The sequence below is a fragment of the Phoenix dactylifera genome, chromosome 15, assembly GCF_051530095.1.
Source record: "Phoenix dactylifera cultivar Ajwa chromosome 15, Ajwa_hap1_PhDact_Kaust_v1.1, whole genome shotgun sequence".
NCBI lineage: Eukaryota > Viridiplantae > Streptophyta > Magnoliopsida > Arecales > Arecaceae > Phoenix > Phoenix dactylifera.
In genome coordinates, this window is record NC_143204.1 from 16,662,530 (window position 1) to 16,733,793 (window position 71,264).

A 71,264-nucleotide genomic window follows, 5' to 3' on the forward strand; every position below is an offset into this window, starting at 1 on the left:
AGATTTATTCATGAAATAAACTGAACTATTGAATAGTTGATGATAATTTTGGTATTAGTCGGATCTTTGATACACACTTAAAAAGATATACCAGTTATTTTAACATCTATTCACTTCAATAGTTCTGAACCATTTGGGGACTTTCCAATTCTTTTTTTTTTCCAATTTCAAAGTTTTACGTTTAACAATGTCTTCCTGAATTCCAAAACTTTTACTTTTTAATTCTGCTCTGGATGACACAGTTCCTTCAGGAAAAAAAAAATCTAATTAATGTTAGAATTCCACTGTGACAATAAAACCAGAACAATGTTCTCTCATAAAGTAAATTCAGAATTCCACTGTGACACTTACCACATATCCATCTGGAGTCCATGAAATTACATCCCATTTTACTGTGATGTTGCCGTTTGGATCCAACAGATCATATGCCACCAATCGACAAATCAAATGAAAGTAGTAAATAATAAAAATTGAAGCAACAAATTTATACTTCAAAGCATTTTGAACAAAATTGGATTAGAACAAAAACCTGCATGATTGAACATCATGCCGCAGAGGAGAACTGACATAACAAATCCCAATTTCCTGAACAAGGAGCATGGACACTGCCTGATAATGAAACATCCACTTCCCATAAAATTCTGTTCTGTTCTCCTTCTCCATTCTCACCCAAGCTATGAGCTTTCTTACAAATGATTTAAGAGCCTGGGTGGCCAGAGGAAGAGGAAGGGGCTTGTGACTCCTAAAGAGATGAGGGGATCGATCGAAGGAGAACTCATCCATTAGAGTGATGGCTCACCTACTGGTTTGTCGGGCACTTAAAAAAAACTCTCATCAATCTGTGCTCCTCTCCTCTCTTCCTTGTCTTCTTTTCTTCTACTTCAATTCATCTGTTCTGAAGCAATGCGTTTGGTGAGAGGGAAGGAAGAAAAGGATGTGGGAAATTTGAAGGTAACCTCCCAACGGTCAGCTGATCTGACAGGGACCGTTAAACACCTTAATAAAATATTAACCACCATCCCATATTACTCCTTTACCCCTAACCTATTTCAAATGCTTGATAGTAAAATAGAGTTATAAAGAAGCCTGCTTTGCCATTCAATTGATGTTTCTGATAAGTGATCCCAAGCAACAGGGTGATGCAAAAATTTACCTCAGAACTTTGACTTCACCCGATCACAATAGTGTTTATACCCATGATCCGTATGGTGGATTGCTTAATTAATGTCAGATCCATACCAATTGATTCATGGTTGCATCCATTGTATATCATGTATCTTACGTTAGATCTTTACATGTTGTCACACTAGATGTTCAATTCACCATGGTAGATGGTGTGAAAGTATATTTCAATGATAAAAAGAATAAGGGTAGTTTGGCCATCAAAGAGTGATTGGAAATCTTTTATGAAATTTTAAGGAAACTGTACTTGATTAATTTTTCCTTTTACTCCTGGTGAGGAATGGAAATTTTAAGGAAGATCTTTTGTTTTTTTTATTAATATTATTATATAATTCACAAAGGAGGTGGAGTTGGCAACAAGTAAACAGTCCCCATTTGAAGAATACTCCTCAACTGAGTTCCTACAGGCCATGCCATATTTTTTCCCCTCTCAGGTTTAGCCAGCCTGTTCTCTAGTGCAGGCAGCTCTCAAACAAATATTATATTCTATAAAGCTAAAGATGGTCAGATGTACTTCTTCTACAAGCTTTAGAACCATGAACATCTTCTTCCTGTAGATTGGAGGTAACGCAAAGGACTGAATTGAAGAGAACTTATGCTCATTTGTTCTGATTGGTGGTTTGCTATTGACATCATATGAGGAAGATGAAAAGTAATAAGATGCTGGGGATGTTTTTGTGCATCTTTCCTGTTGATTTTTTTGTTGTCCTGTCTTATAGATCTAAATGTGTCTCAGGCTATTTATCAGATGGGTTCAGTTTGATCTATTGCGCCGTCCTGTAGAGTAGCAATATTTGCATTGCTTTTGTTCAGAGATTCTCTGGGGCTAACAATGAATACACTTACAATATAAGGTGAATTGTTTTTTTTTTTTTTTCAGATTCCTTCAACTAGATTACGGTGATTAGCATCAAATATTGGCATGTTTAACAGTACAGTGATCTGGATTTTATATATTTTAAGGTACTAAAAGTTAGAGATCTATGACTAATAACTAATCAGCAATGGATACATAATTTATAGCTCACACTATTTGTGATACTAGAACTTATTTTAAGCTACTCTTTATTTCTTTTTCTCGTGAAGTATAACATCAATCAGGAAGTTTCCACTCCGACTGAAATGTCTGAATTTGTGATTGTTTCTCTCCCTCTAGATTGATCAGCAAAGAGCAGCAGTCAAACCATCCCAATCCATCCTTTTGTTCCTATGAATCCGTCACTCACCATTTTGAAACGACAAAAGAAGTCTGAATTAATTGAAAAAATGTTTTCAACTGTCGACACCTTATCATATATATTGTTCATCTCGATCTCCTCATCTTTTTCGAGTCAGCTTGTGATTTCACTTCTTAGTTTAATACTATGGAGGCTTACAACCTTTGCCGTTGCAAATTTTTTCAAGTCCATTTCTAGTCCCAACTCATTTTTTTTAGTTCTTTCATGACTCTAACTCAAATTATACCTTATAGAAGCCTCTTATGCACTGTGTTGCATGTCCAAATGATCTAAACAATTATATTTCTCAATTTCGTATTTCTGTATCATTATACACACACACAATATTTATATCGAATTCTTCTCTCAATATTTATTTAATCTTTTTATGCATTTGCGCTCCATATATGGTCCGCTATAATATAAATAATGATCATTATTTTTGCATGTACCTTTTATCAATAAAATATCACTTTTCAAAATCTTAATTTTTTTAATCAAAGTACCTAAAATAATTGTAGAGTCCAACAATAGTGTTATTGTACATTTATAATAGCCATCATAGTAGTGATTACTTAATATTAAAAATCTGAAATGTTACTTTTTACACAAATAATGGCACTGGGAGGGGAGTGTAAAGTTGAAAGGGCATTGCTGAAAAAACAAAAGAGTGAACTGAATAGAATGAGGAAATGGGAAGAAAGTATTCCTTTCCCACTTTTAGTTTACAAATATAGAAAAAAAATATATTTTTTAAATAAATAAGAATAAATTACAGTCTGCTTCAAATAAAAGGAATTAAGGCAAGAAACTTCTTTACACAAAAACATTTTGTGTAATCAACTTGGTCATGCTAATGGTTCAGAGAAATCCGATCTGATCCATTTAGTCCAGGAGAAAGGCTTTAGAAACTTCTTTAATATGCAGGGTTGCTGATATCCACTATCCAATGCAAAGTCTGCCCTTTACCTATATGAAGTTACATAAGATTATTTTTACATGCTCATTGTGATGACTTTAAACCATTGCCTTGGCGTATACACAAAAACAAATTAATGTTGACCATCGCTTTTAATGCCAAAACTTCTCAAAACAATATTATATATACTCCCTCCATTCCAAGTTATCTCGGCATTGACAGAGAGAATATACTGCTTGTTGAATTGGAAACTATTTTTCTTGCTGTTCCTAACTTGGTGCAATCTTAAGTGAAACACTCTTGAGGAACAATGAAGTTGAACCATAAAATGTCAACACTTACAAGGGAGACCAAGTTGAAAGAAACTACTTGACCTTAGAAGAAAACTAGTTAAACATCAGGCTGAGCTCCTTGTTTCGACCAGTCCATAACGTAAACATCAATGCTAAGCCCACCGTATTCTGAAGCTCATGTATGAGAAAAATTATCAATCTTTGCTCCCATTTAGTTCCGTAATCACTATATATCTGTCAACACTCCCATGCACACGAGTGCATCTGACTAATGGAGCATTTCTAATTTACACCACAAATTCAAAGCTATGGGTTGTTGAGTAAGTGTTGGTGCGGTGTGTGTGTGTTGGGGGGGGGGGGGGGGGGGTAGCGGAAATGTTCCGTGCCTTAAATGGGGGGTGGAAATCCTTTCCTCTCGAGGGCTCTTTTGTGGGACAAAACCGTGAGGAGGGCTCCGAGTACGCTCGACCCCCAAAGCGGACAATACCTCGAGAGGAACGCGGTCCTCTTTCTCTGCTAGCTTAATGTGGGCTGGCTCCGGCAGAATGCCGTCCCCGCAACACGGTGCTTCCTCATATGGGACCCACATCATTTTAAATTTTTTAAAAAATAAGAAGGCAGTTTCAAACTGCATGGCTTGGGGGTGAGGTAATCGCGGAAAACCGGAAGTTTCCGAGTCTGTGGAAAATGGTGAAGAAAAAAATAAAAACAGAGAAAAAGAGAAAATAATGCTACTTTGCTGAATGGTCAGATGGTTGATTTTATTCATAATTGTTTAAAATTTTAGTATGTTATTTCCGACATTAAGAGCTACGGATTGAACGGTTTGGTTTTTTAAAAAGTTTTTTCTATTAATTATTTCAAGCATCAACACTTGGTGAGATTCATTTCCTATTTTGCTGTTTATTATTGAAATCCGCCTCATTGGCGATGAATGTTCTTATTGTAGAAGCCAAGATTAAATCTTGTTGATATTTGTGCAACCTCTATTTGAATTAGAGAGGATCTATTATAATCCTATTATTCTAAATAGTGGAAGTTTTTAGTTGGACTAGCCTCCGTGATTTTTTTTTTACATCGAAGAATTTTTTACATTAAAAAAAATTGTGTTGCCTCTTGTGTGTAGATTGCTTGATTATTTTGTTTGTTAATTGCTTGAATAGATTATAGAGATTATTATTGCTTGGTGAGTGATATCCTATTTAATTACACAAGAGAGAATTTTTTTTGGCATCATTATTTCTTGATTGTATGAAATTCAAGTGGTTGCTAGCTCAAATCAAAGTGAACGAAGGCCAAAACACTAGAGAAGAAAGGGAAGAAGGTAAAGAAATCTTACCTCGGTCCAACAAGGCGTTCCGATGACTCTTCCTGATAGGAATCAGTGGAAGAACTCGAAAAGAAGTAACTTAAAATCATGGTGATTTCTTGCCTATTTTTTAATGGATCTCAAAGGAGGTGTGTTGCTGGAAATTGGACCCGGGGGCCGCCGCGAAGCCGGGGAAGGAGGAGCTCCGCTGCTACAGGGGGCGGACGGCGGTGCACCGGCCGGCTGCGTCCTCCGCTGCGGGGGGGTGTGCAAGTCCTGCAAGGAAAACCGGTGGCCGGGCTCCCCGGCGCCGGCCCTCCGATGCCTAAGTCAGAGGGGGCAAGTATGTGGAGAGAGCAGGGAAGAGAGTATATGGAGAAGACAGCAAGAATATTTGGATAGGATAAAGAAGACGAAGAGGATGATGTCCTCAATTGTGTCTATGCTTCCCGGCGGGTTCAGTCCCGGGGATCTGTTTCCGTTTTTTGTTTGTTCCCCCTCCCCTTGGTTCTCCCAGCTTCCCTTTTATAGGAGGGGATTACGTTACCTGGGAGGTAACCGGGGGATTTGTCCCTGTCTGTGATAATTGGGCACGATTTGGCCCATTTATGGCATAGTGGAGAACAGGGCCGAATCAGACCGGAATCAGGGAGTTGTCACGGTCGATCGGACCTGTTGGAGTGGTTGAACCGCCGGCCGTAGCGGGCCTGGGGTCTGTGGATGGTAAGTGCATTTATTACCGAATGAACCGGCGGTCAGGTAGAGCCATGCGCTCTGATGGTTCAGTGATCCGGAGATCGTCTTGGGCCGTGTTCATTAAATGACTGAGTGCATCGGAGGCTTGAGAGAGTCTCGTGCATTAATGGCAGGTCGTGCCGAATACCTGCGAAGATCTTATGCCTTGATGGCTTGGAGATAGTGGCAGGTCGCAAGTCGTAGGAGTTGTCAGTCCCTTGGACTTTAGGCGGAGGTTGAACATTTGGTTAAGGCATCGGCTCGGCAAGAGTGCCGAGCCGAGCTGGTCGCCCAATGGGGCGCCCTGTGGCGGGGTTGCTTCAAGTACTCCTGGTCGGCGCCCTTTAGGCGAGCACCTTCTAGCAGAGCGCCTTGGTGCTGTCTTTGGTCGGCACTTTCTAACCGAGCAGCTTTGGGTAGGGCACCTCTTGGCGCGCGCTCTGGTCGACGCCCTCTAGTCGAGCGCCTTCCTGGTCGGCATCCTTTGGCCGAGCGGCTTTCCGGTCGGCGCTCTTCGGCCGAGCGCCTCTGTGGATATATGACTTGGGGTTTTTCCCCTAACAAGGTGGATGGGCGTCTTAAATAGGCAAGTTCCGGCATTGAGATTGCCTTGAAACTCTAGAGTTCCGACACGACCGGGGAGGTTGGAGTCTTCTTCTCCGCCTCTCTCACGATCGGTCGACCATGATTGGTCGACTCTAATCAATGCATAATGGGCCTGGCCTCTTCAAGCCGGCTCATTAGCCCATAAGAGTTGGGCTCGTACGAGCATGTACTCGTCCATGATGATAATGGTGCTAACTACTCCTTAACATGAAAGGAGGAAGCTCAGCTTGCAAAACAACCTCTTCATAACAAATTATTATAGCATACAATGGTAATCATGCAAAACATTTCCATTTTGTTTCTCTTTCATCGCTCTTCTCATTGTTTCAGAAAAATGACCAGTTCTGGCAGTGAGTATCATCTATCAATCATGAAGTGTATAAGATGTACAAGATGCCCCTCCATGAAAAGTCACAGGTTCAGCAAGTCCCAACTTCTGAGAGAGTTAAGAGTCGAAGCCGATAGCTCGGCTGTTTAATTCCAGAAATATACGAAGCAAGAACCATTCATGCATTTAAATCACTCTACTCTTCCACTCACCAAAGCGGAATTTAATGTTGTAGATTGTAATGTTCCATCATCATGTTTTTTCTAGATGTGGATAATCATATGTTATTCTGGAGATATTATCACTGCTAAGAGGATAAAGATTTGTCAATCAAAAGAACATATTTAGACTACTTATGTTCTGGGTACGAGAAGAAGTTTTGTCTTCCTTCCCTCATTGAGCTTTGAGCTGTGCTTATTTTTTGCTTCATGTCAGTAGACAAGCTGACATCAAGAGATGAATGTGGAAGGTACCGACACCAATCAGGCTAAAGAAATGGCTCAAAACTTTCTGAGAAACAATGGCCTGTAACTTTCAATGAATAAAAATTGACTAAATCTGAAAGATCTCACATCGGCTAGATTCATTTCAGAGCCTGAGCATATGAGGTGAGTGTCTCTAAATTTTATAGATGTATTTTGGATGGAAAACAAAATCAGAAAGGAGTCTGAGCGGCGCGTGTGCGCGCATGCGGGCTTCGAAACCGGATAATATCAGGCAGGGGATCCCCGTGTTCCCTCCTCATGTGGCCCCCACGTGGGCACTAGGTGCCTCACGTGCCCCGCGCAGGCGGAGGCGTGACATTTAGTTTTATATGGCTGCGTGCTATTGTGGGCAAAAATTTGCAATAGTACAGCCATGTCACGACTCGGATTCGGTGCGTGACATCTAGTGGTATCAGAGTCGAGGACGGTTCTAGTCCGAGGATGGGTGAATAAAAGATCTTACATCGGTTAGACTCATTTCAGAGCCTGGGCATATGAGGCGGGTGTCTTTAAATCCTGTAGACACGTTTTGGGTGCAAACAAAATCGGAGAGGGGTCTAAGTGGCGCATGCGGTCCCCAAAATCGGACAATATCTGGAAGGGAAGCCCCGTGTTTCCTTTCATATGGCCCCCATATGGGTATTAGGTGCCTCATGTGGCCCGTGTAGGCGGGGGCATGACAAAATCACACACTTTTTAGTTTTATCATGCACTTATTTAAGCTTTCTTACGAGTGTGGTGAGCAGTCACTTATCAAAATTTTGGCAATGATTAAGCATATAATTTGCCAGCTAATTATATAATTAATGATTAGGAGATCAATTGTTCGACTTGTTCGACTTTAATTCTGATCCAATCTCCATGCAAATGCCATTTAGCTATTTAGTCCAATGATAAGGACACCGCCCCCCTCCATGCCCCACAGGCTTGAGCCCAAAAAGGGAGACAATCTTCCATGCGAGCCACATGAATGGAAGAGACATGATGCACTCGTACAACTACGGGTTGGGGTCCAATTTCTGATAGCCACTGGAGATTTGGTATCAATTTGAAGAGCATTGCTAATGTAACATCTTCATCTGATAATTTTAACCTAATTGTATTGGTTTCGGCTCGAGATATATGCTTACAGACCCAGCATAACTTAGCATGACTAAGATCTTTGTATCCAAGCAGATTAATCCTTAAGAACAATTTCCGAGACCTAAATTTTGGACCCTGATCCAACCGATATGGCCAACTTTCCGATTGGACTGACCCCACCCACTTGCGCCACTACTCAGGTCTCGACACATGGGTCCAGACTCAGGTCTGGATCAGGTGGTGTCCAGGTCCACCCTCACCAACTTGCAGCCCTGATCTGAGCCAAAAGGCCAGTGGCAGAGGTTTTATAGTGGGGAGACCAGACCAAAACCCCTGAGCCATCCCTTCCAACCGCCTGGCCGGGACCGCCCTGACACCACCCACACCATTCCCTCAGCCCTGTAGACCCGCTCTGCTGGGCCCTGACCCGGCCGGCAGGCCCAATCCATGTGCCCTCTGGGCTCCGGCCAGGATATAATATGAATCACATCTCATATGGTCCAGTTCAAGTACAGCCTCCTATTTTCAGTGCCTCTCTCTCTCTCCCTCTTTCTCTCCACCTAGTGCCTACTTGGCAGCTTAGGATTCTATTCATATGTATTGCACCAATTTTCTGAGTTGCACCAGTCCCCTTATGCCACGTGTGAATATATGAAATGGATTCTCTATGGTATTACTCAATGAAAATAGGATTAGTTATCAGCTGAACATTGATTGCCAAAATCATCAATCTGTTTATTCTGAATTTAGACTTTTTACGAAATTTGGAAGAGTATGTAATAGTCGATGGAGAAATCAAATTGACTGAATATTTATGAATGCATCATGGTATGTATAGATGCACGATGCGTCATTTAACTTTTGATTAACAAGTACCCATTTCTTCTAATTTTGAAGTATGATGATGATGAATATGTAATGGCTCGAGTCCTGCGAGATGAAGCGTCCTATAAACTACGAGTCATATGTTGTGTTTTTGACACTCCTGACCAAATATTTTTTTTTTAAAATTTTTAAGATAAAAAAGATTACTCACTCCTATTATATAATTAGCTAGGTTTAAACAGATATAGCATCTAACACTTGAACGTAGAACCTTGTTGCTAAGCAGACGTGTTATTATAAAGGCAAACCCCTATTTGTGTATGTTTGCATCTCTTTCTTGCTAGAAAAGTATATCTTTCTTTTTGATGGAGAAAAGTGTATCAAATAAACGTGCGTAATCTAGGATATATGTAGAATATCTTTTTTAAGAAAAAAATATATCGAAATATCTTTTGTTGGGATTTTGACATGCTTCTTCCTTTCTTCCAACCTGATCCCAAAATAGTCCTTCTTTCTTAACAGATGTACAGCATCTAACTTTTTAGATGGTATGATAAAATAATTTCTATTATTCAACTAATTTGGTTTATCATCACATCTATTGAACAATAATTGTATTTCAGTTGTCCTATTATTATAATAGAAATCCTTGAATGAAAATTTATTCTCGTCTCTCCTTTCCTTTAAAGACTTTCTTTTTAATGCTAAAAAATGAAAACTAATTATCATCAAACCGATGATTATTAACAAATAGATCATTAATTGAAAAATAGAAACTTCATAATACTAACTTCATTAAAAGGGACTGTTTTGAAAATGGGTCTTAAAAAGGGACTATGTCAAAAGCCCCTTTATGGTAGACTTGCCGATATTCCATGATTTCTAGGGACTCTCTCTCTCTCTCTCTCTCTCTAGTTATTTGCTTCTAAAAGTTTTGTAATTATTTAGGACTTATTTGGTTTGTGGAAAGAATTTTTTTTATTAAAATATTCTTTCTAGGAACCTGATTCTTAGGAATATAATATCTAAAAAAATAATTTCAGTATAGTTGGTTGACCATAAGAAAATAGCTATTTCAGAGTTGCTTATGTTTGATTGAGCATTTACTTTCTTAGAAAAGTTGTGTAAAATATCTATTATACCCTTAATAAAGAGAAATACTTTATTCATGGATTTTGATGGTTTTGAAAAAAAAAATCCTAATTTTTATCTAATAAAAAAGTAGCTTTTTTATCTCTCTTATGGGTTTTTCTTTCTCATGAAATATGAAAATCTTATTTCTATGCGAATGCTACTTTCTTATCTCTCTTTTGAAAACTCCAACTAAACAAAAGGTCTTCCTTCATTTCCCGTTGACCGCACTTTTCTCCGTTCTTTTCTCACGAACCAAATGACTCTTTAACGTATCTAATAGGATAAGCAAAGGTAATTGAGAGGCATGGGACGGATCTTCTTTCAGTTCCCGCTTTTCGTCCTTGCTCCAATGGAGTGGAGACCATGTGCCAACTCACCTGCCTTTGATTCTGGCACAATTTTTACTTTCCTCCCAATATCTCATTGTCTACTTATAAAGGGTCTATGTTGCAAACTGTCATGTGGTCTACCAAACACTTATCTAAACAAAACACTTGGTCCATGCATGCAAAAGGATTGAGCTGGCCAGGATTCGACTATGGGTGCTAGCTGCTTTCAGCCTACTGGAACTCATTGGATTTTTTTATGTTTCACCGGTTATGAAAAGGTTGGGTTTTAGATGCATTGTGCTATCTGGGAGGGCTATATAAAGCTGTGCAATTGAGGCTAGAGAAGAGCATAAACAACCCATCCTATTTCCGGACCTTTTGAGGTGGTCTGAGAGCTGTTGGGGTGGAAAGATGGTGGTCTTGGAGGTGGTTCTTGGGCTGGCTTTTGGGCTGCTGATTATTTTCAGTGGCTTGTTGAGATGGAATGAGGTGAGGTATAGGAAGAAGGGGCTGCCACCAGGGACTATGGGGTGGCCAGTGTTTGGGGAGACCACAGAGTTTCTGAAGCAAGGCCCCAACTTTATGAAGAACCAGAGAGCTAGGTGAGTTGAAGTGGGTGATGGTCTTTTGTGGATTCTGTGAACTTTCTTGTGGACCATGATGTGTTGTATTAGAAGATCCCTTCGAATGATTTTTATGTTTTTATTCTTGTATTTGAATTGGGGGTGCCTAGAGAAAGTTGTTCTTTCTTGCTTCGGTGCATGCAGTTCTTATTCTTTTCTCCTATGGTGTAGGCATTCTATGAGCAAACATTTTAGTTGGTAACTGTAAATTTTTGAGCTAAAGAAGAAACCTCTTTCTTGCATGGAAATATGAATATAGTATCCTTTCTCAAGCCTTTCTTGAGATAAATTCTCTCTGTCTGTCTGTCTGTCCGTCCCTGTCTGTCTATGTGTCTCTCTTGCTCTCTCGCTCTTCCTATGTAGAGTTTAAAGGTGGACTTCTGTTCTAGTGGTTTATACTAGAAACTAGTTTGTCTTATTATATTCAAGCTGTTCTTCCAGGATGAATGCCTGCTAAATGGAATTCCTAATTACTGTTGCAACTGATGCTGTAGGTACTTACAAATTACGTTACTGTTCTTTTGGCTTCTCTTTTTCTGAAGCTACTAATGGGCCTTACCAACTGTATCTCTAGTTCAGATTATTTAGTTTATATATGTGAACATCCTTTTTATTCACAGAACGTGGCCTTTAAGACGAGTTGTTTTAGATGTCTGCAAGCATGAAATCTAAGCATGCCAATCATATATTTCTTCAGAACTTTTATGGTCAAAGTCTATGCATAGTTTCAAGAGCTCGATATCTTATTGGGAGGTAAGGTTCCTTTAACTTCAGTTTAAATTTACTTAAATTTGTTTTTGGCATTCACAGGTATGGGAATTTGTTTAAAACACACATATTGGGAAGTCCTACGGTAGTGTGCATGGATCCAGAGCTCAACAGATATATTCTTATGAATGAAGGGAAGGGCCTTGTTCCTGGTTATCCACAATCCATGCAGGATTTAATGGGTAAATGGAATATTTCAGCTGTTCATGGTTCTCTCCACAAGTCTATGAGGAGTGCTATGCTCAGTCTCATTGGTCCCAGTTTGATCAAAGACCAACTAATTTCAGAGATTGATGAATTCTTGAGATCCTACCTCAGCAACTGGAGTGGCAAAGTCATTGATATCCAGGAGAAAACCAAGGAGGTCGGTAGGACTACACCACCCAATTAAACAACAGAACTCTTTTAGCTCTAGAGATGGCTTTAGAAATCAGTACTCAATGTCTAGTTTTAACTTCAATAACCAAGAAAAAAAGGACCCCATGACACTGACACCACGTATAGAGACGGAGAGAAACATAGAGATTTGCGAAGCTACAGTCCAAGTGTCGTAGTCCTATTTCTGTTCTTGTTATGCTTTACAACTTTGCTTTGAGAGCTAGCAGCGAGACAAAACTCTAAAGAAATAAAAAAGAGAGACGTACTATGCTCACAGAAATTTGTCTGCAATGAAATTAACTAAAAGTTTGGAAAAAAATTGATGCTTTTTGCCCTTCATTTCCAGTTGTGGTGTCTCTCAGCCTTGAAGCTGATTGCTGGCATTGAAATTGGTCCACTTGCCAATGAACTCAAATCAGAGATCATGAACCTAGTTTTAGGAACTCTGTCTCTACCTATAAAATTTCCAGGTACAAATTACCGTCGCGGGATCCAGGTAACTTGGTTTTCTGCCAGCTCTCCTGATCTTTTTACCTGGTTGCTTGTGTTTCATACTAGTGGCCTTCTCCTGCAGGCAAGAAGGAAGATTGTAAGCATTTTGGAAAAATTAATTGAGGAAAGAATAGCCTCACCAAGCTTCCTGAACTGTATGCTTGATTCCCTCCTGAGAAATGATGATGATGCGAAAGGAAAATTCAGTGATGATCAGATTATTGATCTGATCATCACCCTCGTCTATTCAGGGTTCGAAACCGTTTCTACCACTTCAATGATGGCTGTCAAGTACCTAAGTGAGCACCCAAGAGCTCTCGAAGAATTAAGAGTAAGAAAAACGTTGTGGTTCTAGTTATCCTTTCACTGTCTTACATTGTTTTGTTTTTAATTATGTGATTGTTTTGATTTCTAGAATGAGCAATTTGACATCAGAAAAGGGAAGTCACCTGAGGACACGTTGGAATGGAATGATTACAAATCTATGATTTTTACTCGTGCGGTTAGTAGATGAGTTCAACATGGGCTTTCGTTTAGCCTGTAATGTAGGCAGTGCATCAGTTTTATAAACCAGTCTTACGCTTCTTGTAGGTGATCTTTGAAACTTTGAGATTAGCCACAGTTGTTAACGGGGTGCTGAGGAGAACGACACAAGAAATGGAAATGAAAGGTTGGGCAAGCAACTGAATCGAGTATAGCTTTAATGTACTCTGGTTTTTGGTCTCAGAAACTAAAAAAAGGAACTGCTCTATTATATCCTTGAGGCGATTTTAAGCTTTTGTAGTGTTTTAGATCTTGCTCTTTTCTATTATATTCTACTGTTATCAGGATATATTATTCCGAAAGGATGGAGAATCTATGTGTACACAAGGGAGGTCAACTATGATCCTTTCATGTACCCTGAACCTTTGGCCTTCAATCCTTGGAGATGGCTGGTGAGCGAGCATGAGGCTTCCCACCGAAATTTTCTAGTTCTCATCTTATTTTCGATAAGTAACTTTTCTCCTATAAATCACAGAACTGAACTCTCATTTGAAATTAATGAAGCTTCACTCACTGATCTACCCTGTCACCAATAACAGGATAAGAACCTGGAGTCTCACCAATACTTCCTGGCATTCGGTGGAGGTGGCAGGCTGTGCCCGGGGAAGGAACTGGGGTTAGTAGAAATCGCAATGTTTCTTCATCACTTTGTGACTAAATACAGGTGTGGATCCATTATTTTGATTTTTAACTTCTCAGAAGTTCATATTCTTTGGCCCATTTACTTCTACTCCCTTTGGTTCCTCCTCCTTGATTGATCTTCTGTTGTTCTTGGGTTATGTCTTTTTTTCTGCGAGCGGGCTGTTTCTCTTCCTGTTATGGTCTTAACACTCTCCTTTTTGTGATGTTTTTTTGCTTGGGATGGAGGAGAGCTTCCTGCCGTTGTGTTTTTCTTTTTCTTTTGGCACTGCATTGTTCCTACCCTGTTTTCTTTTCAGGGACTAGCCCTCTGTGGGCTGTTTCTCACCTTGTTTTCTGATTTCATTAGTTCAACGAAATGCAGGGTGGTTTATCGCTCAACTATAGTGCATATTATTTAGAATGAATCATAGACACATACATATGTTTGTATATGTACATATGTACATTATATGTACGTACGTACATATGTATATATGTATGTATAGAGACACTATTTAATGACCATGAGTGAGGGTTGATCTTTAGTTTTTCCAGCTCCCGAACTGTAGTACATTAAACCATAAAATAAAGTGCTTGTAGTACATGCTTATAAATAGATATGCTGTAATAAGTGTAATTAAACAGGTCTTAATCTTCTTTCTTCAATAGTTTACTTCACCTTCCATCTAAATAATGAACAAATCACTTGGCCTCATTTTCCAATGCTGCTTCTATCAAATTCTGATCTCTCTCTCTCTCTCTCTCTCTCTCTCTCTCTCTCTCTCTTGTGAGAACGAATTCGAGTCATTTATGCCTATTTACCTTTGCGAACTCTCTGTTCATTTATCATAGCCTTCTCTTCTTTTTTTTTTGAGAAATGTGTTAATTTATCATATCATTCCATGGATGTCATTGCTGCAGATGGGAAGAAGTTGGAGGTGACAGATTACTGAAATTTCCAAGAGTTGAAGCACCTAACGGGCTGCATATCCGGATATGGGATTACTGAAGTCATATTATATACAGAGTTAGAAATGTTTACTCACAAATGAGCCAAGGCAAATGTCTGCCAATCTTTTGTAGCTGAATCAAGAAAATAAAACTACCATCATACCTGAATCTTCTTTTCTTCCTATCTGCACAACGAAATGTGTCATTGGGAGCTAAACAAAACAATGGTAATCTTACAGCACATATGGGCAGGATTTTTTTCCAGACACAACATCGAAGGTTGCGGATGAACATGTCCCAACCTTGCTACATATTGGCAGGACTTTCTTGGTGCTCTTGTCCCACCATAAGCCTTTTAAACTATTAGGCCTGCCTTACTAAAGAAGAACCAAAGCCATTTGCTAAAGAGGCGATTGATGAGATATTTTGGCTATTTCAAGTTGGTTCTGCATAAAAAGATTATCCTAAGTGTGGCCAACCACATGATGTAATATTCTTCGGTGATCGAGGTCTTGCATAAGTGATGTCTGAAGGGAAAAAAAAAATCCCATAATGCACCTGCTTCCATGATCTTGCCAGACCTTTGTATTGGGCTTGGTGGAAAGACAATGCTTTGAAAGTAGGCTGGAGGGATTAATGCAATCCTCCTGCAAGTGATCATCTAAGTGTTTCCTAAACCTTTAGATCCCATGTCCATGTGTCAATAACTTTAGTCTGCAATTACACAATTCCAATCCCCAAGCATGCAAGAAGTACTGCTTTTATATACATACCTACGTATGTGTGTATTATCAATCCTAAGAATTCCTTCATAGAAGAAAGATGTATGAGTGCTTTTATTCCTAATGCCTGGCTTTCTTTGTCACACCTCAGATCAGGCATCCAAGTCCGAAATGCGACATGGCTGCACATTTTTTAGAGCAGATCCCTAGAGAATATGCTAGGCCTCAAAATTTATCACAACTTCAATATCTGTGAAACAAAATGATCTCATTTTATGACAGATAACAAAATTGTTCCAATTACAAAATTTAATCTTTCAACCAATATCAGTGATGTTTTATCTAATCATCTACTCCATCTATGATTTCAACCATAGCCATATGCTATGCAACCTACAACTCTGAAAAAGAGATAGAGGAAGGAAGTTGTGAGCTTTACAATCCGTATCCCAAACTACATACCATAAGTAATAAGAAAATAATCAATTAATAATGCTAGATAAATGAATATTGTATCAATAGTCAAAAAAACTCATAAATAACATGCACATAAGTTCTCATGATCATCTTTTCAAAGAAGTGTGTGTGTGTGTATATCATATATAACCAATTGTTTAACAATAATTTTTTTATGTCATGTTATTCGTTTCTCATTAATTTGATTTCCCGCTTCTTATCAAAATTTTTTTCGGGCTTTGCACTAACTAAGATCATAACTCAGTCCAAGACTGATACCGTACTATGTTATAGCTTGTGGTGGTTATCTAACCCACGTTATAGCCCGAGGTGACTATCAAATCCCCCGTTATAGCCCGTAGTTGTTATAAAATCCCATGTTATAGCCCGTGGTGGCTATCCAACCCATGTTATAACTTGTGGTGGCTATTAAAATCCCACGTTATAGCCTCGTGGTTGCTTTCCATATGTCAGCCCATGGCGTTATGACGAAGTTAGTCCAAATTATATCTTATCGGTTTAATTTACAAGTTACTCTTGTCAAATCAATTATCATATATATAATGAATTTCTCTCAAATTCAAGATATCTTTGTTTATATAATCATGTGCTCAACATGTGATACGTATAATAACTATACAAATATATTTGTACTGAAAATTATTTAAAAATATATCGTCACATGCCAAACTGATACAAATCTCGCAATGTAAATCCAGCAATACAAACCAATAAACACACACATATATATATATATATATATATATATATATATGGTGATTCAAGTGTATGAAATTCTTACCAAGACTGACTAACACAATGATCATTGACTCGCTTTAGGATCTACGAGCTAGAGTACAGAGTATTCCGATCAGAATCTTCTTATATAGATGACTCTCCCTCTACAGAATCAAATTTGATTATTAAAAAAAAGTCAAACAGTGGACTAGTAATCTAGACTGCCTACCGACGTCTTCTAGGAGTCCATCACACGGTCCTCCGAGTCCCTGTCACCACCTACCTGAGTCAACTAAAGAGAAAAAGACACCAAGAGAGAGAGAAAGAGGAAGAAGAAAGAGAGAGAAATTGGAACGAAAAAATAAAGGGAGGAGAGAGAAAGAGAGAAGAGGGGAGAAGAGAGAGAAATCCTTTCTCTCCTCTCTTCACGAATGGGGAGGCTCGTCCTCCCCTTCTCCTTTCCTTTTCCCCCTTTTCTCTATAGGTCCAAGGGGGTAACCATGGCGGCCCAACCCCCACTCGTTGATGGCCATAGCCCCGGCCAAACTAGCAGTTGGCGGTGGCTAAGCTTGGAGGAAGAAGAAGGTGAAACAGGGACTATCCTGTTCTATGCATTCCAGCAGCTCGTCGGCCCTAGATCAAGCAGTGGCGACAACGATGAAGCTGAAAAACCAAGAGGAAGAAGAAGCTTGACCCATTACCTCAGTCCGACGGAGTTTCGGCGGCATTTCCAACAAGGAATTAATGAGGAGATTTGGAGAAGCTTAGGATTCACAGCTATATCTTGAGAGATTGGTGATAAAATTCAGCAGAGGAGGAGGGTTAAATAGATGAAGCCCCCGAGTTCTAGATGAACTCAGATGTTCTTCGATCCTGCCAAAATTGGAAGAGGAAAAAGACTCTGGTTTGGAGTCTTCTTCTCTTTCTCCTACTACAACAGAGTATGCTCTGGCTAATGGGCTTATTCTTCTCAGGCAACCCATTAGCCCTTGTTTCTCGGGCTGGGCTCGGTCACTTCGGGCCGGCCCACGAGCCCAAAATTTGGGTTATTACATTTTTTGTCTATAGAAACCAGACAGCCATAGGCTAAGAAGACCTATCAAACTTGAAGTGACCCAAAAATTTATGCTAGGACTGAAGCCATTAACCTGTGATCCATCAAAGGTGTTGTTAATTTTGGGATATATTACTTTTTAACTTTTTTGGTTGTAGTCGTGCTAGAACAGTGTGAATTACCCAACTTGACAAAAGAAAAAGGGGGGGAGGTTGATAATTTCCAAATAAACTAAATGTGATAAATGAAAAATAGATTGGTGAACCAAAGGATCCCATTTATAAAAGGTAATAAAAATCCAGCCATTATAATATGGATATGAATTCTCTTGTAAATGAATAAGCACAATGAAATTGGGTTGATCCAGCATATTGATTTCATCACTTACTATCTCAATTATTCATTTTGTTTTTTGTAACTAAAATCTTGAAATTTAGCTCATAATTCATAGTATTAAGACCCAAATGTGTTTTGCTGCCTCTGCATGCAGCCCATCCATGTTTAGCTTCTACCCATGCACTGAACTTGGCTAGTTCATGTCAATGTGCTCATCACCATCTGAGCATCCCATCACCCAATCTTTGAACCTTGAACTCAGCCTTGGAAACCTGAAACCCAATCAGGGCCCAATATACTGCCTCGCATGACCCTTTGTCACTGACACTAATAAGCTCATGGTCAGATCACATATAGGTAGGGGTCGCAAAATCTGACCTAGACCCGCCAACCACCATGAACCCAGGCTTACATGGGGCCTTTTTGTACTTAGGTTGGTTCCTGGTTGACCCAAAATCAACTCAGTTATAAAAAGATAGGTTTCGGTTCAGTCCCCAGGACCTGACAAACTTGCCAGGTCAAGTTTCTAATTTTTTAAATATGATTTAGTTTACCTTTTCAAAAAAAAAAAAAAAAGTTTATGAAGAATCGCAGGATCAATAACCATAGCTCCACAGAGTACAGCAGAATTCTCAGGTACTGTCTATTGATAGGATGGGCCATGGGGTCTGAGGATATGAGATTGTATTTTAAGCAAATTTTATTTTTAATTATTTAATAACTATCACATATCCTAAATTTTTAAGTTTATTGTAATTGTAATAATATATTTGAAATTAAATTTGATTTTTTTTTATTTGCGATCTTTGAGTATGATTTTTTTTTTTTCAGTTGTATGTAGGATTGATGAATGGAAATTTAAATAGGTTAATATGCGGGTATAGGTTTATATAAAATAAATAAATAGGTTAATATCAAAAATTTTCGATCGAAACCTAAGCCGATCCGATATATTGCCTCTGCTACATATAGGCCTTAATGGATCTTGGATTGGCTAGAAGTCAAAGATGAAATATGGGTTTGGCTTGAAAAAATAAAGCACAAACTTTCTGGTTGGTAACTTTCTGTCGAACAAGTTTTTCTTCAATACAGCCAAAATAAGGCAATAGTCCACCTAATCCCAATGTCATGGTCCCAATGAGCTTTCCACAGCCTTGTCTCAGTCCATCTTGAAGGCACTCCTTGCTACTTGCTAGTAACTAGGACTGTTGAATTTGAGAGATGCTTGCTCGTCAGCTCTTTTCAATTGAAAATCTGAGTCAAATTTAGCTTGCATGATTAGTACATGAGCAGAGCTAGAACTAAGCTTGGTTCGGGCCCAATTCAGCTAAGCTAGAAACTTATTTATATAAACAATTTATGCATATTAGCTATTATTTTATAATTATTGTATATAAATTCGACTATATACTTTATATTAATTATTTGAAAATAGAGTTAGTGATTTTAAAATCAACGATAGACTATTGAAATTGAAGATCCAAATAATTGAATATGATCTCTACTACGATAAAATGCTTAGAAACTAAAATTATATATTTTAGTAGTCTTTAATCTATACAACAAGTTAGTACAAAATAAATAGTATCAATTATGCTAATAGAAGAAAATAATTATAGGATTATGTGTGTGTGTATATATTGAACAAATATTTGAGATGTTGCTTGATTAAGTATCTGCCCATGGACATAGGTCAACAGAATGAACCATATAAATATTATGTTCTTATTCTTTTTTTTTCTTCTTATTTTGTTATTATTCCTACCTGACGTAATATTACTAAACATAAAACGAGTTTTACTATCATGGAGTTATGTTGATTCTAATTATTGACATTATATTTCCTTTTTCCTCTTTTGTGAAGAAATGTACTTTTTTCATTGAGTTCATATAACACAAACTGGCGCTGCCAAGAACATGAACTATAGTTTCATTGTTATCTAAAGATCTGCTAAGATTAGACAAAACCCACAAAGATTACCATAAAACCAACCCAATCCAATTCAACCTTAGCCCTATCTTGCCGTTCTTAACAACTTAGAAACCATGAAATTGAACCCAAAGCATTAGAAAGCCAAGCTCCAAAAAAATCATTCTTCACCTGTATTAATACATCAACTTAAAACTGCAGAAAAGGATCCAAGTTGACGTGTTGTTACTCGTTTTCAACCTCCACACTCCAGAGCTGAGCTGTGCTTATTCTCTTATAATTTTTTTCTCTCTGTCCAAAGCCACACATTTGATGATGCACACAAAGTACTATATATTTATTTATTTATTTATTTATTCTGCCGGCCTCTTTCCATGCTCCGATATCGTAGCCTCGGCTATGCTCCCATCATCTTAATTCTTCACGCCTTGCATGGGGACAAACGTTCTTGGAATGAGACCAACCTTTTGATCACACCTAATTCATACTTTAGGAACACTCACATGAGCTCCATCTCTCACTAATGGCTCCTTTCCTCTCCCTAACAGCTCACTGCCATTTTAATGAAGTCTGCTTCCAGATGGAGTGTGTCTTAAGAACTCCTGCAAAATCTCCAGGGAATCAGATAGCTGAACAGCTCTCCAATGGAACCATAAGTATTTGCAGCAAGACCAATTTGTAAAATCTTTTCATTACTCCCCCTCTCATTGTGTTAAATGCACAAGAATATTTGGCTTTCTACTACTGAAGCTTATGATAGATCCTTTCTGTAATTAGGATAGAACATCTGATTAAAAAAAACTACCAAGACCTAAAGTCCAAACTGCAGACACTTTTCTCTAAGAAATTAGACTGTTGAGGTAATAAGGAAACACTTTTTTAAGTCAAGAACATGCCGTGCTTCTGCCTTGGAAGTCAAGAACCATATTTGAGCTAGCAATACAAGTTAATCACGAAACACGAGTCAAGAAAGTAGAACAAACTAGTCTCAATTCTCCCACGATCCTTCCATGGAAGATCTTCACCTAAAAGAATAAGAAATCCCTACTTTCCAGGACTTGTTCTGAACCCATCCAAAGTCCGGTCCATGTCAGACCGGCCGGCCGACGAGTCAGCTTCCAGGGAACCACAGCTCATGCAATTTTTTCACCATGACGGTGAACTTACCGCTCTTATTCTCCGCTTGCCGACAGGCGGAACGGAATATCGTATTCCGCCACGCCGCGATTAGCGGCTTCTCATGCGGCCCGCGTGATCCGAGCCCCCGAGCCGCCACGGACGGTTCAGATTCTAATTTAAAACATCTAACGGTTGAGAGGCCGTTTCCGAGCCGCCGTGGAGTCGTGTTAGGGATATCGTCCTTGTACGAGCCTAGATCCAGCCTGCTCCGGTGAGATGGAAAGGAGTGAACGCACACTACCGTTTCCTCCAAAAGTCCGCCCCGTGTATTGAAGTCCGCCATGCTCTGTTTTTATGATGGGACTTTGCATGTTTTATATATAAAATCTAGATGTCCATATATATATATATATATACACTCTTTATTATCTAACTAAATAAAATAAGATAAAGTAACAAAAGATAAAAAGGAATCAATTAATGCATAACGAGCATTAAGATTAGCATAATATTGTCAAGAATAAATTTTCTTCAAAATTTTAAAATAAAAATATAATTCTAACTAAAATATTATAGTATATATTTATTATAGAAATTTTAATGAAGTAGTCAGTGCATGAAATAGGCAGCGCACTAAACAATCTAACATCACCCACTTAAGATAATTGAGAGGGAAAATACTTGCTCTTTAGTTAACATAAATTTTTTTTTGTTAGCTTGCTAATTTTCTTCTTTATTTAAAATATCGATAATTTTGGCAAAAATTTTAAAACTTTTTATCTAAAATGTTAACAAAACCTAAAGTAGAATATGATAAAATTTAAAACTATCGTCTTCTAATACAGTATATGTATGGTAGATTTCAGCAATAATTATACACAATATCAAGAAAAATAAAAAATTTAACTGAGAATCTTTCTTTCACCATCAGTATTTTATGTGCAATTAATACAATAGTTAAATTAATATTTTGCACATAATTTTATCAATTTATGTATATAGTTTTGCCTAAATATAAAATAATTGAAATCAAAGAGCAGGCACAAAATCTTCAATCAAGATGAGGTTTATATAATGGCACTTAATGCATGGCAGATATTAATTAGTTTTTTTTGGTGAAAACGGCATTTTATATAGCTCTAACTTAAGTACATCCAGCCATATCAAAAGAAAGCAAAGAGTAAAAGGTGGGAGGAATATCTCCTACAGATGTCCATATGATCTTCCTGGAGTGCCGGGCAACAAATGAGGCAACCCAGTCTGCTACACTGTTCGTCTCCCAAAAAACATGTGAAACCTGAAAATCGCTCAGCTCCTGAGCTAATCACTGAATCTCACGAATGAGGGGATGACCATCACCATATCTTTCCACTCCCCGAATCCAATCGATCATCACAGAGGAATCTCTCTCAAGACATATATGCTCAGCACGGAGTACCTGCCTCGCATAGGATATACCCTCCCAGGCTGCCTGCAACTTTGCCCCAACTACGATAAGTCCCGGTGTACGACGCCCACCAGCTGCAATCAACCTACCCAGATGGTCTCTGACGACAAAGCCAACTCCTCTTGACAACCCATCTACCTACATATTACCATCAAAGTTCACTTTGAGATGACCAAGGGGTGGGGGTACCCAAGAAACTAGGGCGAACCTGGGGCTGTGACAGCGGAAAGAGTACCCCAGGTGTCCCTGGCCATCTCAGAAGAGAAACTAATGGCAGATGTAGCAACCTCTCTTGCATAAAGCATGGCTCTGTCCACCACCCTCCACGGGGGTAACCGTCTGCCCTCAAAGAGGCCAGCATTCCTGTCCAACCAAATAAAATAAGCCAAATATACCCAGCAAATGCCGGCCACAACAGTGCTAGGCCTCCTCATGGAAACCCTCATCTAGTGAATCAAATCCTGTATTGACTCAACTGAATGGGATAATAAGGATGGTGATAGGCGCCAAATCTTCCTAGCTCTGGGACACTGTAGAAGAACATGATCAATCGTCTCCTCGGTCTCCCTACACTCCTCACAACACTAAGTGATCCTCATACCTCGCCGTACTAGCAAGCTCCTGGTCGGTAGGCAGCCCCATGCCACCTTCCAAATGAAGAGTGCCACACGCGGGTGAATCCGCATCTTCCAAATCCATCCTCCCTCTATCTGCCGGGCTAGCTCTTGGCTCAAGAATGTGTGAATATCCCTGGCTCGCACCTGCGATCGCCTTGACGGCATCCAGACTAGTCTATCCGGCCCCTCCCGGGCAGGGACAGGTAGGGCCAGGATCATCTCTGCCAACTGCTCCCCAAAAGTCTCTTTGATCAACTCCACCCTCCAGCGATCGCCCCCGGGCTCCATCAGATCTCTGACTCTGAGGTCTGCTAACCTTGACGTATTCTCCATAACCGGTAATCTACTGATAGGCTACTCCGTCACCCAGCAATCCTCCAACACATCAATGGACCGACCATCACCAATGGCCCATCTAATCGTGGGAAACACCAACCCTGCTCTAGCACAAATCTCCCTCCAGACCGGTGAATGACAACGTCCAACACGGGCCCCAGGCACTAGGACGCCATACTTGGCCCTCATCAGTGAGGACCACATGCCACTAGGCTCCAACACAACTCTAGTAGCGTGCCGTGCCGCTAGAACCTCCCGTCTCGCCACCAAGGACTGCACCCCCAAACCAACATATCTCGTTGGCTGACATACAACCTCCCATGCCATAAGAGGGATGCCCCCTGCCTCCGTTCCTCCCCCAAATAAAGTTCTTGTAGATCTGCTCCATTTTCCTCACTGTCACTACTAGGATAAGAGAGTTAGATACTAGGTAGATAGGGATCGAGGAAAGAACTGACCATACCAGAATAATTCTGCCCATCATGGAGAGTGAATGTATTTGCCAACCCTCCAGCCTGTGTCTGATACTGATCTCGAGGGAAGAGCAATCGCTGCTGCATAGATGCTGACCGGATAGCGGCACTCCCAAATAACTCAATATGCCCTTCTGCTCTCCCACTCCCAGAATCTCCAATATGGAGGTTTTCACAACCAGTTTGGTCTTCGGGCTGAAACGAATTGCTGACTTAGATAAGTTGACCCGTTGACCAGATATAGAACAATAGTCTCGAAGAATCCTCCAAATAATCCATGCAGCCTGCCTAGTCGTCGGGGCTAACAAGAGACAATCATCGGCGAAGAGCAGATGAGAAATCGGTGTGGCCTCCGGCACCGGCCTATAAACCTCCAGCTCCTGCGAGATCGCTGCATGCCGAAGGGCCCGGAAAAGTGCATTTGCGCATATAATAAAAGTAATGGAGAGAGGGGGCAGCCCTGACGCAATCCACCAGAAGACACAAAATACCGTGATGGCGTTCCATTTACCAGGATAGCGAAGGAGGGGGCTCTGATGCATCCCATAACCCATCTGATCCATACCTTAGGAAAGCCAAACCCCTGCAAAGACTGCTGCACAAAATTCCATCTCATCCTATCATAGGCCCTCTCCATGTCAAGCTTGATCCCCATTAAACTCCTCCTACTCGAGGCCCTACCAAGATCAAACATAAACTCCTGGGCAATAAGGACATTATCTGTAATACTCCGCCCTCCCACAAAAGCCTCTTGCTCCGGGCTGATCGGTCTCGGTAGAATATCCCTCAAACTCAAGGCTAGTAACTTCGTCGTCGCCTTGTACAGGGTAGTACACAGACTGATCGGGCGAAGGTGACTAGGCTCAAAAGCATCCTGTCGCTTCGGTATTAGGGTGACTAGGGTCCTCTGCCAATCTGTAGACATCACGGTTGTACTGAAATACTACTGTATGGCAACCGTCACACTCTGTCCAACAATCATCCAGTGCCTCCGAAAGAATAACGGTGGAAAGCCGTCCGGACCCGGTGCCTTGTCCCCCTTAAGGGACCACATCACCTCCTGAATCTCCCTCTCCGATACCGGCCTAATCAGTGCTGTTGTATCTTTCTTCGCCACCCATATCAGTGGTGGCACAATACCCTCTGAAGTCCCGGTGCCCGTCTGCTCAGCCCATCTGGCCCTGAAAAAGCCCTCCAACACCCTTCGAATCATTTCTGAGTCCTCCACTAGCTATCCATCCTCATCCCTGATCGTTCTGATCCTGTTCCGATTCCTCCTGATCATTGCCGTCTGGTGGAAAAATCTAGTATTCCGGTCTCCCTCCTGGATCCATTGTACCATCGATTTCTATCTCCAAAAGATCTTCTGCTATCTCAAAAAAGAATCATGTAGGGCTAGAAGTGACCTAAGCTTCCCCATCTCCTCATCTGCCAAACCTCCCTCCACTTCAATAGAAAGCATTTCCCCTTCCCTTTACCATTCGTTTCTCTAGATGGAAGAGACCTTGTCGGTCCGGACGGCCCGGCCGTCCAACCCCCCGTAGACCAGCAAAAGAAAACCGCGTCGCCGCTCGCCAACCATACCCCACCCCGCCGGCCCCCAATCCACGTGCCCGACACGTGCTCCCTTCTCCGTTTTATTCCCCGACTCTCTCTTCTCGCTTTCCTCGCCCCTTTAGACTCCTCTGCTCTCTCTCCCTCCCCCTCGATCGCTCGCTCGCTCTCTCTCTCTCTCTCGATCTCGGAAAAGCTTCGATCTTTGGAGAGCAATGGCGGGCAGCGGGAGCTACGGCAAGGTGCCGAGCACTCCATTGCTGAAGGACGAGCTCGACATCGTGATTCCGACGATCCGGAACCTGGACTTCCTCGAGATGTGGCGCCCCTTCTTCCAGCCCTACCACCTCATCATCGTCCAGGACGGGGACCCCTCCAAGATGATCAGGGTCCCCGAGGGCTTCGACTACGAGCTCTACAACCGGAATGACATCAACCGCATCCTCGGCCCCAAGGCCAATTGCATCTCCTTCAAGGACTCCGCCTGCCGCTGCTTCGGCTTCCTCGTCTCCAGGAAGAAGTACATCTTCACCATAGACGACGATTGCTTCGTGAGTGATGAATTGATGAACCCTTCCCTTCCCTTCCCCTGTTGCTTGTTTCTTGGTTCTCGGTTTTGGTTTGGATCTTGGGTTTGGGGTTTTGGGAGAAAGGTGTTATCATTTTCCTTTTTTTTCCGAGGGAATACTATTGTTGAATTGGATTGGTATGTGGCGAGGAGGAATGCTTTTGTTTGCTCAAGTTTGGGGAAATATGAGGTTGCTTTTGTGTTCTGTAGATCAAAAATTTCATGTTGCTTTTAAAAATCGTTTTTTCATTTCTCACACGGGTGTTTCTTAATGATTCTTTGGGGTTTTCTTGTATTGGTTATTCCTGAGTATTTTGTGAAGGTATTTATTGTTCTGCGGGTTTTATTACAAAATTAGAGTGTTCATGGGCTCTGCTCGTTACTTTAATTTTGCTCAACGTTAAAATACCTTCTCTTTTGATGGATCCAATATTTTCTTGTATTTCATATTTTTTGGTAAATTTTTCTGCATCTTTGTTGACTTCTGAAGTTGATGATGTTTCTTTTCTATTCTTTTTAAAATAAATTCTTGTGATCATGGTTATTGGTTTAATTATATAGAGGGTTTTTGTAGCACTTCTTTTAACCTTTCAGTGTAATGCGCATACGTGGTATTGATTTTCCTTGTTCAAAATTTAGGAGCGTGTAGCAAGAAGTTTTTGCCACAGATAATTGCAGTTGATCTTCCCTGTTGATATTATAGAAATTGGAGGTTTTTTGTTGGATATTTAGTTGTCTGTTTAGAAACTGATGTTTCCATGATGAGTTGTAATGAATGTATGCTATTATCCATTACCATAGATCTCCAACTTCCTTAAGGAAAATACTATTCCCCTTATTTTTTCTATTTTGAAATTGATAGCTTTGGCTTCTTGTTCAATCTGCAATATCTTTTGATTTTTGTGTATTGGTCAGTCTGTCGTCGTATTGGTCATAGGATCTTAGTTATTGACACAGACACCTGGATTCTTTGACTTAGGGTGGTTGATTCTGAAAGTGGGTCGTTTTATGTTTTGGGTATATCTCGTAACTTAAAGATTAATCAACGTCTGGATGGATCTAATACAGTATAAGAATTACAGACAAGTTAAACGTACAAGTTCCTTTTGATTTTTGAAGCATGCAAGAAACAGAAACATCTCAGAGATCATTGTTAATGCGGTACTTGTTTTTTTTTTAAAAAATAGACATGTCTTTCATATATGATATTAAGAGAATCCTGTAATGGGCAAGGCACCTGCATAACATGTTTTAATTTTAAGATTTACAATCCACATAATTTGGCTTGCCTCATCCATTTCTTATTTGTCTATGAAAACTTTGCTCGTCCTGTTGGATTTGGCCCTCTTGTTGCTTCTTTTCTGTATGACATTCGTTATTCTTATAACTCTTCTGTTTGATGCTATCAGGAGAGATGTACTAGTCGCTAGGTTTTCTACAAAACTATTACACATCTTGTATCATGTTTTCCGACATGAACAACTAATGATGAATGATCCTCCTTTGATATTATAATATAGTAATAGTCATGATTTTTGCATGCTTAGACAGTAATAGAGTAAGAGCAGTTATTATCATTATATTAATATTCCCATGGCTAGTGAGACAAGCAGATCTGTGTAAGTGTACAATGTCAAACCATATGAGCATCATCAGTAATTTTCTTGTAGATGTGCCCTTATAATTCATTTTTGGCTGTTGACTAATATGATTGCAATGTGAAGAATGAACAGGCATCTTAAAAATTTGAGCCCATAGTTTTGGATTGAAAAATGTAAAATACAATGCTTTGTTTGTGGTTAGCAGATTGCTGATTTTCCTTATAATTTACTTTTGCCAGTTCTAGACTTGATTATGTTCTTTCTTGTATTTTAAATTGATTGGCTTCATTTTAAAGGATGCATGATCTTATGCTAGAACCAGTTGACTTTTTGCCCAACCATGCTTTCTTTCATCAATATCACATAAGAGTAACAGAGCTTTATTACATAGTTCATTCTTAATATGAATATGATTGAGCTTTTGTTAATCTAAGAAATGTTCTCTGTTCTTTTTTGAATAGGTTGCCAAGGATCCAAGTGACAAAGAGATCAATGCACTTGCGCAGCATATAAAGAATCTTCTTAGCCCTTCGACCCCTTTCTTCTTTAATACTTTGTATGATCCTTTCTGCGAAGGTGCAGATTTTGTTCGTGGATATCCTTTCAGTCTCCGTGAAGGTGTTCCAACTGCTGTGTCTCATGGCCTTTGGCTCAACATTCCAGACTATGATGCACCCACCCAGCTTGTGAAGCCCCTTGAGAGAAATACCAGGTAGCAGATCCTAACATGGGAGTATTGTTGTAGAAGTTAAAACTGCTTTGAAACTCATATTCTATGTTGTCTTTTGAACAGGTATGTGGATGCAGTTCTCACAATTCCAAAGGGAACTTTGTTTCCCATGTGTGGGATGAATTTGGCTTTCAATCGTGAGCTGATTGGCCCTGCAATGTACTTTGGACTCATGGGTGATGGCCAGCCTATAGGCCGTTACGATGATATGTGGGCAGGATGGTGTTCTAAGGTCAGCCATTTTAAGTTTTGATTTCATGCATTGTGCTGGTATCTTATTTCTGATCTAGATTATGATAACTTTGTGGTTTCAAGTTCTTATTTCGCAAAGTGGTTCTTACTGCTGACAATGATATAGAACGCCATAAAGAATTGTATCATGTCTTTATGCACTTGATCTTCTTGTGGTAGTCAGCGATCATCAAAAGAAGTCCTCTAATTCTGGGGAACATATTCTGACATTGCCGATCTATTATGTTGTGATTTTGCAGGTGATCTGTGATTACTTGGGATTGGGAGTCAAGACAGGCCTGCCTTATATATGGCATAGCAAGGCAAGCAATCCATTTGCGAACCTCAAAAAGGAGTACAATGGAATCTACTGGCAGGAAGAGATAATACCTTTCTTCCAATCTGTAACCTTTCCGAAGGAGTGCACCACTGTTCAGAAATGCTACATTGAGCTCTCCAAGCAGGTTAAGGCAAAGCTTGGGAGGCTGGACTCTTACTTTAACAAGCTAGCAGATTCCATGGTTGCATGGATCGAGGCCTGGGATGAATTCAGCGCATCTGGAAAAGTGGGAGCTGCAGCTGCTGAAGTCCCCAATGGCCCGGCTAAGGGGAAATAGATTAGATAGCATGGACTTATATCATTTAGACTATCTCCCTTCTCTTTAGTGCCTCACACTTTTAGCCTACTGTAGGCGAACTCTAACTTTTCCGACAATTCTCTCAACCCCATTGCAGAGGCTTAAAAGTCATTGTTTAGTGGTAGGTTAATGTACTGCTTTCTTACTTTGAGATGAGAATAAGGAATCATTTGATCTGAGAGCTGGCTATAGGGTAGCATGGTGTTGTGAACTGATAGCATGTGATCGGGTTGTATTGAATCTTATGTTTTTCAGGTTTAAATATCGGAATTGGATTTGCACTTTGGCCTACCATTCCTTGAGATGTTCTGACATAACCTTGTTCTTTTTTTTTTTTTGACTGTTAACTTAGGGAAAACTTATTGATTGTGATATTTTGTGGAAGACAATTCTGCAGTGTGCATCCATTCAAATTTCACATTGCTTTTCCAGTGTTTCGCAACTGTTATGTAACCTGCAACTCTATGGTGGCCCTCTTCCAAGCTAACGAAGACAGAGCTGGCAGCTTGGCATTAGTTAACATGACTCGAGGGCCTCAGGTTGGCAGCACTGCATTGCAGTATTAGCTTTCATTCGACTGAGAACTGTTTTGATCTTTAGCGGACATCCAGCAAGATAGACCTGTCCGTTTGACTTTGAGAACTGACTCTGTTTTGATCTTTAGTGAACATCCAGCAAGATAGACCTGTCCATTTGATTTTGAGATCTGACTCCTAAGATTTGATCTTTGGTGAACATGAAACATCACATGATCTTGTGTGGAACCTATCGTAAGCACGGGACCATTGCCTGGAACTCAAATGGACGGAGAATCTCTCTTCTTCTCAGTAAATACAATCAGAAACTGGTCCTTTCGTCTCACAAGCATTTGTTGCCAACCAATTATTAAACAACTGTATAATCTTGTTGTAATCTTTACCTTTCAAGTGATTCTGTTGGCGCTCTTTCGCTTATGTGCTGCATCTTTCACATTGGGAGTGTGTTTTACAAATAATGGACATGAGTGTTCAGAGTTAGTGAAATTTTACTGTTGTTGATCTTAACTTGTTTCCAGTTATTTACTTTGGTATCACAGATGTCTTTCTGAATCGCAGGACAAATTTGTCCAAGCATGACTGGTATTAAAACTTCCCAGAGAAATGCATTTGGTCTGGATGTTACCATTGCAGACTTCACCAAAGCTAAGAAATCAGCTGCTTCAGTGTTTGCAAACTTTTGGCAGTGAGTGTTAGCAGATGTGAGGAAGGCATTGGGGTCCAGTATGGCAGCGTCCTACTCGTTTGGATGTGCATATCTTTAGGGCTAGTGGTTGGGCATCTATACTGCAATGTGCACCACCAAAATTAAAATTACTTGGTCTACGTGTGACAAGGTGAGATTTGAAGTGAAAAAGAATTAGAATAATTCACAGTGCATATTCTCTTCATATGCTTTTGTTGATACTCTGCGGTGTATTATTTTTTTCAACAAATTTTCTCGTGAAATTAAATGATAAGAACTTTTGGGCTTAGGATCAATTGGCAGCCTCCTTTGTTGGCATCTCGGAGAATGGAATAGAATGACTTTCCTTGGGCAGAAATCTACTGGAGTGGTGGTTTTTCGACAGGCTTTGTCAAACTTCAGACTGGGGATATCTTTTTAATGATAACTGTAGGAGTGCGTTTGATTTTGTTTGAAGTAGAGAATGGATTACAGGGTCCAAAAACCAACTAATCATTCAAAACTCCATAAAATGACTTTTTTGATGATTATATTGCCATTAAATCTGAAAAGTTTAATGGTTTTTTCTGTAGCAGTAATAAAATATGATGTTTATGCTTATGATGATATTAAAAATGAAAAAAAATAGCTATTACTACTCGGGGAAAAATTTTTTATTGCCATTACCTTATATACCAAGAGTTTTATTTCCAACCGTAGTTATAATTTCATGAAGTACTCGAATTATTAGAAAAAGCTCAGTCCACTCCACCTATTCACACGAGTAGCTGGATGACTAGTTGGGATAAGATATGATTTTTGTGTTTATGGTGACATTTAAAAGAAAAAAAACCCAGCTATTACCACCCGAAAAAAAAATTAATGCCATGACATTAGATAACAACAAGAGTTTATTACAACCGTAATTATGTTTTATGAAGTATTCGAATTACTAGAACAAGCTCAGTCCAATCCATCTATCCACTGCAGCAGCTGGGTCATCACTAGCTTTCATAAGATATAATGCATGCTTATGGTGACATTAAAAATGAAAAAAAAATAATACATGAAAAGCTAAATGGAGACACGGCATGGAAAGATTAAACTTGGATACACCGTGCCGGCTCCTCCATCCTCCAGTTCTTTCTTTCTAGGAGATCCTTATCTAATAAAATATTTAAATAATAATAATAATAATTTTATTTTTTTATTCTCTCATATTCGATACATTTCAAAAATAATTATATGTACTGGTGTACAGACTCTATATATATATAAAAAAAATAGATTGATATAGGATCACATTAATAAAAAAAATTACTAACCGATATATATAACTTGCTATGTGATCCTAAAATCACTTTAATAAAATCATACTAATAAAAAAAATAATATAAGTTGATACAAAATTACGTTAATAAAAAAATTATGAAAAATATAAGTTGTTATATAATTTTTAAAATTATGCTGACATTATCCGGCAACAGAAGAATGCATGCCATAAACTAACAAGAAGTTGAGAGCACCCATGAAAGCCTTTGTAGTGGAACCTCTCACACATGCCTACCTCCACTGAGGGAGCTGGAAGACACCATATCAAAGGATGAAGGTTATGAGTTGCGTGATGCCAAAACCAAAGAATCAGCTTCGGAGAACACAAGGGCAGCATCATCGGCGAGACTGTCATCGCCGTTGAGATATTGGATCACCTGCCTCATGGTAGGCCTGACCTCTGGAATGGACTGCGAACAAACCAGTCCTAGCTTCACTACCAGCTCAACTTCCTCCCTCACGTAGGACCCCCCAAGCTTGGGATCCACAACCTCCAATAACCGGCCTCTCATTTTGCACCCCCTCACCCACTCCATCAGAAGCGAATGTTCCGTTGGAGCAGTAGGCTCGAAGGGCCTCCGACCACACGCCACCTCTAAAAGCAATATACCGTAGGCAAAGACATCCGAACTGGCCGTGGATCTGCCGGTGCGCACCAGTTCTGGTGCAATGTATCCAACCACAAGCATCGTGTGAGGATTCTTGCCACGCTCGTATAATCTAGCAAGACTGATGTCGCCCAACCTTCCATTCATTGCAGCATCCAGTAGAACGTTGCTCGATTTGATGTCTCTGTGGACAACCACTTGCTCCCATTCTTCATGCAGGTAGACGAGTCCCAAAGCAACGCCCTTGAGGATCCTAAACCGTTGATCCCAACTCAACAGCCCACACTTCTCACTTTCAAAGAGGAAGGTGTCAAGGCCGCCATTTGGCATGAACTCAGAGACCAGAAGGAGGTCTCCGTTTCGCTTGCACCATCCTTGGAACGGAACCAAGTTCTTGTGTCTCATGCGGCCCATGCACGCCACCTCTGCTATGAATTCTCTCACTCCTTGCCTGGAATTACTTGAGATCTTCTTGACTGCAACTTCTTCTCCGGTGCGTGGTAGGGTGCCCTTGTACACAAGGCCAAAGCCACCCGAGCCGAGAAGCTCTGTCTCTCTGAATCCTTTGGTTGCCTTGTAAACAGGGGCGGCCCAATACATTTGGGGGCCTAAGGCGAACTCATTAAAAGAGACCTTTTTTATTATTATTTAAATAATAAATTTTTTTTAATAAGTATAAAAATATTTTAAAATTTTTATTTAAAAATAATTCGTCTAGCTTTTTGAGAAGCAAAATTACTAATTAAACTTTTATACTCAAGATCCATTAAAATACTATTTTCAATCGATAATATAGCTAATCCATTTAATCTTTCTAGTGACATGGTTGATCGCAAATAAGATTTTATCAATTTTAATTTTGAAAAACTTCTTTCAGCAGAAGCAACTGTTACAGGTATTTAAAAATAATTCGTCTAGCTTTTTCTTTTTTTTTTGAGTTTTTCATACCCACAGTCATATTTTCTATTAGACATTTTAATCTATAAATAATATTATCAAACTAAGCAATTAAAAAAACACCACAAATAAATCAAAATATAAAAAACTTGATTGTGTCAAGAAAAACAAACTCGAGTCCGACAAGTAGTGCCGAACTTAATTGTGTCGAGAAGAGGCCGAATAGTGCCGAACTCGACGGCGAGAAGAGGCCGAACCGCCGAAGTCACAACCAACCTACATTTGGATCCAAAAAAAAATCAATTTAACTTGACTAAATAAAAATTAATTGGATCAAAAGATTAATTAGTAAAGTAAACTAGCTTAAGAGCTAACAGAGGAGGACGGTGGATTAGATTCTCACCGGGAATTGGGATCAGTGACAGTGATTCAGTAATTTCAGTGGGAAATTGGATGCTCACGGTCCAACGGACTGACAGAGGACGGTAGGCTGGGCAGTGACGGCGTCCACTGTGACGCAGTGTCAGTGTGTCACAGAGACAGACTCACAAAGACACAGACTCACAGTGGACGGTGAGCTTGGAGTGAGCCGAGCTGCCGACTGCCGAGTGCCGAGGAGCGGAGGAGGCCGGAGCGGCGGAGCCCGGAGATCGGAGGATCCGAGGACGGCGAGGAGAGCTGGAGTCTGGAGAGGACTCCTCAGTCTCCTCTCAGAGGAGATCCGGCCGGCGGCTAGCCACTCGCCGGGTCTTCCGTCGGCTGAAGCCCGAAGGTTGGAGGACTGAGGAGTGAGGAGCCGAGGACGGCGACGTCGGGCGTCGGCCAGGAGAGGAGATCCAGCCGGCGGTCCAAGAGCTGGAGTCTGGAGAGGAGATCCGGCCGGCGGGTTCTGCCTTCTTGGAGCCGGAGGAGGAGGACCGAGCCACCGAGCCACCGAGGACGGTGGACTTTAGAGCGGAGCCGACTAGCCGAGGAGGCGAGGAGGCCGGAGGCCCGGAGCCCGGAGGCCGGAGGTCGGAGCCTCGGAGGAGCCGAGGACGACGAGTCGTCGGAGTCGACGAGGACAGATGGAGCGGTGCTGCGACTGCGAGCGTGCGACGGTGCGAGTCTGCCGAAAACTGGAGAAGGGGGATTGGGATTTGGGAGAACTGAGAAGGGGGGAGAGAAGGTCCGACCGTCCGAAGGAGGGAGGAAATACCCATAACCCGTTGCAGCCCGGTACTGGTGCTCTGGTAGCCGTCGCCTCGCCCACTGCCCAGCGCCCAGCTACGACTGTCACAGTGTCACTCTAGGCTCTAGCCATCGCCCATCGGAGACCGGAGACGGATGGGAAAGGGAAAGGCAGAGCCGCAGAAGGCTACGGTCCGCTGGGTCATGGGTGGGTGTCAAGGACTCAAGGAGTTCCAGACTTCCATCCCGGCTTTAAAAAAAAAAAAAAAAAAAAAAAAAAAAAAAAAAAAAAAAAAAACTATGCTGTGGTTCCATGGGTCGGGGGCCTTCCATGGGTCGGGGGCCTTAGGCGACCGCCTCAGTCGCCTAAGGCCCGAGCCGGCCCTGCTTGTAAAGATCCTTATATGGGATCCTATGGGGATAATCTAATTCCCAGTCCTCAGGAGTCTCCGCAAGCTTTGCCCTCTGCCATAGGTGCCAGGAAACAGAGAATAATACAAGCGCCGCCACGAGAAGCGTAGAAAGAGAAGATATAACCCCAATTTTGATTCCAGAGGCTTTGGAAGTCGACGAAGCTTTCGCTGGTTGTGGAGGAAGGGGTAGGTGAGATAGGTCAAGGGAGCGCGCCGCTCCATTGGTCCGAAAGCTCCATCCCAAGATGTAGTGAGAACTCGAGAGCTTCCCCGTCGATGAAGAGAAACCAACATACATGTACTCCTTTAGAATTGGCGACAGATCGATGGCGTATGATATGAGAGGTCGGCTTGGTTTGCCTACAGAGAGGGGAGAAATGGTCACATTCAGAATTTTTGCAACACCATCGTAGTCTATCCAGGCCTGAATTGGTTGCCCGCTCTCCAGTTCAAAATTCACCATCCTGGAATTTGCAGTGCAGTAGGAGGCAGTTTCTGAAACATTGGAAACAAGGCTGTTTATATCGACACCAACGTGGTTGTCATCGATGTCCTTGAACAGATCAGATCCCTGAACGGTGTCAAACTCAACCGCAAAGATATGGTTGGAAGAATTTCCATTGCTGCTCCTATTGAGAAGGCCAAGGTACTGGCAACAACTGCCCTCGAGAGTCTTCGTAGGGGCCACTGCGAAGGCCAAGCCATGGCCGCCTCCGTTCCCAACAGTGATGATGTCGAAGACGAAGGTGGTGCTGAAGGAGATTGTAGTCTGTGTCATGGAGCGAGTGTTGAGCAGCATTTGAATTGGTGAGACGAAAAAGGCGTGGCCCATGACTTTGTAAGTGCCATTGGTGAGCTGAAGCACGCCATCGGATGTGATACGAGCAGAGCCATCCAAGCTCAGATTGGTGGCTGATTTGAAACCATTGTAGGTAAAATCGATATTAACAGAGAGGGAAGAGCTGGCTAGGAGAAGAACGAAGAACAGAAGCACAGTGGATGCTGCCATGATGACTCCAGGAAAGCCGGGAGAAGATAATGAAAACAGTGGGGCGTCTGCGATGGACAAGCTGGTTGGGAAGTCTTCTTGAATGAATGAATGAAATTGACTGGTTGACTTTTGTGTTTTTGGTTAATTATGCTTTTGATTCTTCGAACCTAGGTCGTATTTTTAATAAATTTCTAAATTTTAAAAATTTTAAATTTCATCTTATTTTTTGCACCTATTTTAGTATAGCCTTATCTCCAAATTCCAGCCATTTTCTGTTGCCTCTGCGGGCATTAACTAATGATTATATGACAAAAACTGCTTAGATAAATAATTGCATAGCCAATTGGTGATGAAGTGGCATATGAGTGATAATATGGTATATACTATAAAATTTTCTACCATATATTTATTTAAAAAATTTATTAATAATATATTATTATATTGTTGATTTTACTCTATCATCAATTATATTCTTAATCTTTTTTTTTCTTCGTACCTTCTGCTAGAATAGGCATCAATATATACAAAAAAAAAAAATATACCACCATTACTTGTATATATTATCATATTGTATGTTATTTATCTAATCTTTCATTTCATCCCATTTTTCCTGCAACGGCAATTGAGTCGGAACCCAAAGAGAACAGAAAGCAAAAGAGAGTAAAAAAATAATAGTAATTTCTATTTAAAAAAAGATAAAAATTAGTTTTTTTTTTTAGCATCTTTTACTTCCCGTTCTTCTCGGGTTCAAATCGGATTCTCTATTTGCATTTTGGGAAAAAGTGAGATTAGGAGATGAAATAAAAGGTTAGATGACTAAGGCATGATGTGGTGGTATAGATTTGTTTCTATATATATTGACAGAATAAAATTAAGAGTATGATTGCAGACGGAATAAAACTAGCCATATTATAATATACTATTAATATAAATTTTTAATATATATATATAGTAGAAAATTTTATAGCACAATCTATATTATCACTTATATGTCACTTCATTATTCATTGACCTCATAATTATTTATTTAAGTATTTTTTATACAATTATTGGTTAATATTACTGAAAATTTTTGGTGTGTAAAGTGCTCAGAATTCAGGATGCTATTAAAATAGTTGGGAGAAAATAGAAAAAAATTATTTTTTTTGAAATTTAAAAGCATATTCAAAATCCGACTAAATTTTGGAAGATCTGTAGCATAATTGATATTTTTAAAAAAATCTTGCAATTATTGATAGAAGTTGGACTGGGCTAGATTTGACCCGTATTTAATGCCCTGCAATTGTTTCAAACCGGACGGCGAGCTAGCCTGCTTGCCGAACCCCACACTTCGCCATCTTTTGGATAAGCGGTGCCGTTGCTGGAGGGTTAGATCGACTAAGACAAGACAAGCAGTCTAGTCGAAGGAACATATCATCCAAAGCCTCATGTGAATTCTGCGCCTCTATGATTTCTGCAAAATAAATTGCGTTCGAATTCTTATCTTTTTCCAAGCAGTGGTTAAGTTGCTGATAACATCCAAAGGCATGCGACATGAAGAGATCATGTGAAGTAGGGGTCTTAGGTTAGCCCTTCTGTTTTTTTTTTTTTTTTAGCAAAAAAATAGCCACTTAAGGAGTGGATCGATGGGGTTATGAAGTGCATCAGCTCGCCCTACTTTGCCATATTGATGAATAGCATGTCTTCCCATTTTTTCTACTTCCTCTGTCGGTTTTCAGCAGGACTGCCCTTTATCCCCGATGCTATTTATTTTATGTGCAGATGCATTGTATAGAGCTCTTTGGCATGATGTGGAGACGCAGACTAGGTATATAGACCTGATCCGAAGTCCATTCAGATATCGCATGTTTTATTTGCTGATGATTGCATGATCCTAACTCGAGCATCTAGGCAGGCGGCAGTGGTTACTCGACAGATTTTGGGAGATTATTGCACGGCCTTGGATCAACGGGTCAACCTAGCCAAGTCAACTATATGTTTCAGCCCAAAGATTAAGCCTTCGGTGAAGTCGTCAATTAAGTAGACTCTGGGAGTGGGTGAGCAAGAGGGGACACTAAAGTATCTGGGGGTTTCGATTATTGGACGACGTCTGCGCCGCTATGATTGCCATGACATTGAGCAGAGTGTTAGACATAGGCTTGAGGGCTGACAGATGGATGCTTTCTCTATGATGGGTAGAGTGACATTGGTGTGATCGGTCCTCAATTCTATACCGATATACTTGATATCGAACACCATTGTGCCGGTTGTCACGCCCCGAACCCGGGGCCCGGGGCGCGAGCAGACGCCGCGCACCTGCAGGGCGGACCCCGCAGGCGCGCAAGGCAGATAAATCAGATCAACCATCAATAGCTAAACAAAGATAAATTCCAGTTTCCATATCAAATGTCCATAAATATATACACATGTCAAAAGGAAAGTCAATGTCTACTAGCTAAATACATCATGATCACTCCGTCCCATAATCCCTATAATCACATGTCATCACCTGAAAAAAAATGTAAATAATAGGAGTGAGCTAACAGCTCAGTAGGCGACATCATGCAATAAAGTCATCATATAACATGTCATAATGCATATAAAAGCAGCTAAACTCATAAATCCAAAAATCCACACAATAATCTGTAAACCCGATCCGAGACTCAAAATATCTCAACCGCATGACTACGGCCACATCACCCAGTGGCATGGTTACACCGAAGTGCCAATACAACTCTCCGAAGAGCCGCTCCACTGAGCCAACGCACCACTGTGCCGCACCCCCTGGTGCCAATCTCACGCTCCGCAGAGCCAACGCACCACTGTGCCGCACCCCCTGGTGCCAATCTCACGCTCCACTGAGCCGCTCCGCAGAGCAAAACGCACCCCTGTGCCGCCACTATTCTATCACCGGTGGTCACGGTGTCGGAACCAGTTCCTCAGTACAAGTCGACAGGGCCAACGTATCATCCCATTGGCGGGGTCTAGACTATAGTCACGCGGTCCTTAAAAATCAATAAATAAATTTTCCACATCGTGAATTTCCAAATCAAAGTCATGAACATGCTCCCAATAATAAGTCACATAACAGTTTATAAAAAAAAATAAATATTTAATTCTAATTCTAACACATAACGCCAAGAATAAATCATAACATCAAGATATGCAAGATACATGTTATAATTCGATTTTAAAGCAATAAGTCACCTACCTGGGTTCGCTTAAAAGATCCCTGCCACAGATATCACGAACCCCTGATTAAACATAAATATTAATTATTTAATTAATTAAGAAACATAATTTAAACTAATTTCAACCCCTTAAACTCCTAAGTTCATAAATCCAAGAATGGGCCCCCAAGATCAAACATATACCCTAAAATCAGAATCCTTTAGACCCAAGTCAATTGTGGCCCAAAACAGATTAGGCCCAATTGAACCAAACCGGATAACAGGTTCATATCAAATTTCGGGCCCAACCCAAACCAGTCCACAGTTCCAATTTGGCCCGACTCAGCCAACACAGACCCCCAACCCAATCCAGACCAGGTCTGATCAGACCATAACAAAACCCATTCACTTAAACTCAGACCCAACCCAATTCAAGAAATGGGTGGAACCGGTACACGGTCTGATCCACACTACCCAACTCAAGTTTAGGCTAAATCCCATGGTTCAATCAGATCAGGGTCTGTTGTGTCTGGTTTGAGACCCAAATAGGCACGGAAATCAAAGCAAGGTATACGCCCAGGAAGAAGAAAGAAGAAAAGAATAAGAAGAAGAAGAAGAAGAAGAAGAAGAAGAAGAAGAAAAGAAAGGAGGGGGGGGGGGTGGCTGGTGGTTCCGGTCGGCCCTCGGCGGTCGACCGTGGCCCTCGGCGGCGGCGCTCGGCCAGCCGCCGTCGGCCACGCCACTGTCACAAGTGGCGCCGGACGAAAAGGAGAGCAGAAGGAGAGGAAGAAAGGAAGGGAAGAGAGGGACCGGGGCTGGAAAGCCCGACCCCTGTTCACCCATCTCCGGCCGAACTCGTTTCGGCCGGATTGACCCCGGCCAGCCACCGTCGGCCGGCCGAATCCCATCAAAAAAATTTTCCAAAACAGGGGATGAAGACCGGTTGCCATCCCTCATTTCTCTCCCCTCAAATCCAAAAATAATGATAAAAAAGAAACATGTCTTTCTCACCTCCGGTCGTCGACGAAAGGATCCCTGGCGGCGTTGGCGGCTCCGGCGGCGGCTACGGCTCCGGCAACTGTCTCTAGAAGGGGGAAGAAGATGAGGGGAAAACTCAAATTTTTAGAGAGATGGGGAAGGGATGGGGCTCGGATGAGGCTCTCAGAGGAGAGAAAGAGGGAGAGAGAGAGAGAGGGAGAGAGGGAGAGAGGGAAAGGGGGGGGGAGGTGCGAAGATCCCGCTGGCCGTTCGGCCGGCGTGGTCTTCGTGGGGCGACACGAAGAGCGAACTGAAGTCGGCATCCATTGCCGACTTCAGTTCTTTGGGCCCAATAACAGGCCCAAAATTCAGATCTTTACACTCTAACCAACTAAAAAAAAATTTCGTCCTCGAAATTAAAACATACCTCAATCCGAGAACATGGCAGGAAACTTCTCTCTATCTCCTCCTCCAGCTCCCAAGTAGCTTCTCTCTCACTGTGATTGCTCCACTGCACCTTTACATAAGGAATCGTGCGCCTCCTCAAAACTTGGTCCTTCCTATCCACTACACGGATAGGCTGCTCAACATAAGAAAGATCTGCGCGGAGCTGCAAAGGTGCCACTTCAATCACATGACTGGGATCAGCAATGTACCTCCTCAGCATGGAGACATGAAATACAGAATGAACTCCCGATAGAGCAGGTGGAAGTGCCAGTCTATAAGCAACAGATCCAACTCTCTCGAGAATCTCGAAGGGTCCCACATATCTCGGACTGAGCTTGCCTCGAACTCCAAACCGCATGATCCCTTTAGAAGGGGATACTCTGAGGAACACATGATCTCCGACCTGAAATTCTAATTCCCGCCTCCTGATATCTGCATAGCTTTTCTGTCTACTCTGAGCTGCTCGGAGTCGTTCTCTGATCAACTGAATCTTTTCCACTGTCTGCTGCACCATCTCTGGACCCAAGATCTTCCTCTCCCCCACATCATCCCAACAGATAGGCGATCTGCACTTCCTACCATATAGAGCCTCATAAGGAGCCATCTGTATGCTTGCCTGGTAGCTATTATTATAAGCAAACTCTACCAGTGACAAGTGATGATCCCAAGAGCCCCTCATATCAATAGAGCAGGCTCTCAGCATATCCTCTAGAATCTGGATGGTCCTCTCAGACTGTCCATCTGTCTGTGGATGAAAGGCTGTACTGAAGCTAAGGGTGGTCCCCAAAGCTCTGTGCAAGCTGCCCCAGAAATGTGCCACAAACCGGGAATCTCTGTCTGATACAATGGATACTGAAACTCCGTGCAGCCGTACTATCTGCTCGATATATAATTCTGCCAGCTTCTCCAGTGTCATCCCAGTCTTGATTGCCAGAAAATGAGCTGTTTTGGTCAGTCTGTCTACGATCACCCAGACTGAATCATGACCTCTAAGGGTACGAGGTAGTCCTGATACGAAATCCATAGTGATATGCTCCCATTTCCACTCTGGAATCGGCAGAGGCTGTAGCATACCTGCTGGTCTCTGATGCTCAATCTTAACTTGCTGACAAGTTAAGCATTGAGATACATGCTGGGCAATCTCCCTCTTCATGTTATTCCACCAAAACACCGCTGTTAGATCCTTGTACATCTTGGTACTGCCTGGGTGCACTGTATATCCCGTACTGTGAGCTTCATCCATGATTTCCTTCTTCAGACCAGGATTATCTGGAACACAGATTCTGTTAATAAACCTCAAAGAGCCATCTTCATGTATACGGAAATCTGACTGTGTACCAGACTCGATATCCCTCCTGATCTTCTGGAGTCGAGGGTCATCAACTTGCGCTGCCTTAATTCTATCAATAAGTGTAGGCTGGACTCGCAAGTTTGCCAATTTCATAGTAGCCTCATGTAGATACACCTCTATCTCTGCTCTCCTCAGATCTTCCAGAATATCCTTCTGAGTAGTAATCAAGGCTGCAATATTTCCTGAAGATTTCCGGCTCAGTGCATCTGCTACTACATTTGCCTTTCCAGGGTGATAGTGGATAGTCAGATCATAATCTTTTAACAACTCCAGCCACCTCCTCTGTCTCATGTTCAGCTCTTTTTGAGTAAATAGATATTTCAGGCTTTTATGATCAGTATATACCTGACATGTCTCTCCATACAAATAGTGCCTCCATAATTTCAGAGCAAATACAACTGCTGCAAGCTCGAGATCATGTGTGGGATAGTTTTCTTCATAAGGCTTGAGCTGTCTAGAGGCGTAGGCAATAACTTTTCCATTCTGCATCAGCACACAGCCCAAACCCTTCTTGGAGGCATCACTGTAAATAGTATAATCAACACCCGTGACTGGCAGAGTCAAAATAGGTGCTGACACTAGCCGGCGCTTCAATTCCTCGAAGCTCTTCTCACACTGATCCGACCACTCGAATTTCACTCCTTTGCGAGTGAGTCGAGTCAAGGGCCCAGCAATACTAGAGAAGCCTTCTACAAATCTTCTGTAATAGCCGGCTAATCCAAGGAAACTGCGGATCTCTGATACATTTGTCGGTCTGCTCCAGTCAACTACAGCTTCGATCTTCTTCGGGTCAACCATAATTCCTTCTTTAGATACCACATGTCCCAAGAACATCACCTGATCCAGCCAGAACTGACATTTCTTCAGTTTCCCATACAATTGATTCTATCTCAAAATTTTCAAAACAATTTTCAAGTGTTGCTCATGCTCAGTATGACTCTTGGAATAGATTAAGATGTCATCAATAAACACAATTACAAATTTGTCCAAGAAAGGTTTAAATACCCTGTTCATCAGATCCATAAATGCAGCTGGAGCATTTGTCAACCCGAAAGGCATCACCAGATACTCATAATGGCCATATCTGGTGCGGAAGGCAGTCTTGGCTATATCAGACTCCTTTATCCTCAACTGATGATATCCAGATCGCAGATCAATCTTTGAAAACACCTGGGCACCCTGAAGCTGATCAAACAAGTCATCAATCCGGGGTAGGAGGTACCTGTTCTTGATAGTCACTTTGTTAATTTCCCGAAAATCAATGCATAGCCTCATACTGCCGTCCTTCTTCCTCACAAATAATACTGGTGCACCCCAAGGAGAGACACTGGGTCGAATGAAACCCAGATCCAATAGCTCCTGCAACTGTTCCTTCAGTTCTTTTAGTTCAGCCGGGGCCATTCTGTAAGGAGGTCTAGATATGGGTGCCGTACCAGGGTTTAGATCAATGGCAAATTCCACCTCTCTAACTGGTGGTAAACTAGGAAGCTCATCAGGAAAAACATCAGGGTATTCCCTGACCACGAGTATGTCTTCAATTTTCTGTTCCGACTGCTCAGAATCCATGACGGCTGCCATATACACAGAGCACCCCTTCCTGAGAGACCGAATACCCTGTAAGGCTGCCACTATCTGAGGGGAGACACACCCTCCATCACCCACAAAATAAAACTCTTCAATGTCAGGGATTCGGAAAGTCACCCGCTTCGAGAAGCAGTCAATGGTAGCGTGATATATAGCTAACTAATCCATACCCAGAATTAAATCAAATTCATGTAAGTCCATGACAATAAGGTCAGCTTTCAAGTCTCTACCCTCTACAATTACTGGGCAAGACTTGCATATCAGTGAGGTGATCATCTTACCCCCAGCTGGGGTACTCACACATAATTCCCTCTCCAAGGGTGAGCAAAATATATCATGCTTATGCACATATGTAGATGAAATAAAAGAGTGTGTGGCCCCTGAGTCGAATAGTGCATATGCATAAGTAGAATGTACTAATAAGGTACCTGTCACTGCCGTGTTGGATGCCTGAGCATCCTGCTGTGTCAGTGCATATACCCGTCCCTGGGTGCGAGATCCTCCTCCCCTATGCTGCCTGAGGACAGCTGACTGGGTAGCCTGTACTGGAGTAAAGGAAGTCTGTCGTTGAGGAGCTACAGAACTCGGTGGCCTCTGCGCAGATCTAGTACGAGGACAATTGGAAATCCTGTGACCCGGCTGACCACACCCGAAACAAACTCCAGAAACTGTCTGAGTCTGAGGGCACTCAGCTATCCGGTGGCCCTGCTGACCACACCTGAAACATGCCCCAATACCAGGCCGTGTCTGAAGACACTCAACAGCTCTATGTCCAGTCTGGCCACACTTGAAGCACATTCCTGATATCCCCCTGCGATCCGGTGCAGTCCTCCCATATGGAACTCGCTGCCCTGCTCCTGGATGGAACTGCATAGGTCGGCGCAGATGCCGCTCACCGTCAGAATCAAAGTCCCTGGTCCTCTTTGACTTCCCTTTCTGAGCATCCTGTGTCTCCTTCCAGATGATCTCCATATTTTTAGCTCTGTCAACTAGGTCATCATAATCAGTCGAGTGAACAGCAGCTAAACCTTGACGCAGGCGAGGCCTCAGTCCTTCCTCAAATCTACTCATCCTAGATTTAGGGTCTTGGACAAGAGATGGTGCAAAACGTGACAGTCGATCGAACTCAGCCTCATAATCCTCCACAGTCATACTCCCCTGAGAGAGACTCAGAAACTCCCTCTCCAACTCCCTGATACGACGGGAAGGGAAATACTTGGAGTAGAAGGCCATGCGGAATCCCGGCCAGGTCACATATCCTGCATCCTGCATCATAGTCCTCTCCACAGACTCCCACCAATGATGAGCCCGGTCCTGAAGCATATAGGTGGCAAATCTGATCTTCTCCTCCTCAGTACAACCCATGGCCCTGAAAGCCTTCTCCATCTCATCTATCCACCATTCGGCCTCTTGGGGATCGGTAGTTCCCTTGAAGGCCGGAGGAGCCAACTTCCGGAATTCTGCAATGCTCCTCCCCTGATCCGACGAGCTAGCAGAGGGATGCTGTGGATGTGGGTCCCTCTGCTGTCTGACCAGCTCAATCACCTCCCTGACCAGTTCCAATACTGGGGTCGATCCTCCCGCCTGATCCTGTTCTGGTCGGTCTAAAACTGTCGGAGCAATCTCCTCTTCCTGAACTCGCTCAGCTGGGCGAGGAGTCGCCGGATCATCTCCCATCGTCTCAATCAGACGACGAGGTGGTATACGAGTACGGCGGGGCGGCATCCTGATACAGACATAATACCACAAGTTAGGGTTAAGTCAAAAAAATCTTCCTATGAGTTTACTACCCCACTCTCATTTCCTCACATGTGTCCCTATGCTCCTAGGATTTTCATTAGTTATTGTTTTTTTTTTTTTTTTTTTTTTTGTTCTGATGTTCCTAGTGATCGTTAACCTAAGCTCTGATACCAATAAATCTGTCACGCCCCGAACCCGGGGCCCGGGGCGCGAGCAGACGCCGCGCACCTGCAGGGCGGATCCCGCAAGCGCGCAAGGCAGATAAATCAGATCAACCATCAATAGCTAAACAAAGATAAATTCCAGTTTCCATATCAAATGTCCATAAATATATACACATGTCAAAAGGAAAGTCAATGTCTACTAGCTAAATACATCATGATCACTCCGTCCCATAATCCCTATAATCACATGTCATCACCTGAAAAAAAAATGTAAATAATAGGAGTGAGCTAACAGCTCAGTAGGCGACATCATGCAATAAAGTCATCATATAACATGTCATAATGCATATAAAAGCAGCTAAACTCATAAATCCAAAAATCCACACAATAATCTGTAAACCCGATCCGAGACTCAAAATATCTCAACCGCATGACTACGGCCACATCACCCAGTGGCATGGTTACACCGAAGTGCCAATACAACTCTCCGAAGAGCCGCTCCACTGAGCCAACGCACCACTGTGCCGCACCCCCTGGTGCCAATCTCACGCTCTGCAGAGCCAACGCACCACTGTGCCGCACCCCCTGGTGCCAATCTCACGCTCCACTGAGCCGCTCCGCAGAGCAAAACGCACCCCTGTGCCGCCACTATTCTATCACCGGTGGTCACGGTGTCGGAACCAGTTCCTCAGTACAAGTCGACAGGGCCAACGTATCATCCCACTGGCGGGGTCTAGACTATAGTCACGCGGTCCTTAAAAATCAATAAATAAATTTTCCACATCGTGAATTTCCAAATCAAAGTCATGAACATGCTCCCAATAATAAGTCACATAACAGTTTATAAAAAAAAATAAATATTTAATTCTAATTCTAACACATAACGCCAAGAATAAATCATAACATCAAGATATGCAAGATACATGTTATAATTCGATTTTAAAGCAATAAGTCACCTACCTGGGTTCGCTTAAAAGATCCCTGCCACAGATATCACGAACCCCTGATTAAACATAAATATTAATTATTTAATTAATTAAGAAACATAATTTAAACTAATTTCAACCCCTTAAACTCCTAAGTTCATAAATCCAAGAATGGGCCCCCAAGATCAAACATATACCCTAAAATCAGAATCCTTTAGACCCAAGTCAATTGTGGCCCAAAACAGATTAGGCCCAATTGAACCAAACCGGATAACAGGTTCATATCAAATTTCGGGCCCAACCCAAACCAGTCCACAGTTCCAATTTGGCCCGACTCAGCCCAACACAGACCCCCCAACCCAATCCAGACCAGGTCTGATCAGACCATAACAAAACCCATTCACTTAAACTCAGACCCAACCCAATTCAAGAAATGGGTGGAACCGGTACACGGTCTGATCCACACTACCCAACTCAAGTTTAGGCTAAATCCCATGGTTCAATCAGATCAGGGTCTGTTGTGTCTGGTTTGAGACCCAAATAGGCACGGAAATCAAAGCAAGGTATACGCCCAGGAAGAAGAAAGAAGAAAAGAATAAGAAGAAGAAGAAGAAGAAGAAGAAGAAGAAGAAAAGGAAGGAGGGGGGGGTGGCTGGTGGTTCCGGTCGGCCCTCGGCGGTCGACCGTGGCCCTCGGCGGCGGCGCTCGGCCAGCCGCCGTCGGCCACGCCACTGTCACAAGCGGCGCCGGACGAAAAGGAGAGCAGAAGGAGAGGAAGAAAGGAAGGGAAGAGAGGGACCGGGGCTGGAAAGCCCGACCCCTGTTCACCCATCTCCGGCCGAACTCGTTTCGGCCGGATTGACCCCGGCCGGCCACCGTCGGCCGGCCGAATCCCATCAAAAAAATTTTCCAAAACAGGGGATGAAGACCGGTTGCCATCCCTCATTTCTCTCCCCTCAAATCCAAAAATAATGATAAAAAAGAAACATGTCTTTCTCACCTCCGGTCGTCGACGAAAGGATCCCTGGCGGCGTTGGCGGCTCCGGCGGCGGCTACGGCTCTGGCAACTGTCTCTAGAAGGGGGAAGAAGATGAGGGGAAAACTCAAATTTTTAGAGAGATGGGGAAGGGATGGGGCTCGGATGAGGCTCTCAGAGGAGAGAAAGAGGGAGAGAGAGAGAGAGAGAGGGAGAGAGGGAGAGAGGGAAAAGGGGGGGGGAGGTGCGAAGATCCCGCTGGCCGTTCGGCCGGCGTGGTCTTCGTGGGGCGACACGAAGAGCGAACTGAAGTCGGCATCCATTGCCGACTTCAGTTCTTTGGGCCCAATAACAGGCCCAAAATTCAGATCTTTACACCGGTAGTGCCATTGAGAGCAATGGAGCAGATATTTCGGAACTTCATGTGGGGCAGGCGACAGGGCAGGAGTGGTATCCATCTGGTGGTATGGGAGGTGATATGCCAGTCGGTCAGATTGGGCGGTCTGGGAGTGCACTCACTAGTGGCACGGAGGAAGATCTTAGCAGCGAGGTATGCGGCTAGGTACATTCTGTAGCCGGACAACTTATGGTTTGCCCTCTTGAGGGGCAAGTATGGTGTGTGCTCGGTAGTGGGTGATTTTTAGGTCAGACGCCACAGCTCCTTCATTTGGAAGAAGATCTATACTTACGCCCCGGTGGTCCTCTCAGCGATCAGATGGGGGATTGGCGATGGACGGTCGATTGATGTTTTCCGAGATGCCTAGGTGACTGACCATCCACTAGGGAGGACACTGACGATGGACTCGGCAAGACTGGCTAGGTGCAGAGTTAGTGACCTGATCAGTCTAGGCAAAGGCATGTGGGACGAGACAATGATTCGGAATGTTTTTGGGGAGCAATTGGTTGAGAGAATCTTGGCTATTTCGATCCCAGGTGAGAAGTCAAGAGATAGTTTGTTGTGGGCTCGGACAGGATGGGCTAAGGTGAGCACCAGGGACCTGCAGTTGTTGATGGGCAAGGAGGCCACCTAGCAGATCGAGGGCAAGTGGATATGGAGGATGCGGAATTGCGGATGCACCCTCAAGTGGACTTAGTGGACTTTTGTGCGCATAAAATTCGTATGCGGTGGAGACGTCCGCAGCATATAAGAGGCGTTTCCCTAGTCCCAGCGCCGGCGGCTCCCCGTTCTTTTCGTGTGCAGCCCGCGCCCCATCCTAAACCCAGCAGTCACCGCCGACCATCTCAATGCTTGGGGGGAGTTTCTCATAGGGTTGTTCGATGGAGTGGAGACATCGGCGATTGAGTGTCGGCTTCGGTGGCGGGGGAGGTGGAGAGGAAGACGAAGGCGGTGGGATTCGTTTGCGAGAAGCATCTGACGTGGTGGATTTTGTCGACGAGGTCTCCATATGTTGGATGCATTATATTTATGATGGAAGTTTGTAGGACCGAAGTCCTGGAAGCAGTGATCGGATCTCAGCCCCCCTTTCCCGGTCGAGCTGAAGCCCTGTCCTCCCCCCATAGTGATTTTGTACTGGATGTGATCTTGGTTGGATTAAAACTGATTTAATTGTGGTCTGAGGACGAGGTGAATACGCTCATGGAGTTGGTAGGTCAGATTTATGCTTCTTTTGTTGCAACTTGCAGTAGTTACAACCAGCCCAAGTGTTATGGGCTTTTTGGACAAAAAGATCTACACTACGATATCATAATGAAAGAGCGGAGTTTGAAGCTTTCACAGTTTGACTCAAATGGTTGATGAACAACTATGCGGGACAGGTGACAAGTTGTGTGACCGAGGGCAAACAACGTCTTGCAAGGCAAATTTACCCACTATCAGGGGAAGAGAAGGAGGATCAGATTGGAGGAGCTTTCATTCCCTTTTTTTTTAAAGAAAAAAAAACAAGTTTTTATTCAATTATTCCATTGGTGTTTTTGCACACTAAACATTAAGGGTATGTTTGGATTATACGTGGAAAAATCCATGCAGAGCTAAAAACTAGAGTTTGAGAAGGACTAAATTAAGCAATGCAGAGGGCAGGAGCAGAAGCGGCTCAATGCATTTAGAGCCCTAAGGCGAACTCACTAAAAAAAATCTTTTTTCTTTCTGTTTTATTTTTGAGGCCTTCCCTGCAGTGGGCCGGCCTAAGACGAACTCACTAAGAGGGATCTTTTTCCTTTCTGTTTTATCTTTGAGGCTTTTTCTGCAGTTGGCTTTCTTTGGACTGGGGCTTAGGCGACCGCCACAGTCGCCTAAGGGTTGGGCCGGCCCTAGCAGAGGGATATTTTACTATTACAAAGAATTTTTGATTCTTAGCAACCAATACGGGCTCGTTTGGTTCACGGAAAGCATTTTCTCTCATAGGAATATAATTCCCGAGTAGCAGATTTCTAGAAAGAAGATGTCTGGGAAAGTACTTTTGGCATGTTTGGTTGACCATGAGAAAGTGACAGATTTTTAGAGTGCTTATGTTTGGTTGACCATCCACTTTCCTAAAAAAATTATGTGTAATTCCTATTATATCTTTAATAAAAATTAGATCTTTAATACCTCTTTAATACTGAAGGGCCTTTTTGGAAAAAAAATAAAAATGTTTCGATTTTCGGCTTACAGGAAAGTAACTTTCCCATGTTTCTCATGGAAAAGACTTTTCTATGAAATGTGAAAATCATATTCCCACGGAAATATAACTTTTCCGTCTTTTTCCTTTGAAAACTCCAACCAAACAAGAAGCATTTCTTTACTTTCCCGTTGACCACACTTTTTTCATTTCTTTTTCCGCGAACCAAACGAGCCCTATAAGAAAAATTATCTTTAGAAATGTTGTCCCTATTTTCCGAGATATTATGCTTGGGTTTTCCTTGCGTCCTTGTGAGTTTTTTTCCCCCCTCGGTGTGTCTCTTCTTTCAAATCAGCTTGGAGAAATTTATCCATATGGTATTTTGTTTGGGTATCCAAAAATACCCTAATTCTCCATTAAATATGTAGAGTTTTGCAACTTCATCTAAAAAGATTAGCTAAAAATTATTATTTAAATTCCTTCACCTTGTAAATTATATAAGATCTTTCTAATGCATAACTAGTCAATAGACTAAAGATAAACATCTGTTTGCATGAATTAATATGGAAGTAAAATATGCCAGCATGTATCCTTAAATACTTCTAATAAGCAACTAGTGCAATTGATTTGAAACTTAAAACATACATATATGGATCTTTAAATGCTCCATCTGTTTAAATCTTGGTATCCTCGATAGACTAAATGTATAAATCCAATCTAATCCAACCCATACACAACTAAACATATACTTGTACGAGCCCTTACATGCTCGCTCTTGTTTAATCTTTAATGTCGCTATCATGCTAAGAGCCCAAATCCATTCCAATCCAATTCTTAAACACCATGATCGACCTACGGGCAGCAAAAAAATTCCCATACTACAATATGCTCAAGACATCACTCAAAAATGACCAGCTATAAATTATTATTTAAATTTTTTGATCAAAAGCTTCCCGTCAACAAATTCCAAGATCCAAAATCTGATTTCCAAGGTGTATTAGGCTCCTAATTAGATAGCAAAAGAAAAGAAAAAAAAAAAGGAAACCAAAGGAGAAGAAAATTCTAAGAAAGAGAAGAAAAAGATTGTGGAAAGCTTGAGTCAGGACGACACTAATTGTGTGAAGCTTCCAGTGTGCTTATCCTGCACAAGAACTACAATCAACTGTTCCACATGCCCCTATTTACCCTTTGAATCTTGGAAGTTTTTGAGAAGCAATCAACTGATTTATCACATTCACATCAAAAGAACTGTCTTACCATACAGGTTCACCAAAAAATGAATACAGTAGGATTCCAAATTACTTGGAGATCAACCTTCTCATCATGACTGGCAGCAGAACCATCACAGATCTCTCTCACGCTTTGAATCTGGTTCATCTCCTTTGTGGCCAATGTGCTCATGCCGCTCATCAGTCTCCAGTGCAACCAACTGAGGTCCATTTCTTCTTTCATGGCTAACTAGTCCATTGACACTCTTTTGACCCAATGTAGAAGCATGCTTGCTTTTGATCTGCCGGCCTCCCCGGATCTTTGGACCCCAATTCCTCTCTGGGTTCGGAACGAACCGCCGCACCTTCTCAACTTGAGTTTTCCAGGATGCGGTGACTGCTTGAGCAAAATTTGCCTGAACATTTAAGCAACAGGTAAAACAGTAAATCATGGGTAAAGAATTTCAAATTAGGAATGAAAACTCCAAACTAGCATGTGACTGATCCATGAAATTTTGATCTAGTGGACTGACATAGAACTGCAAGAAACCTGGTCAAGATTTCAGAGGTTGTCCAGACAAACTTGGTGATTAGATTTCTTTTATGTTCACAACACATTGAGAGAAGAGCAATCCAAAGTAAAATACACAAGTTCAAATACTAGAAGATGCACCACACAAGACTCGAATGCATAACCTCCCCCAAGAACAGGCGCAACTCGTGCAAGGGCGTCTATTGGTTTTCCTTTTGCTTTTTTTTATATTTTATTTTGGATGCAAAGGGAGGTCAGACCACCCAAATTTTTAAGCACGTTTATCCCTTGCATCCAACTACTATTAAGAGTACATTGTAACAGAAAGCCGTTAGCCTCTCAACAATCATTCTGTCATTTTATATTTCCGGGTCCAATTAAATTAAACCAAAGTAGAAACAAGTAGTCAAAATGTGGACAATGAATGAATCTAGTCAAATTAATGAAAAGATTGAGCTGCACCCGCAGAGTTGGTTCTTTGGAAAGAATCACTGTTCCTGGCTGATTTGCAGGTCGAGTTTTCACCGGATGATTGTTGACCTATGTAAAGGAAAAATCCATATCAATAGAGAAACCGCTCGATCAGTTATAAAAACAATTCAAGATTCATAATTAGCACACTAGTTACAAAGACTGAAAAGATAGTCTATAAAAAGTGGAAAAGAATGGAAGAAAGCAGAGGTCGAGGATATCATGTATCTGATACTTGAAGACTAACACTTACTGAGAAGTAAATAAATAAATGAGAGGTAAACTACCCAGCAGCGCATGATGTCCCAGATGACATCCATTGGGGCATCAGTTTTCAGTGCTAGTGGATTCACATGGCTGCCTGAGATGCGATACCCAGCATTAATCACCGCAGAGCGGAGCATGGCAGCAGGTGGAGGGGTACATTTGAGAGTGGTGCACAAGTTGTGAAGACTGACAAATAGAGGGACATCAGGCAACTCCTGCATGCAATAAACTATCATGATAAGTGGACATATGCTGGGAGAGAGGGAGAGGGAGAGGGAGAGGGGGAGAGAATCACTATTGTGTTCATCATAACTTTGTCATTGTTGCATGACTCAACAAAACTACTAAATCAACAAAGTATGTCTCAGACAGTAATTTCACCTAATAACCTTTATAAAAAAAATTAATGTAAACACTTTTAAGTTCCCCACTGACATGGATAGTGTCACGTCCCTGCCCCGTGTTTCCCTCTCATGTGGCCCCCACGTGGGCACTGGGTGCCTCACGTGCCTCGCGGAGACGGGGGCGTGACATTTGGTATCAGAGCCGAGGACGACTCTTGTCCGATGGTGGGAAGGGTGTGAGGCCCAATAGTCCCACATCGGAAAGACTCGTTCTAGAGCCTGGGCATATGAGGCGGGTGTCTCCTAATCCTGCAGACGCGTTTTAGGTGGAAAACAAAATCAGGGAGGGGTGAAGGACGCTTGCGTGAAGCTCCGGAACCGAACAATATCTGGCAGGGGAGCCCCGTGTTCCCCTCTCATGTGCCCCCACGTGAGCACTGGGTGCCTCACGTGCCTCGCGGAGATGGGGGCATGACATTTAGCACAGATCTATTCGTCTAAAAGAGCTATACTTCTGTGGTCTCTATAAAGATTTTCCACAGTGTTTGTTTGTTATAGGACTATTTCCCACTTTTGCTTGGAGCATACATCGAAAATTGTGGACAATAGCATAGTTTGTTGACTACTTGGTATTGTTTCTACTAACAAGTAGAATGCAAGATAGTAGGCTGCATTTATCATGGTTATAGCTACAACCAACATTTATGTTACCATTAACCAACCTGTTTCAAAGTATGAAAGGTATCCATAAAAAAATATTAGCAATATAGAAAGGCATTCTATGACTCAAGAAGAATGGAATTGCAAACATGAAAAGCAATGTTATACCTCTAACACTGTTGTAAGTACAGCTGAAATTTTCTCATATGCAGGATATCTATCCTTCATGGCTTTAACATTTGCTAACATAGAAGCCACCCATTCTTGGTCATGTATAGGAGCAGACCATATAGGTCCTCCCATGTTGAATTTCTTCCCACAATTACTGCACTCTTGAGGAACAACAGGACCAAAACCCGGTGCGTGCTTCACACTGTTGTTCTTAAGTTCATAAAGAGACCAGAGAACAGAACTCATAAGATGTATGTAATGGTGCAAAGCTGGATTACATGATCTAATGAAAGATTATCATCTGCGAGAAAAAAGACTAACGTGAATCAACAAGAAGATCACCTTAATTGAAGTCCTCCCAAGACTTTGCAGGTGAAAAGAATCACAACCAATACACTGATACACATATGAGAGTTTAAGAGGAGTGTTCTTCACTTCATTAGCAGAACTGCATATTAATTGACAACCAAGAATATCCACTGATCAACAAAGAATATATCATGCAGAATAACATAAACAAGCAAGAAAGCAAACTGCCTAACTAATTATAAAGGAAATAGCTAAGTTCTACAATTAAATGAAAGGGATAGAAAATGCACGTGAATATGCGCACGAAAACCCGGATATAGAAATCCATGTGTACAGAGAGGATGGGAACAATATAACGCTTATGACGGTTTGCATGGGTCTGCATCGTAAGAGCACAAAGGAAAAGAAGAAAAGAAGAAAAGAAGAAAAAAAACTGCATCAGTTGATATGTTGTTGAGTAAAAGAACTGCATATGGATGTCAAAGCACCTCAATGCAGGCAAGAAGGATCCTCAATGCCATCTCATGGCAATATTTTCCTTTCAATGGATAGGAACCATACCTGATTTGCACATCAGCCAATAATGTAAGCACTCAAAAGTAGCAAATTTTCAGTTTAGCTGAAGTATGGAATCTTACTTGGAATAGCAAACTGCTGCATTGCCCCCGCAGAGCACTGCTAAATCAGTAGCCGTGCACATTAACAGACCACCATCCACAACTGTCTGGATTGCAGAGTCCAAGAACACAGAAGGTGATCCATAGGGATCAAGATCAACCTGATACAACAGCCACCAATACAATTTTGAAAAATCCATGAAGTCAGGTCACATCCTGATATATACCATTTTCTAGAACTTCAAAGTTTGACGATGATGAAATCTCACATAGTAGCTGATAGAATACTGAATGTGTTATTGTAAAGCAGCTTTCTTCATATTATTGTCATGGTTCACATCCAGAAGGAGACTAATTATCACATATATAAGTTCTTAAATTAATGTGAAAATAAACCTTTGGAGTAATGTCCCTTCAGATTTTTGTTCAAGGCTATTAAAGCAAGTAGGATGGTATTACTAACACAAGAATCATTTTCATATATAAGCACTTGGAGGAAAACTAATTGTTTGTGTCTAGGCTACTTTATCAAGACTACTTACAAAATTCAGAGTAACTCAGGATCATTTTTGGTATCAGAGCTATCACCAACAGAAAAATTCTCATGCATTCCAGGTAGCAACACTCCATGAATCATCAAATTCACATGATCTTAAAAACTTAACACCCCAGATAACTTAAAGATTGGGGGTCTTTGGATGCCAGAAGAACTTATTGGCGTGATAAGAACAACTTGGCAAGGCCTCTTATTTTAAATTTAAATTGGAAGAGAAGAACTTCAAAGAGATGGGGTGGTGTTTAGCACAACCATCTCTGTTTTCAAGGACAACTACTTCCTTCTCCAGGCTTTTTTATCCAATCCAGAAAAAATAGGGATAATATATGCTTGCCGGCTTCTCCTTCTCATTGGTTTGCTCCCGCTTTCCACATACGAGCTAAATCAAAACCCTGACAGGTGATAAGATCTTCCCGGAATCCAACTCATGCTGAAGTTTAATCCATGATATCCTTTTATTACCAAAAGCTTGCAAAGACAAACATTAATTAACTTTTTTTTTATATTAGAGTAAGATGGATTACCAGAAGCATAACTTGACCTATAGACCTCCTTTTGCAGCATTTTATTTACACAGTTGACTGCAAACACTCAAATTTCTCTACCAAGCTTTTTCATTATTAATTCAGTTATTCTGGACCTGGGAAAAAGACCTAAATAGCTTCTCTAATGACAACCAAGTTAACATATTATGTGAAGTGATTTACTACTCATTCATATTAACAGGCATCACCAATTTACCTCTAGCACTACTTGAAAATTTGTATCTTGCCCGTGAATGGTAGCATAAAGTTGTTCCTTCACCAGAGCCTCTCTACCACCATCAGCACCCATCTCCTTTAACATCAATTGTTATTTATTGTTGCCACTGTCAGAATTTCTTTTCATCTTTATTATCATCTACTGTTGCTGTTGTTGTTAAAGGGAAGATGAATCCATTCATTTATTGAAACTTGAAAATTGTTAATTACAAAGATAAGAAAAGAAGAAGAGAGGGGACAGAGAAAAAAGAAAGAGGAGTAATCCATGCATAGGAGTTATGGGAGAGCATAAAGGATCCCAGAAATAGTAAGAGGTAGAGAGTGGATGGATGATAACTTCCAATTAGAGAGTGAAGTTTGTCTTTGCTGCCGAGGAGGACAGACCAGTCCTTGAAAAGAGCTATATTATGAATCAATGAATTGCCCTGATCTTTCTTTCTGAGAAAAACCTTGAATTGTTTTCCTTTCAGGCCATCCAACACAGAGCTAAGACCCTCTTATACCATAGTTGCTTCTATTTGATTCTTCTTTGGCACCATAAGGTCCAGAGAAATGAGAGAGAGGCAGGTCTGCCTTTAATACCCAACACTATCACAGTCTGTCACCACTGTCCGCACACCACCTATGCATTCATTCCATAATGAAAGGGTAGTGGGATGGGGTAGGTAGAAGGAAAAGGTATGACCTTTGAGCGGAAGGTCCATACTATTTCCATCAAAAGGCTAAAAACAAATCCAAGCACTTGGTAAGAAAAACTCCTACTCAAAATGCCATGTGCCTTCAAGATTTGCACAGGAAAAGTTTTATTAAAGTATAAAAAACTGCCACGTTTTCCAGCGAATATCTTCTCATGCTTCCATATTAAGAAATTGTTCATGTTTTATATGCAGAAATCACGTATCTACTTGGGCTACACTGTTTTGCAATGGGCAATGGATTTCTGAAACAATACCGCTTTTGAAGCAAAGATTTTAAGAAAGATGAACTTAAGATGCATAAACGGAAGGGAACAAAGAATACCACATCAAATTCTTTTGGATGGGTGAGCATGTATACTCGAGCATCAGCAAGATGAGCTTCCACCTTTGAAGATGCCACAGAGCCATTGAATTGTACATTTCTCTTGCAAGCTTCTATACATACTGCAGCATGGCAAGTGACACCATTCATATCCAATCCAAAGCATTGTCCTTACACAAAATACCAGCATATGACAGTTCTATTGAGAAATAGAAAACTTGAAGATACCTTTATCACAATCTAGAGCCACGATTTGACCAAGTTCATCAATTTCACGGGCATATCTAACAGATCTTAATCCAGAAGCAGCCAAAGCCTGCAGACTCATGATGAACAAGAAACAAGTTTATGATTGATTTCAATTTTCCCCAAGTGGATTTATGAATAAGAAACTCATTGAAGAATTTTCAGTGCTGCATAAGATGAATCTGACTTCCTTATGAATCATTATATATATATATATATATATATAGAGAGAGAGAGAGAGAGAGAGATAGAGAGAGAGAGAGAGAAGGGCTAGACTAGGATCCAGTTAAGCAAACCTCGACTCAAATCCAATATCAATGATTCGAGTTGTTTGATGTGATCTACTATCTTTAAACTGCTTATATACTAAAATTTATGTGATTTGGAGGCGTCTAATCTATATATCAAATGATCCAAAAATTGAACAATCTAAATTACATGAAATAATGCATGTTTTTTGACCAATTGATGCATAGGTCATGGATCTCGAAGTTGTATGATTTTTGGTGTGTAAGCAGCTTAAAGGCACTAGATCACATCCGAAGGCTTAAATCATCAATGTAGGACCCCTATTATCCCATCGGGATCTACTGGATTAGAGTGGAGATCCATTCAACCAAACCTTCGAGTGGATCTCCTTTTAGATCCAGTCAGATCTATATTGAATGATAGTCCCACAACAATAATCTGAGTTGTTGGATACGATTTACTATCTGTAAATTATTTATACACAAAAAAAAAAAAAATTGTGATTTGGGGATCCCTAGCCTATGCATCAAGTCTCAAGAAATTGGATAGTCCAAATAACATAAAATTATGTATATTTTTTAATCACTTGAGGTATAGGCTAGAGGTCTCGAAATTATATGATTTTTAATGTATAAGTAGTTTGAAGACAGTAGATCATATCCAATAGCTCGGATTATTGATGTCGAATACCCCTTTATCTAATGAAGACTTGATTGGATCTGAGTGGAGATGCACTTGAGTGGAGCCAAGTTCAGCTGAGAAGGAAAATTTAAAGATGTACCTCAAGGACTTTGGGTGCCTTCAATTCTTCCTTTTCTTTTGAAGCAATAGTCTCATGAGATTCTCTCAAGATAGTTTCCATTTCATATAGAGATTGATTTAGCTTCATCTCACAATCTTCCTGTGGTTCTTCATCTTGAACAATGTTTGATTCCTCTGATATGGGTCCTGGAGGCGTACCCTCTGGCATCTTTGATGCTAGATGTGCCTTTCTACTAAACTTTGTAGCATGCTCTTCCTTGCATTTTGAGATAAAAGTTCTCAAAATGGCAATGGACATATCTCTATTATTAACCTGATCACAAATATAAAAATTGTCATCAGGCAAAGAAGAACACAAGTGAGACATGCTGAAGCAGTGCTTTTGCTTAACAAAATTACAAATTTTGGACCCTATGATGAAAACAGCAGTAGAAGTAAGAAAAAAATAAAACAAGAAAAAAGAAAACTTCAAACCCATGGAAGTTTTATGGAATGGATAAAAATTGTAAAATATCAAACTATCCAGTTACATGCCAAGTTTAACCAAAGCAAGAAGCTCACAACTAGAAAAACTAGCAATGTATCTCATTGGTCAAAAGAAAAACTATAAAATGTTATGATGCTAGCCATTGTTCAACTGATATATTAAGTCAATACAGATTCTAATTGTTTGTGTATTTTTAACTTCCTATTTGTGATCGATAGTAGCTTCTAGCTAGATTGATTAGAGGTACCCAAGTTCTTTCTCACACCAAGAGGACTTAAATTTGTTCAGTGATTGATATAAAAAAGAATAACACGAAAGATGGAAGAAAGAGAAGTTGATTTAATTGATAATGATTGTAATACAGCATATATGTAAACCAATAAAATAATTAACCATGACAAGAGTTTGACTCTGCTGCTCCAATCATGAGAACTTTTTCACTCAAATCTAACTTGATTCCTTTGCTTATAAGCGAGTATTGAACCACTTCCCTGATAATGAATGATCTAAAAATCCATCGTCAACTTCACATGTTACTCGAACTCCACACATGATCAGGTTTATCCTCCACTTTACGGATCTCTCGGTCTTCACATGCGAGTAAGTTAAACTTCCATTTTGTAGATTTTCAACTTTCATATGCCAGTAGGCTGAACCTTCACCGATTGAACATTCAATTTATGTCACTCGACCTTCATATAGAAGCAAATTGTATCTCTATTCTATAGGTCACTCAACTTCCACATATGAGCAAGTTGAATCTTCGCTCTATGAGTAGAATGGGATCTATATTCGTTAATGGCTGAAAAAAAAATCCACCACCATAAAAGATTTCAATTCCTGAAATCCTAGGAGGAGGGTTAAACCATGCGCTCAATGGGTTATGCAATCTAAGATAGAAAGCAAATGGCATTTGGCAGTATTGTTGCTGTTATGTCCAATGAGCCAGAGAGAGAGAGTGAAGCCTTCTTATCTTTATTAGAAACAAGAGAAAGTTATTTTCAACAATATTTTTTTTTTTGGATGGTGGTTACTGGTAGTTCTCTTACACAAGTAACTTCTTTTGGGTTGTTCTTGCAAATTACTTTGCTATTTCCTAATAAGTTTTCACTAGGAAGATAATTCCAGCAGTAAACCACCCAATATGTTCTATTGTATGAGTGGCAAGTGGCGACTCATGATTCCTCCGCATGGTCACGCATGATTTTGTTCCCAAAATCTTGGATTAAACTATGGGTGTAAACACTAATTCACTTTCATTTGTTTCACATTTGACACATAGCTCACGATTACAGGTAATACTGATAAGATTATTTTTATAGTTATCAAGTAAGAAAATTACAAAGGACATAGTTTTCTAAGCTACGAACAATGTAACTAGTTCAATATCTAACCAGAGATTCACATTGATAACAATGAAAAAGGAACAACTTTTATTGACAATACAGTAAAACCAAGCAAAAAGGACCAATCTTTACCCAAGAAAAACCCAAAACAACAGAAGAACAGCTAGAAAACCATTAAAAGAAAATCAAGAAAAAGGGTGCGGAATGCAAAACCGGCACCTGGGTTTTGTTATAGAAGACTCTGTTGCCGGAATGCAAGAGGATCTCGGCCTCCCCTTCTTGGACGATGGTGTACTCTTCGAACTTCTCTCCGGCGTCGCCCATATCAAACTCCGACTGCGATTGTTCGAGGTGGTGGAATCGACGGCAGGAGGCCAAGGAACAGAAGGAAAGATTCCATTTTGATGGAATTCGACGCAGTCTCAGAGCTGTTCCGATGAGGAACCGCATCCCATCGGATGAAACACATCCAAATTCGAAACGAATCACACCGTTGGCGCCACGATTCCGGAGGCCGCACCTCCCGGTAAACCCTAATTGCTCGCAGCTGGCGCATGTTAGAATTTAGCTATAAAATGTTGCTAAAACGAACGCAGAAACGCCCAAGAATAATATGGGCCTAATGAAGCCACCGTCCCAGAAGCCCATATAAGTTGTTGAGTTTTTTTTTTCTTATTTTCCTTCTAATAATGACCCTTGTAACTATATATATATATATATATATATATATATATATATATATATATATATATATATATATATATATATATATATATATATATATATATATATATATATAGTTTCAACAATTCTCGTTCCTTACATTTCTTCTTGGCTGCTTGGCCTGTAGTAGGTATCTGGTTCACTGCTTTAGGTATTAGTACTATGGCTTTCAACCTAAATGGTTTCAATTTCAACCATTCTGTAGTTGACAGTCAACAATACAAAATTAAAAAAATCCTAGCCGATCAAGTGGGATTTTAGCCATCTTATTGCATCTCTTTTATAGTATCAGAGCCTATCTTGGCATCACTGTCTTCCTTGTACAAATTCAGCGCCTCTTCTCATATCAAAGATTCCTATCCCAATAATGTCAACAATATCACATTCTTCACCCAAACTAGAATCCTCTCCCGCTACATCCCTTGTAATCTCTAATATCTCAAATCTAATCCTAATCAAGCTTAATGGAAGCAACTATCTTTTTTGGAAGTCTCTCTTTGAACCAATTTTATGAAGACACAAGCTTATGTCCTTCATTGACAGCTTGTTTTCACCACGTATTTGTCTATGTCAGGCATCTTTCACTTTTTTTGAAAAAAAACCCTCTAGAAAAAGGGTTAATCCCTTCATGTTGTTTTTATTCCAGACCCCTTCACTTTCTTCAACTCTTCTAGTAACTTGGCTAGCTGCTCCCTTTGTTCCTTCAAACAATTTTTCATTTCAGTTCTGGGTTTAGGGGAAGGAAGGAGGCTGTGGTGTGTTCAAAAAAAAGGCCGTCCTAGATCGGGTGAGTCTTCAACATATTGGTGACAACCATCAAAGGCCTGAACCGGAGGTGCTTGAGGTGCAGTAGAAGGAGCTGACTTATTGATGGCTTAGTTCAAGCTTTCCTTTTGGCTAACAGAGCCTTGAGAATGTCGTGTGTGGTTGGTTCAGACGGTACCAAGATTTCGGGTTCATCTGACATAGTAAATATAATAGGGCGTTCATTAAGGGCCGAAGAATCACTGACAACATTCTTATTGCCACTAAGCTGGTTCGAAATTTTCATCTTTTTTCTCGTGCTTCCAAAGCCTACCTCAAAGTAGATTATCAAAAAGCCTACAACAGCGTGAACCGGTAATTTCTCTTTCACACCTTGAAATGTCTTGGGTTTATTAAAACCTGGATCCTGTGGATTAAGGCCTGCATTGGTGACCCCATGGTTTCCATCCTTGTCAACGGGTCAGATTCTTCCAATCTCAAAGAGGGCTGCGACAGGGAGATCCCCTGGCCCCATATCTTTTTGCTATTATTATGTAGGTGTTTATTATTCTTCTGGAAAAGACGATGATCGAGGGTGCAATCAGGAGTATGAAATATAGTGTTAGTATAAAAATTTTCAATTTCTTTTTTGCTAATAGCCTCCTGATTTTCTCTAAAGGTGATCTTTAGTTCATGGCTACCATCCTTAAAAGTTTCCCAAGAGTTCGAAGCTCTATCTGGCCTCTTTATCAGCCAAGAAAAAAAGAGTAAACTTGACTTTCACCGGGCCTGCACTTGTAAAGCCTCTATCTGTCAGAGACTTGGTATCGAATAAGGTGGTGGGAGACTGGGGTGGTAAGCAAATATGACGGTCGACTCCATATGTGTAGAACAAATAGAATGGAATCTATTTTTTTTGAAAACATTTTTCCATTGGATTCAGGTGAGGGGATGGTTTTCCCTCTCCCGAACCCCCTCCCCTTCTATTTAAGGAATGCTACCCCTACCCTCCTCGAGGGGGATATGACTAATTAGTATGTGACTAATTAGTAGAATTTTTATTCTATCATATTAATAACATTAATGATTATTTATACATTCTTTTTTTTTGCATTTTATACATTTTATTTATATAAATATACATTATATATTATTATATAATATATTAATACATATATATTAATAATTATAAACTATGATTATAAAAAATTAATTATTTCTTAATATAAATAAATTTTATTTCTTAAAGTAAAGCAGTTATAGCAATAATTATAGCGTATAACGAGCGGATCGATCCTAAGAAAAGATAATATAAGGATAAAGATACAATCTATATTAGAATGAGACATTCTTCTAGTTTTATTCAAAAAAGAAAGAGATAGAATGAAAAAAAAAGAAGAATGAATATCGACTGTTCCTGTATTCCGAATCGCACTGTAAAAAGAAAGGGAGGGAGAAACATATATATATATATATATATATATATATATATATATATATATATATATATATATATATATATATATATATATATGGGATATATCTGTCCATATTGAATTGCGGATACATCAATGATAGAATCATTTCTGATTGAAACATGATTTATCCAATAGAAGTAAAATGATAGAGGATTGCCAAAAAAATCAAATAGCATACACTTTTTCGATATAGAAATCATTATCTAATGAATTCAATGATCCAAAATAAATAAAAGAGATAGTGAAATTCCAATTGGATCTTGATCTCAAACCAAAAGGGGATTTGGCGAAATTGGTAGACGCTACGGACTTGATTGGATTGAGCCTTGGTATGGAAATCTACTAAGTGGTAACTTCCAAATTCAGCCCGATGGGGATGCTGATAATGACCTATCTTTCTTACTAAATGGATTAGACAAATCATTCCTTTCAAAACCGGTTTGGGGCACTAAAGACGAACGGAAAGTTAAAAAGACTCCCATTTTTAACTCACTGATTCCATTTTTTGCACGACAAGCAGTCCAGAAATAAATGATCGATGCCTTCAATCAGCGGGGTCTCGCACTTCTCCAACACATCCAACCTATATGCTTCATGGTATGAATGTGATCAGATGCTTTTTTTTGAATTAATGCTACACTATCCAAATCAGCCCTTCCTTATATAGTTGGAGTCACCTCAGCTAAGCAAGCCTAGGATGCTCTCTCTAAATCGTTTTGCTTCTCTTGCTCCTTCTTATATCATGACTATGAAACGGTAGCTTCATCATATTAAAAATGGATCATCCTCTATGCAAGATTATCTCCAACAATTTAAAGTTCTTGCCAACAAGCTATTTATATGTGGATCACCAGTAAGTGATGATGATATGCTCATTTACATCTTGGATGGATTTTCTCCATCTTATCGCTCATTCTTTTCTTCAATTTGGGTTTGTGCTTGCACCTGTCCTCTTTCTCTCAAAGAAATAAATACCGTATTAATTTGTGAGAAAATTAGTCTCGCAGAAGAGGCCTCCATGCAACAACTACTACATTTATTGCCTCAAAACCTACTAAAACATTCAATCCAGGTCGTGGTTCTACTCACCATGGAAATAATCAGCATCATAACAATGGCCTACATCCCAATCATCCTTGAAGTGATGGCATCGTCCCTTCTCCTAATGAGACTTCGTGTTTCTTTTCCTCACATGGTCGCTTTTCACGGTCTACTCATCCAACTTGTCAAATCTGCAATAAGGTTGGACATATTGCTCTTGATTGCTATCATCGCAGGAACTATGTATATCAAGGTCGCCATCCTCCAAAAACATTTGTAGCTATGGCCACTGCTACCTCACTCACTGACAACAATACTTGGTATTCTGACACTAGTGCCACTCACCATATCACCGCCGACCTTAACAAGTTATCGGTCTCATCAAAATATGGCAGTTCTGATAATGTCCAAGTTGACGACGGACAAAGTTTGTCTATCTTTCATGTTGGTTAATCTTGTATTATTAGTCATAAAACTAAATTTTACTTGTCCAATGTTCTTCATTGTCCTAAAGCCTCAACAAATATCTTATTTGTAAATTGTTTCTCCATGATAATACACTACAAGAAAATACATATTCAGTCACTAAGTTTTTAGTCGCCGAATAACCATATTTGGTTGCCGAAACATTTTCGCAGCTAGCATACTCTTCATCGTCGAACCCTAGTCACTGAAAGGTTTTGGCGACCAATATTGTGTGGTCACCTAAGGTACACCAACAACGACCAACGTTTGGTTGCTGAAGAAAATTTTCAGCGACCAAATCTGTTGTCGCTAATTTCAATGCCGACCAAATAGTTGGTCGTGGAATGTTTGTCTTCCGCTACCACAAAAAAATGGCCACTGAATGTCTATCTTCCCCCACCAATAGTTTGGTCGCATAATGTATTGGAATGCATTGGCAACAAACATTTTTTTGTGGCAGAAAGTATTAACCTGTATTTAATTAACAATTCAAATTATAAGCTTAATATTTATTTTTAGGCCCGTTCCAAATCCCGTACAACCAACACAGCCTATCCAATATTTATATTGCACAATACATTTGCTCATCCAAATAGAAGTATACACAATGTTGAAAAATCCATAATCATTCATTATAAATATCATCATCTATAAGTCTAAAGTCAAGCATACCTATTAACCATACATCACAATGTTTCATCCATACCATATGTTAAGGTGATAATCATCACCAAACACATCAAAATATAAATTAAAAATTTCAAAATATCTGATCTTGCTATTCCTCCAAACAACCATTATGTAGACAAATATATTCTTATACCAAAAACTGGATTCTGCTTGTAGACAACTCCACCATGATCATCTGAACAAAAGCTATCCATGTACTAAAAACTAGATTTCACATGCTCATAACTCCACCATGTATCTGAGAAAGCAAAAAAGAATACACAATCAATAACCACATGTGAAAAATAATAAACTAAAATTCAAGTATAAGTTCCATATTTTTTTGAGTATTCAGCTGAGTACTTTGTCTGCCAGTTGATTAGGTAACAAAATGCAGTAAACATGAAATGGAAAATATAAGAAAACTGTAAAACATCAACATGCAAGATCAGGATATGAGGTTAGTTTTGCTGATATGCATATGCAATAATTGCCATATAATTCAACATAAACATTTTACATAACAGAAATATCTTACTCTCCAACATATTGTAGAAGCTCCTTTTGTTTTGGTGCAACTGCATCTCTATCCCGTTCCTCTATAATACGTTGGAGCTCTTCCATTCCAGTGGCCGGCTTGTCAGCCAACACTTGTCCATGTTCTTTTTTTGATTCAGCCACACTTGACAGAATCAAAGTTCTCCCCTGACTGAGAGCACGCGATGCCTGCCTTACATTCTACAGTTCAAAGCAGGAAAATATCTTATTTATTTAATTTCCTTTTTTATGTAATTGCATAATGTATTGACCAAAAGAATCTAGTTTAACAGGGCATCACCTGGCTAAAGTATGCATAACTATTTTTTAAGTTTTGAAATAATGAATACTAGGCGGCAGATAATAACGCTAGAATCAGTAAATTGTTATAGTTGAGTTGTAATCACCCAAGAGATGAGCCAATAGAGCAAGAATATCATCATCTGATAAAAAAGCAGCAAGACATTATCTAGCTCATCAACATTATGAGAGGTAGAGTCAAACAAGCAAGCTATTCATGATAATCCTGTGTTCGGCATAAAACTCAGATCAGTAACAGACTGCCTCATCAGTAAACAAGGAAAGTTTGATATTGGTCAGCTCACTCATGTTGAGCTTGTTTGGTGTTTGCTAGCACAAAGATGGAAGTAGTTTTCAGTGTATTTGGTTTCAACTGCGTTGTATGTGACTAACATGGACTTAGAGTCCAACTTCGTTGAGATTTTGGTTTGGATTAAGGACTTTGAGATGACCAACATAATCAAGTTTCAGGTTTGGGTGCACATTGAGTTGGTTAACTTTAAGTTTGTCTAATCCATTTGCATCTCCACTATTCCTGCTCTTAGGTGAGGCAAATCCAATTATATTTATGAAAACATAACGTGATCGATACAAGCATGAAATGAAAACTAGTTTCTCTAGCATCTCGCAGAAGAAGCTATTTGACCTCTGCTTGTGTGAGCAGCACTTTTTATTAAGCATTATGAAAATCAGCTTCTTTCAAACTCATTCCTTTTTATTTTTAAGTTGAAGAATGGTGAAACTGCTTTTTGTAAAGCAAAGCCAAAGATGAGCACAATGTACTCATTTAAGAACATCATTTTACATGACATACTGTAACATGTATAATTCAGTAATTATAAAACAAAAATCACTTGAGTGATTGCAGAAATTGTAAGGAATAGCAAATAAGATCTCAGAATGAGACTTTTGTTAGTTATGCTTACTCTCTCAACTAAATCCAATGCTCTAACCCCGGAGACCTTGAGACTGTCTGTGATATCCTCAAGAGGCTTTTGAACCTCTCGAATGGCTTTGTTATTGATTGGCAATGCATACCTCAACAAGGCACCAGGATCCTTAATAGGTGGTCCAGAAATTAGCACTGACAGATCAGGCAGCACAGGGCCTCAAGGGGATGCATGTGCAGGCCAGTCCAATGTAGGAACACCAGTGACCAATCCAATTGCCAATGCTATGGAAATTGCACATTCCTTTAGGTGAAATGAGTTCTTCTTCTGCCCAAGAATTCAAAAGATATACAAACTGCTCTCAGCATTTACCAAAAGAAACTGTTTGTGGTTTTAATAAGAGAACACAAAAAAGTGACTGCCACAGAGAATGATATTGAATTGGCAGAATTAATTCTATTCTCTCCAGTAAGAAAAGAAAGAAATTCAACCTATATCTCATGAAAGAATCCATGTCAAGCACCAAGAAGGCAAGCCGATCTAATGGTACTGTTGCGGGGTTTTTTGGGCCCCGACAATAGCACAGTCCCAACCGAGCCGAGCAGGGAAAGCGACTGCGTCCCCCACGAGGTATTGTCCGCTTTGGGCGCTCCGGAGGGAGATATTGTCCGCGCGTCCAGCGCTGACGGAGGGAGATGTTTCCGGCCCGCGCGTCCAGCGCTGACGGAGGGAGATGTTTCCGGCCCGCGCGTCCAGCGCTAACGGAGGAATGCCCTCACGGTTTTGTCCCACAAAAGGGCCCTCGTGAGGAAAGGTTTTCAACCTCCCCATTATAAGGTACAGACCTTTCCGCTGAATGGTCGATATGGGACTAAATTCGGGCCCTCCCACAACATAGCCCCCCCCAGCGGGAAGGTCCTGTGCCGGTTTTACCCGGACAGCCCCCCGGGCCTGAGAGGGGGGTGGGGGAGGGTATGCCTACCTGGCGCGCCATCTGTTGCGGGATTTTTTGGGCCCCAGCAACAGCACAGTCCCAATCGAGCCGAGCAGGGAAAGTGACTGCGTCCCCCACGAGGTATTGTCCGCTTTGGGCGCTCTGGTCCGCGCGTCCAACGCTGACGGAGGGAGACGTTTCCGGCCCGCGCGTCCAGCGCTGACGGGGGGATGCCCTCACAGTTTTGTCCCACAAAAGGGCCCTCGTGAGGAAAGGTTTTCAACCTCCCCATTATAAGGCACAGACCTTTTCGCTGAACGGTCGATATGGGACTAAATTCGGGCCCTCCCACAACAAGTACAAAAATATAAAAGGAAGTGGTTCAAAAATCGGAGCATACTTCAAGGAGCAATTTTGATAAGAATTATACTATGGAGATGGAAATTAATTTTTGTAATATAGAATAAAACTGTCCAATCTAACCAACAAACTCTGGAAGAAATGAATGAAAACAATTGATTATTCACCTGACCCATGAAGAACTTCTCTCTCTCAAACACTTTGATCTTCTTAAAAGGAAGTATGGCCATATTGATTTACAGTTCATTGTAAGCATATCAGGTAGACAAGAGATCTATCTTATGAGACCAAAAAAAAAAAGCAGGAGAAATATCTACAAGTCTCGGCATTCTTACCAAAGGGGGAACTATTTTACTAGAAAAAACAAGTTTACTTTACAAAGAAAATGAAATCAAAATTGTGCAACTAATTCAACCATCTACGGTGCAAAAAGAGAGGATTTTTATCAAACCCATCCAGAATTAGTCTTTCTCTTTAGAAAATTCAATTTCTTGGTTAAGAAAAGCACTATGCATTGCTGCAAAGGCCATACCAAACAAACACAAAGAAGAAAATCTAATATAGTGGAGAAGAAAATCATGAGAAGTGATCCAAGAATCTCAGCCTTCTTATCAAATGGAACTATTCAAAAGGTGATTTTCACAGAACATATGATATAATTATAAAAAAATAATCTTATTTCCTCCTGTGAGGAAGCAAATAGCATTAATTATCCAAACAAGTGAATATTAATCGAATTACTCATTCAATTCATTCAGATTATGACAACTTTTCGATCGGATATATCTCTACATTGCTCATATTTCCATTTAATACTCTACTTGCATATAAATAAGTGGAAAATAATCTAGAAACGCCTACGTTGGAAGAGAACTGGACCAACCGGTACCTCTCCCCATCCGGAATCGAGTTTGCAGAACCCCGATGAAGAAGAAGAGCAGCAGAACCCTAGGCGGCGAAACCAAAGGGGTCTCCGGTGGCTATTGAAGCAGCTCCGCCGGGCTGAAACGGAGGATCTCGGGGCGGCAGCGGAGAAGCGGCACTGGGACTGGGAGGATAGGAGGGCCGCCATGGGAGCTAGAGTTTCGAGAGGAGAGGGATTGCGGAAGCTAGGGTTTTGGAGTTAACACAAAGGGGAGAGGATAAAATAGTGGTGAGAAGAGATAGTGGAAATCGGAGAGCCGCTAGACGTCCCCACGGTGTGTATAAGGCTGTCCGGAATCCGGACGATCATCCCTGCTGTGGATGGTCTTCCGGTTAGGGATTTGTTGGATTTGGGTTAGGGAGGAGGAGGAGGGCTTAGGGATCGCGTGGGGGGGGGGATGGGTGGGTGCCGGGGCCGCGGGTTGAGCGGCTGCAGGGATTTTGGGAAGGGGGAGGGGGGAAATTTGGGCGAGGCAGCGGCACGTAGTTTCATTTTGAATTTTCCTCTTTCTATCTTTTTTTATTATAATTATTCAAAAATAATATTTTTAGAATTAAAATTTAAATTTGGTGACGAAAATTTCTATCAATAATCCATCACTGCTAAAAATAATCTTTTAAAAATTTATAAACACTTGAGTTACGATTTTTGTGACGGATGAATTTGTCACTGTCTGGTTGCATTTTTGGTTACCAGTTTTGTGACAAATATCCCGTCACTACGGTGGTCACTAAGTTTTGGCGCCCACCCTACCCGCGTATTCTGTGATCGGTCTTTTACTAATCTGTCACTAAGTTCACACCACGGTGACCAAATTTCTGTAGGTCACTAATCTGTCACAAATAGTGACAGATAACGGGCCGTCACTAGTTTTCCGTCACTATACGCTTGTTTTCTGGTAGTGAAAGTTGTGGGATTGAGATTCAGCCGAAGAGATGAGGATATGCCTAAGTGAATTAAGGTGTTAAATGGCACCGTTTGAAAATAAGCAATTTTTATTTTAAACTTAGAAATTAGCATCTTACAGGGGCTAGTACAACATCGTTCAATTTTACGGGAACCTTTCACTACCAAAAGTTTGGTCACTAAAAAACTCAAACTTTCTGCCTAATTTTTTTCATCGAAAAAAAGGCGCCATTCGTAAAAGTTTTCCTGGACTAAATTTTTTTTAGTCGCTGGAGGTGAACCTTTAAGGACCAAAATTTAGTCGCCAAAAAGTTTTACCTCCAGCCCATGCGAAATATTGGACTCGTGCCAACTTGGTATTGCTTTTCCGCGACCAAATACGCATTTAGTCGGTGTAGGACAATTATTCAGTAACTAACAAAAATGTTGGTCGCAGATAGTCTTATTTTCAGCGACCAAACTTTAGTCGCCAAACATTTTACCTCCACCCCGCCAACTTGGTTTTGATTTTTCGCGACCAAATATGCATTTAGTCGGTGTAGGACAATCATTCAGTAACTAACAAATATGTTGGTCGCAAATAGCCTTATTTGCAGTGACCACTATTTATTTAGTCGCTGAAAGTGTATTTTCTTATAGTGATAACTACTATTTCTTATTCGATGAATCTGGTTTTGTTGTCAAGGATAAGAATATTGGAGTGATATTGTATCATGGGATGACTGAAAATAGACTTTATCCTTTCTATTTCTTAGTAAAAGATGCACATGATCACTCACCAGTAGCCCATGTCAACTGTCACATCTTCATTGATCTCTGGCATCATCGTCTCGGTCATCCATCTCATGATATCCAATCCTATATTTTGTCCTCTCTTTCAATTTCAAATATATCAAAATAAACTCTATGTTCATCTTGCCAATTAGAAAAAAAAAATTACTATTTTTATTATCTATTTCAGCTTCTCAATGTCCTCTAGAAATAATACATTGTGATGTTTAGGGACCTTCCCCTGCTCTTTCATGCTTAAACTTTTCTTATTATGTGTTATTTGTTGAAGATTTTTCACGTTATCTATGATTGTTTTTCATGCATTATAAATCTGATTTCTTTGATATTTTCGTCTCTTTTAAAGCACAACCAAAAAATTTATTTAATACCAAAATTAAAATCTTCCATTCCGATGGGGGTGGTGAATTCACAAGCAATACTCTTAAGCATTTTTTATTTTTACATGGCATAATGCACCAATTTTTTTGCCCCCATACTATGAAACAAAATGATATTATCGAAATAAAATACTGTCATATTATTGAAACTAGTCTTACACTTCTTGCTCAAGCATCTCTTCCTCTAAAATTCTAGTTAGAAGTATTTTCTACTGTAGTATATTTAATAAATCGAATGCCTATTATTTCTCAACTCAAAATT

The 71,264-nt window shown here is 40.8% G+C and overlaps 4 protein-coding genes, 1 long non-coding RNA gene and 2 pseudogenes across 12 annotated transcripts in view; 2 read left to right on the top strand and 5 right to left on the bottom strand.

Moving 5' to 3' along the window:
* LOC103704208 (COBRA-like protein 4) overlaps positions 1–669 on the bottom strand; it is a 4,394-nt pseudogene extending 3,725 nt beyond the window's left edge. The window contains exons 1-2 of the transcript XR_015973485.1: positions 530–669; positions 352–392 (exon numbers count right to left, since the gene is read on the bottom strand). The product of XR_015973485.1 is annotated as a COBRA-like protein 4 (transcript). The remainder of the gene's footprint in view (positions 1–351; positions 393–529) is intronic.
* A 10,182-nt stretch (positions 670–10,851) lies between these two features.
* LOC103704209 (cytochrome P450 85A1-like) lies at positions 10,852–15,066 on the top strand. The gene is made up of 9 exons (XM_008787405.5): positions 10,852–11,047; positions 11,879–12,200; positions 12,561–12,710; positions 12,789–13,037; positions 13,122–13,208; positions 13,298–13,376; positions 13,535–13,641; positions 13,789–13,913; positions 14,792–15,066. Exons 1-9 carry the CDS (start codon positions 10,857–10,859, stop codon positions 14,877–14,879), a joined length of 1,398 nt encoding a protein of 465 aa, XP_008785627.2. The 5' UTR covers positions 10,852–10,856; the 3' UTR covers positions 14,880–15,066.
* Positions 15,067–25,436: 10,370 nt separating this feature from the next.
* Positions 25,437–29,652, top strand: LOC103704288 (UDP-arabinopyranose mutase 3-like). The gene is made up of 4 exons (XM_008787517.4): positions 25,437–26,154; positions 28,234–28,484; positions 28,566–28,734; positions 28,994–29,652. Exons 1-4 carry the CDS (start codon positions 25,819–25,821, stop codon positions 29,348–29,350), a joined length of 1,113 nt encoding a protein of 370 aa, XP_008785739.3. The 5' UTR covers positions 25,437–25,818; the 3' UTR covers positions 29,351–29,652.
* A 2,340-nt stretch (positions 29,653–31,992) lies between these two features.
* Positions 31,993–36,018, bottom strand: LOC103704289 (L-type lectin-domain containing receptor kinase S.4-like; annotated as a pseudogene).
* A 2,323-nt stretch (positions 36,019–38,341) lies between these two features.
* LOC148699898 (uncharacterized) lies at positions 38,342–39,449 on the bottom strand. The gene is made up of 2 exons (XR_015973766.2): positions 39,173–39,449; positions 38,342–38,470 (listed from the first exon to the last, which is right to left on the bottom strand). It is a non-coding gene; the product is annotated as an uncharacterized LOC148699898 (long non-coding RNA).
* A 3,991-nt stretch (positions 39,450–43,440) lies between these two features.
* LOC149751253 (uncharacterized) lies at positions 43,441–46,635 on the bottom strand. The gene is made up of 2 exons (XM_089927550.1): positions 46,356–46,635; positions 43,441–45,217 (listed from the first exon to the last, which is right to left on the bottom strand). The coding sequence occupies exon 2, from the start codon at positions 45,214–45,216 to the stop codon at positions 43,651–43,653; it is 1,566 nt and encodes a 521-aa protein (XP_089783676.1). The 5' UTR covers position 45,217; positions 46,356–46,635; the 3' UTR covers positions 43,441–43,650.
* Positions 46,636–51,057: 4,422 nt separating this feature from the next.
* LOC103704210 (tRNA (guanine(26)-N(2))-dimethyltransferase 2-like) lies at positions 51,058–60,443 on the bottom strand. 7 transcript variants are annotated; one of them, XM_039134102.3, is made up of 12 exons: positions 60,081–60,443; positions 58,048–58,341; positions 57,000–57,087; positions 56,772–56,893; positions 54,456–54,595; positions 54,306–54,378; positions 54,108–54,196; positions 53,851–53,956; positions 53,506–53,718; positions 52,320–52,548; positions 52,058–52,135; positions 51,058–51,479 (listed from the first exon to the last, which is right to left on the bottom strand). In XM_039134102.3, exons 1-12 carry the CDS (start codon positions 60,309–60,311, stop codon positions 51,433–51,435), a joined length of 1,710 nt encoding a protein of 569 aa, XP_038990030.2. In that variant the 5' UTR covers positions 60,312–60,443; the 3' UTR covers positions 51,058–51,432. The 7 variants fall into 7 exon arrangements, with proteins under 7 accessions (XP_038990030.2, XP_038990027.2, XP_088567658.1 ...); XM_039134099.3 differs by having other exon boundaries at positions 52,354–52,548; positions 60,081–60,442; XM_088711532.2 differs by lacking the exon at positions 52,320–52,548 and having other exon boundaries at positions 60,081–60,442.
* Between the last annotated feature and the right edge of the window lie 10,821 nt (positions 60,444–71,264).

Coding starts and splice junctions, on each gene's coding strand:
- LOC103704209 (XM_008787405.5), top strand. CDS start 10,857: ATGGTGGTCTTGGAGGTGGTTCTTGGGCTGGCTTTTGGGCTGCTGATT. Junction 11,048..11,878: donor ATGAAGAACCAGAGAGCTAG/GTGAGTTGAAGT, acceptor TGGCATTCACAG/GTATGGGAATTTGTTTAAAA. Junction 12,201..12,560: donor TCCAGGAGAAAACCAAGGAG/GTCGGTAGGACT, acceptor CTTCATTTCCAG/TTGTGGTGTCTCTCAGCCTT.
- LOC103704288 (XM_008787517.4), top strand. CDS start 25,819: ATGGCGGGCAGCGGGAGCTACGGCAAGGTGCCGAGCACTCCATTGCTG. Junction 26,155..28,233: donor CCATAGACGACGATTGCTTC/GTGAGTGATGAA, acceptor TTTTTTGAATAG/GTTGCCAAGGATCCAAGTGA. Junction 28,485..28,565: donor CCCCTTGAGAGAAATACCAG/GTAGCAGATCCT, acceptor TCTTTTGAACAG/GTATGTGGATGCAGTTCTCA.
- LOC149751253 (XM_089927550.1), bottom strand. CDS start 45,216: ATGCCGCCCCGCCGTACTCGTATACCACCTCGTCGTCTGATTGAGACG.
- LOC103704210 (XM_039134099.3), bottom strand. CDS start 60,311: ATGCGGTTCCTCATCGGAACAGCTCTGAGACTGCGTCGAATTCCATCA. Junction 58,342..60,080: donor TCTTCTATAACAAAACCCAG/GTGCCGGTTTTG, acceptor ATTTGTGATCAG/GTTAATAATAGAGATATGTC. Junction 52,549..53,505: donor TACTTACAACAGTGTTAGAG/GTATAACATTGC, acceptor TATTGCATGCAG/GAGTTGCCTGATGTCCCTCT.